Below are 72,089 nucleotides of genomic sequence, written 5' to 3'. Positions count from 1 at the left end.
ATCAAAAACTAATGATATAATGTATGGTGATTAACATAACATAATAAAATAAAATGGATTCGGAATTTAACCATTGGGGCAAGCCACTGGTAAGCTGTCTAGCACAAGGTGAAGGATTAAAGGCATGTCTCATGGTCCTGTGGAAGGATAGGGATGCAGACTAGAAAATCCAGATGGGAGCTACTAATACATGGTGAACTACAAGTACATAAGTAGGGAGAGAAGCTCAGCATGGGGAGCCTGTAAGGACCCATTGTTCACCAGTGTCCAGGCTTGAAACATCGGTGGTTCAGAGGAGAAAATGCTGACTCTACCAAAACACAAACATAGCATAGGAACAGAGTTAGTGCCCACCCAAGAGCATGGGCATCAGCTTTTGAATACAGCATGTTTTCAAAGAAGTCTTTGGTTTACAACATCTGCTCCCCTTTACTAAAGGGCAGTTTTGAGACCAACGTTATCTTTTTGGCTATTAGTAAATCTCTCCTGGGAAATGTCCCTCATAGTCTTTTCTTAGTTCCCCATCTAGGAAAGGGAAAGAAAAATATTTAAGGCCATAAAGTACATCAGACAAACCCTGCTAATAATGAACTCTAAAAACTGTTCAAATTCTTTGCATATCCTGGAATTTTATTGAAATTAATTTGACCTTGATCCTTTGATCTCCGGGGACCTTGGTGTTCTGTTCAGCAACATAAAGGGAAGGTCACTAGATGAACTCCAAGAGCCCTTGAGGGGACAGCATTCTGAATTTCTTTGGATCTCTGAATATTACTTGAGAAAAGGCAGTCACTTGAGGTTTAAACACTCTGTAGTCTTTGAAGCCAAGACACTGTCTTTAGTTTCTTTTGTAAAATGCAGTGTCTTGTATATTGTTGAACACTCAGTAGGTTCCGAATGTATAACTGTTGCCTGGACACTAGAGAAAATCAATTATAATGAACTTCTTTCTAATAGGTCTGAGTTACGGTACTCTCTAGGCATACTTGCATCATATTGTAATACTATAAGTATTTTAGATACAGGATAATACACTGTGGATCTGCCCAAGTGTTTAGGATCCAGGACAGAAAATACACCACTAAAATATACTTTTATAGTGGGAACTGTAATTTTTCCACATGCAAAACCACACAAAAAGGTAGTCAAATAAACATTAGGGAATTTTACAGAACAGCCTAATAAATTCTAAAATAATCTTTATTTTTGTGTGTTTCCTGGTATAAAACAGGCCCAGCTTGTTTGAATTTCCTACATAATAAGCCCTGCCTCTGTCATTGACTTCTTCTTGTGTCATTCTCTTTGTAGATATCTATGTTAAAGTGAATTGAAAGTGGCCGGTTAGCTCAGTTGGTTAGAGCACGGTGCTGATAAAGTGAATTGATTAACAATATGCGTTAGATATACACTGCATATGTTTAAGAGTTAAATTGTCAATTTTTCAGACATAGTTTAGTTTATTAAAAATGTTAAAGCTAGGGGTAGCCTGGGTGGCACAGTCGGTTGAGCGTCTAACTTGTGGTTCCGGCTCAGGTCATGATCTCAGGGTCATGAAATGGAGCCCCTGTTGGGTTCTGAGCTCAGTGCAGAGTCTGCTTGAGATTCTCTCTACCTCTCCCTCTGCTCCTCCCTCTTGTGCTCTCTATCTCTAAAATAAATACATAAATCTTTAAATATATATATAAAATAAAAATTTCAAAGCTAAAAATTTTTAAATAACATAGATTTCATAATCAAGAACATGTAAGTCAAAATCATAGCAAAAATAAATAAATAGAAGATATGTACAGAAATCTGTGTTAGTTTTCAAAATGCACGTACTCTGTTAAATATAGGGAAGGAAGAGGTGGCTCATGGAATGTTCTAATAGAAGCAGCTTTCTATGGCAATAAAGCTAAACTCAGGTTTAAGCAGAACATGGTGAACATTCTAGAGGGGAAGATAAGCATAATTCAGGAAATGTGACTCGAAGTAGGGGTTCACTAGATCGGTTCTCAAGGTTCACCAGTCCTCAATGAAAATTCCTCTTTAAACTTTGTGCTTTCACTTAAGTAATCACCTGCAATATTAATGTGAACTACACATATTGGAGCCTCTGGAGAGCCATTTTATAGCACCACTTTGCCAGGGGTTTTAGTTCTGCCTTTGTATTTGAGTTTAGAACTAAGTTAGCTCCAGAAACATTGCATTTATAGTCAGAAGCTAAAGAGAAAATGACAGAGGGAGACTTAATATACAAAGAGTTTGTTCACATCCAGTGGAGACCAGCTGGCATTACATTCTCCAGAAGAAAGAAGGTTTTCCTGTTATTCAACCAGAGGAAATCGGTAGTCTTAAACTGAGCACGTAAGACCAACCCACGATGACTTCTGCCATAGCAGTCAGGGCCACATTTATAGGGCTGTTTTGTTTTAGCCAAACCAACTCATTCATCATATTAAATTAATGATGTTAATTGAAATTGTGCTATTTTTCTAGGACTTTGCTATTTAATTTTAAATGTGTTTTGGTTTTGCACAATTCGCAGCGGTTTTATAGCATAGTATAAGAATTCCAAGTTTATAAAAGCTCTGCCATGTGTTCAGCTTGTATATATTTAAATAGCATAGTAATAAAAGTAGTTTAGATCGATGCTGGAGTTTATTAGAATGTTGTTTTCCCCTTTGTGTTAAAACCCAATTCAACCATGAGAAAATACAAAACAATGTAAGAAGTAGTTTCTACCCTGAAGTTACTTACAGTCTTTGAACTAGATCTCATGGTCTTCTACATTGCTTCTTCAAAAAGCTAACTTTAATTGGATGGGCTAGATCAACATATTATGATAAACCCTTAATTTGCTCAGTGGAGTTAGATAGATCTTGGTACACACCTGCCTGCCCTTTCCTAAATGTGTGAGCTTGGGTAAGTTACTTTGTTTCTTCTCTCCACTTTAACATCCTCATATGTGAACTAAAAATTCACATATTGTTTTGACAATTAAATATTCGTAACAGGGTGCCCTCTTTGAACAAGTTATAGGGATCAGCCCCTTTAATTACATAATCTTATTTAATCCCTCCCAAATTATCATTCCCATTTTACAGAAGAAACAGGCCAACAGATGTTAAGTCAGTTGACCAAGGGATTACGTAGCTAGTGCATAGTTGAGCTTTCCAGGATCTGAATGTAGACTGGACTGATAAATCCCAAATTCTTCCCCACTATGTTTTTTGGCCTAAAATGACTTAAAGTACTTACCATAGGTCTGGAGCTTAGTAGACACTCAGTAAATATTATTTCCTCTCTTAAAGAAAATGATTCACATTCCTCCTGTTTTTATATTTCTTTTCATCTGAGCTACCAAAAACTTAAGATCACCCTCTAGTGATTAGTCACTCCAATTGCAAACTTTTGATCCCTGAAGTTTAAGAGTGAAAGAATGTAAGTATGAAGGAATTCATGCTAGGCCATATAAATATGAAAGTATGAGAAAAGGTGCTGTGTTATGATTTATCATTATTTTGCATAGCATATACCCAATTGCTGGCCCCTTAGACTGTTCTATTATTTTTTTTCCCAATAAACAAATGCCCACAATTTCTTTGATTGTAAAATAACCTCTGAGTTTTATTAACTGGAATTATATTTACCAAAGTATGATCAGAACAAAACATTTTCCCCAAAATACATATTAATAGACCATTGGGATCATTAGAACTCATTGTTGATGATACAAAAGAACTCAGGCAAACTTCTTTCCGTGGTTTAATTCAATACCCTCCGAGGTGCCTCGTTAGCACAGTAGGTATTGTGTCAGTCTCATAATTCAATACCCTCTGTGCTGAGGTTTTGGTTACAAAGCTCAGAATGACAAAGTCCTTAGGTATGTGAGGTATACTAGCCAATTCAATAAGCCTTCATAAAACCTTTGTTTTAGGCTATAAGGACAAATTATATTAATTAGTGCTCTAAGCTAAGCAGGATTTATAAGGCAAATTTCAGATCCAAAAACAAAAGGTAGCCATTGTTTATAACAGACAGAAAGTTCATCTAGTAGAAATTCAGCAATTCCCACAAATGATTTTATTTTATTGAGAGAAGCTATACTGATCAGGACAGAATAATATCTTTTTTCTTTCCCAAAAGAGAATTAATAATGAGATTCTATGAGTTTAGCCAGTAGGACTTTCTTTTACTATAACATCTAATAGTCATTTATAGGTCAAGAGTGACCATCTCTTTTAACTGTACAAATATTCCTTGGTACTGTTAAACAATTGAGGCTTTGCTTAGGCAAGCTAGCTTAGGGCTTTCTGGCCCAAAGCTGGGACTGGCACCAAATGAGTTCCACTGACACTCGGTAGGGTGTGATGAACAGTCTGGAGCTCCCAGGCAACCTTTCACAGCATGATTTGGAATCCACTTGAAATTACATATGACTGGTGGAGCTTCGTCTGGAGAGGCCTAATCAGAATTTGTCTTCCATTCAGTAGAAATAAAATGAGCCCATTCATTGTGTCATAATTCATCTCTATACTACAGAATGAACAATAACCTAAAATCAATGCCAACCCACTGGAGTTGGCTTCCACGCTTGAGAGATTGCTCCCCAGAATGTTTTATACATTACTTTCATCACTCTGTGTTTTCTATTTCAGGACCTACTCTTCCCAAGACTCATGTTAAAACAGCCTCTCTTGGGTTGGCTGGAAAGGCAAGATCTCCTTTGCTTCCTGTATCTGTGCCAACGGCCCCTGAAGTATCCGAGGAGAGCCACAAAGCAACAGAGGATCCAGCCAATGTAAGGCTATCCTTGAAATTTATGCTGCGTCAGGTGAAGCAGTGACCGTTGCTATACTTAAAAACCAATCTTAAAAATCAAGCAGATTTAAATAATGTGTGACTTTACATACATACATACACATACAGGTATATATATGTATTTCCTTGCAATGGGTTGACATACCTTGGCATTTGACTACATATATGATGATTCTTTAAAACAACAACAACGAAAAAATAGTAACAAAAGCTGTACTCTGAAAACTTTTCTGAAGTTATCAGACACGTCGCTTCTAAAATCACACAGTAGCCTAGAAATATAGAATTGAGAAGAAAAAAATACAAAATGAAGAAATGAAGGCAGGAGTTTAAGAAGAAAAAAGAGAAGGAACTGACATAATTAGAAAATAAGAGGAGAAAATTTAGTTATTTGAGAGAAAACATTTGCTAACTAGAGGAAGAAGCTAAAATGTGATCAAATTAGAAAACTCAGAAAGAAAATAAATGGAGACCAAAAAAAATCTAAATTTTGAGAGAGCAAAAGAGAGTTTAAGAGTTCTCCCAAAAATGCATTATAAAAGATATTTGAAAAGATGTTGCCTAAAGGCAGAGATTTAGAAAACTCTGGAGTGTGTCTGAATATATTTGAAGAGAAAACATTTAAAAAGAGAACAAAGAACTATCATATCATATACCTTGAGAAATCACAGTGGAAGGGGAGAAAAAAAAGATGAGAAAAACAAGTTAGAATCATCTCATTTGAATGAACAATAAATTTTTTCTTGACTTTATCATTTTTGGTACTACAAACTATAAGGTATTTTAACAACATGGAAACCAAGGAATCTGGATATGTGTTTGTGTGTGAATATTTGGCAGAAGTATATGATTAATATACATTTCGTATACTTTAAAAAGGTTCAAATTTAGAGTGCAGTATTCGTTTAGTCTCAGGGCTGTTGGCCATACCTCAAGTCAGGTCAAATTCCTAAATTTATGTAATATATCTCATCTCATAAGGAATTATGTCAGGTGGCCCATATTTGTATTTAAGGTTGATTCTAAAGAGTGACAGTCAAAGCTATAGTATTAAAAGCAGTAAGATTATACATTAAAGGATACACAGAAATAGGGCAAATAAACTAGACCAACACTGCCCTATAGAAATATAATGTGAACTACATGTGTAATTTTAAATTTCCTAGAAGCCACATTAAAAGATGTGAAAATAAATGAGATTAAATTTTAATACCATCTTTCATCTAACCCAGTATTTCCAAAATGTTATCATTTCAACATGCAATAAATATAAAAATTTGTCAAAAAGATATTTTACATTTTTGTACCAAGTGTTCAGAATCTGGTGTGTATTTTATATATATACACATTTCAATTCAGACTAGTCACATTTCAGAAATCCAGTAGTTACATATTGCTAGTGGTTGCTGTGTTGGACAATGATAGCTAGATAATTCAAAAAAAAAAAAAAAAACCCAAACAACAGTTAAGAAATGACTTACCAACTGATCACCTCCCTTCAACCTCTCCCTTCATATGTAGACCAGTCTTTTGAGCAAAACTGACTACTTTTCAATCCCCATTAAGCTCTGGAGATTATGTGGTATATGACCATTCATTGGTATGCTGAGATTTCTATAAGAAGGTACCATTTTCAACATATTTAATATCATGCATTCGAGCTGTTTCCTTAGTGGCTAGAGTAGGTTAGTGCCCATCCCCCATATAATCTCTAGTGGTATGCTCTTGGGATCAACGGTATTTATTTGGCAGGATTACATACCCATTCTGACCAGGTAGTGAGTAATGCTTTCCATCCTACTCAGAGCTAGAAATCATGACTCAGGCCTCATTGTTTCAATAACTTAATCAAATTGATGGACAAGAATAATCAAGCAGGACAGGTCTGTATTATTCAAAATAAAGGGTATGTTGGAGGGCGCCTGGGTGGCTCAGTTGGTTAAGCGACTGCCTTCGGCTCAGGTCATGATCCTGGAGTCCCAGGATCGAGTCCCGCATCGGGCTCCCTGCTCTGCAGGGAGTCTGCTTCTCCCTCTGACCCTCCCCCCTCTCTTGTGCTTGCTCTCTCTCATTCTCTCTCTCTCAAATAAATAAATAAATAAATAATCTTTAAAAAAAACAAAAAACAAAATAAAGGGTATGTTGGAAAAGAAAAGAAAAACTAACATTTATTGAGCAGGTAAGACCCACCAACACTGACTTATTGAATCCTCCCAGCTACCCAATGAGGCAAGCTTGTTATTCCCATTCAACACAAAATGAGCAAGTATATGAAAGAACGGGATTCCAATCAATACCACAGCCTTATTTCTTCCACTGGCTAGCCATCAAAATTACTTGGGAAGCTTTAAAGAGAGAGAAAGAGAGAGAGAGAGATTGTAACCATCTTAACTGCGTCAGAATTTCTGAGGCCAGCAATGGGGGTATCTGTTCTGTGATAACTAATGATCCAGTATTACTAATGCCCTGATTCTCGTGGCTCCCAGTGAGAGTTCTAGAGACTATGTATGTTCACTAAGACTTCCAAGACTTCCTCAGTTCAACCTCTTCATTGTACCCACCAGTCAAATGTGCTAGAATATTGCCTTTACAACTGTGCATACAGGCAACTCTGGTTTGGGGTGAGAATTTTCTTTCCACACACAAACTAAAGTCATAATCTTCAGACCTTTCATTGGTCAAGCAAAGCCCATCAAACTCCCTCACAAAAATGTACGTACGTTGTGTTATGAAAAAAAGGAACATGGTGATAGACATTCTGTTCAGATCCTGCTGGGTGACCTACGGGAAGGAAAAAGGAGCAACATACTGAATATGCACCCTGTGCTGGTCACTGTGATAAACAGGCCACAAGGTGCTCAGAATAGCCTATGAAATAGATGACCATCATCATTTTATAGCTGAGAAAAGCTGTGGATCAGAGAGGCTCACTAACTTATCCGAGACCACACAGTTCTACGCTGGTAGAACTTGATATGAAATGAGATTTTTTTTTACTCTAAAGCTTTTTCCTCGACACAGGGATGAAGTTAGTGAAACACGATGCAGTCATTCCTCTCATCACTACCTCTTTTATTACCAACATCTTCATTCAGTGATTATATTCTGAGCACAGCCTCTTGCTATGGCTGTGGGCCACTGTGTCATGCTTGATAACACAAAGTAAACCAACTAGATGTGGCCACTGCCTTCATAAAAGGAGGTGTCGATATTCGCCCGTCCTTTAAAAAAAAAGATTTTATTTATTTATTTGACAGAGAGAGAGAGAGCGAGAGCAGGAACACAAGCAGGGGGAGTGGGAGAGGGAGAAGCAGGCTCCCCGAGGAGCAGGGAGCCCGACACAGGGCTCGATCCCAAGACCCTGGGATCATGACCTGAGCCAAAAGCAGACACTTAACAACTGAGCCACCCAGGTGCCCCTTCACGTGTCCTAACTCTTTGTTCTCGTTCTTTCTGCAGGTGTATGAACAGGATGATTTGAGTGAGCAGATGGCAAGCTTGGAAGGGCTAATGAAGCAACTTAATGCCATCACAGGCTCGGCCTTTTAACACGTCTTACCCAATTGATGAGGTGTATTTTTCCGGGAACTTTGCAGCATACCAATTACCCATCAGCAGCACACCTGTGTCCAAGAACTCTTGACCGGTATACAGGTCAACCACCAGGACCACTCAGTTACGGAAGATCCTGAAGCAGTCCGGAGGGAAAAAGCATCCCTTCTTTCATAGGTATCAGGAAATTCACAATGGTTACCATGGGGCCCCTAAACAAAAGCAAAGATCCATCCTCACTGCAATGTCAAGGCTGAAGCTGCTAGCCGAGTCCTGGGTCTTTGCCACTGCAGTGACCACACTGTCCTAACTAAGGCTTGGGTTTTCCTTCAGTGAGGCCTGTCATTTCCTTTCTGTGTAGGTCTAGTCTTACAAAATGCAAGTGCGTTATCCAAGCCTGTACCATGCCATGGCAAATCAGTGCAAGCTCATTATTTTGTTTGCAACTTCAAAGTACAGAGCACCCATGGAAATTCTCCCGCCACATAGCACCAAAGGATTGGATGTTTTCTTGACAGCACAAAGAGTAAATAAGTAAACAAACAAAAGGCAGTGAATGCTTATGTTTTGTAACTCAGACATTCATCTTGCACAAGTGGTGGTTATTAGCCAGTGGCGGTAAAATTCACCCATTTTAGCAAGTATTTGTAAATCCACCCTTGGTTAATATTTATGTCTGGAGAACAGGGAAGTAAAAATCTGCAACTAGGGGCATCCAGCCAGCAGCAATCCGTTTCCTGAAAGAGGATACAATATGCAGTCTTCTCAGACACACGGTAATTATGTGCTTAAGCTTGTAACAGGACACTTTTCAATTGGGGTGGCTTTTGTGCCATATCACACTGTGATGACATTTCAAAGCTTCACCACGGCCATCTTCCTCAGAAGTCGGGCCAGAAGAGCTCCCCCCTTCATCCTGTCCCTCCCTGAGTTCTCCTTGGCAGCCAGCCTTGGGCGAGGTGGCCGGCTCCACACATCGCTTGGCCTCCTGACCAACATCCCTGTCACCCTCTGTGGAAATGGCAGACTCCCTGAGAACAGGCCCTGAGGAAGGGAAGGAAAATGGAAGGCAGTTTCACGGGTACCTGTTCTTGAGTGATGTCACTTCCTCCAACAGGCTCCTCACTGACTTAGAGGGGGCAGTATTGGTCAGTGGTGACCACCAGGCCCTGTTGTCAAGGGAACCTTCTACACTACGCCTGCCCAGAGTCAGAGAGGAGCAGAGGGCAAGGTGTCACTTGATACTTCTGACACATTATAAATCCAGTGGATACTTTCCAGAGCTGCATCTTCATTGAACTAGAATTTTAAACTGCTAACACCATGTTTATCTACAGCTTGGAACTAGGTGAAATTAAGAACATTTTGTGTGCACCCTTTTAGTTTCTAAATTTTCAGCCGCATTTGGAGTTAATCCCTGTTTATGCAGCTGAATTGCCAAAAGGGAGCTAGTTTGCATATTTGTCAGTTAGGCGACTTGAAAACCCAATAAGAGAGTTTCAGCTGAATTATTCCTTTCAGCTCTCTTTGATTTCAAGCTTGAGTAGGTCATAATTTTAAAAGAGCATGGAAGGGATAGGATCTTTACAACCTAATAGCTCCTTTTATTAGGTGGGTAATTATATATGAATCCCCGAATAAAATATTTTGAGCAAAATGGCACTGTAACAGAAGTAATAATTCAGATTATTTTTTTACAGTTTTATGTCGGGAAGGAAATCTGATGTCAAAGAGAGGGGTCGTTCAAATGGTTCATTAGAAAGTCCGGTCCATTTGTGAAATTGTTCCTTCAACAAGAGTGCTTATTCAATTTACTAAGATTTTCTTGAAGTTCTTCTGAAGAGCTATGTGACGTTATTCTATGGAGCAGATTACTCTTCTTCAAAATCTGGACACTTAGGTAGACAACCCTCCACTGACCGGGAACAAGGCATTTCCTAACATAATGTTGAATCTTGCAGAAATAATTCATTACTTCAGAAAATGTTCATTAGGCTAGCTTTACCCTCTCGAGGTCCTAGAATGCCTCCCCCATTTCTAATACTAATAAATAAGTAACATTCTCTGATGGTATTTGTTATCCAAGGAATGTCATCCTGAGTGCTCTGTTTGGAATGGGCTACAAATCTCAAATTTCAGATTGAGTATAGACTGTATCTGGACAATCAAGAGAATAGCATTCTTCACAAAATTCTCAATGACTCTAGTCAAAGTCCCTGACCTTAATAAATAAAAATTTTTAAAACTACATGAAAACATGCATTATTTGTTTTCAGCACATTTCTGGTGCATGCTCTTGAAGCTTTCTTCATTAAAGAAATACAATGCTTTATTTTAGTAATTGGTATTGCTAGTAAGTCTTGCTTCATGCCTTGAAGATACAGTAGAATCCATTTAAATTCTCTCAAGAGACTCTTCTGTGCTTTTGCCAATGATTTTAATATGCAATGACTTTGCCACAACTTTTGTAAAGCTCTGCTCCTCACTCTGCCAAAGAGTTCACATGTGTATATAACTGCCTGCTCAAATTTTCAGGTAACTGTTTAATTTCCAGTCTTCTGATCTCTTGACAAGAAGCAATCTGTGAAGACTGCAAGATAGCCTCTATTTTGTTCCTTACTCCGAGACTAGTTCATAACATACAGGGCTCTTTAAGCTCATAAATCTCTCTGACTCCCGCAGGGCGATGCTTGACAGCCAACCAGCAGCTCTGCCACCAGGACTCATTTCTCCCTGAAAAAGAAGAAAATAAAACGTGGCAGGGCATGCTCAGGACTCCCCTGCATTGGGCTGAACTGTCAGGCAAGAGCCTCCTCTTGAAAAAGTCTGGTATTTTTCTTCTGTATTTCATACCGATGAGAAAGCTATTTTTCTTTCCTCTAGAAATTTCTTCATTTGTGAAACTCACAAAAATGCAGAGAGCTCAAAATGCATAAGGCAGGAGGATGCTCTAGCCAAAAGTTAAATATTTCTTAGCGATTCATATTCGGAAAAAAAAAAAAAAGTCATAGCAACCTCTTTGTAGAATATGCTATAACCTTCTAGAATATGTAAACAATGGAATTTCACATTTGGATGTTATAAAATGCACACTCAATTGAACAATCTGGAAAAAAAATGGAGAGAAACAGATCAAGATTTAAGAGGTAAACTTATTAAAGTTTCCCATGAGGGATTAGCTATAACATTTTTCTCTTCAAAATATGGGGTGCTTGAAATGACATGTATGTTTGGTCCTCTGCCTCAGTAGGAGCTACAAAAGGAGAGTGGCCCAGCATTAGTGTGTCATTCCCATCAATATTTGGAAACTTTAAAGTTTGGCACTCACAACTTCTCCAATAAAGAATCTCTAAGTAGAGGTTTTCCTGGAAAACCTTCATAGTCTGTGTTTGAAGATGGTTGCTCATTGTTATCCACCCTTTTGATACATCTGGCTGTTGACTTTGTTTAGAGAAACATCTAAAGTCTCCAAATTTAACAGAGGGTTTCATTTGGCAGCTGGACTGTCACTCCAACAACAACAACAAAAAAATGTCACCTCTAAAGAAATCACCTTACCATTTCAGATGAAATTGTATCCCAGACTCAGACTTCTTATGGTTTTAGAATTTCCATCTCTAGTCCATAAGAGAGAGACAGAAAAAATTTCCTAGTTTTAGGTGTGTTTAGAGAAAACAAAATCCTCTGAATTTTCAGATAGATGTGGAATAAGGTTGCTTTCCCTCCCTCAATCAACTAGTTGACTTCATACGATCACAGACCGTCCTGAAGGCCAGAGTAGCCTCCCTTGCCTGTTCATAACCATATATACAATACAGAGCCCGTAACCTAGCAGAGCTTCAGAAGCAGGCATACACACTCACATCCGCCATCTCTCTCTTTTTAAAATTACTTTCAAAGCAACATTTTACTCATGGTGTCTATTTCTCTAGTGACTTTCAGAAATCACTTAACTATTGCACAGAATAGCTTTCCATGGGGTTCCCCTGTTTTAAATTACATTACTTAGAAAATCGTAGATACTTTGTGCAATATTCCATTCCAATGAAAAATACACATTCCCATGCCTCAGTGGACTTTGCTATCCAAATACCTGCTTCCAAAAGGTAATGATGAAAAGAAATGCCTATTTCCTGGTCAGTGAGGTTACATAAGAGACAAATACCATGCCCATATCAGCAAATAAATATCACTTCTGGGCTCTGCATTGCCGCCGCTGGGTAACGTTCACTTGGCGACTTCTGGCCGCACTCTCTGAAGGACTTCTCCTGCTCTCAGTAGAGAGCCTTTGCACAGTGTCATCCTATAATTTTTTTGTTGGCTGGACAGCAACAGCAAAACTCTGCAAGATGTCACAGATGCATGGGCCAAGGGATCTCACTGTGTGCTGAAAGTGTTATTTTCAGATGCAAGAAAGGAATGTTGGAGAGGAGGAGAAGGGCTGTTTTTTATTATTGTAGGGTAAACCTGACAATTCTGACCTTGGTGAATTGTCAGCTTGTTTGGGGGATGGGTGGGTGGGTCCGGGGTGTACTTTTTATAAGTAATATTTAATTTATTATTTAGAGTGGCTTCTTTTTGGATAATTTATGATAAAAAGGGAGATCTGGTTGGGAATCTAGATATGGCTATTAAAGCTGCAGTGTTCCATATCTCAGAGGGACCACTTTGGAAATGAATTGTCCATTGCTGAGTATGAGGATGCGTCCAGGCAAAGCCTCCACTGAAGCTTCATCATTACCACCTTCTCCCTTTCCAGGGTCATTCAAACAAGATAACACCAAATCTAAAATAGTCTGCTAGCATTTTGCAGATCAATGCTACTCATTCTCTCAAAGGGCTTTGCAATTCAAACTGTTATTGTGCTAGTGGTAGGTTTATTTGGTAGAAATGGGTATACTACAGCTTTAACTAGCCTTAGTGGAAAAAAGAAATTTTTTGTTGCTACAAAACACCTTTAAAAAAAAGAAAAAGGTATTTTGAGCCTACAAAGAGTTTCTTTAAATTGTCAAGACTCTAGCATTGTTAACCAAATTAGACTAGTGATTGCAATATTTAAGTGTAAATCTTGTTCTATGAGAAAGGATACTTGCTTACAGTTTAAAACGGTGACTGTTTCTACACTCGATCTTGTATACTACCACACGAGGAAAAGGGGTTTTGTAATCACTGTAGAACAGTCTCATATTCATTTTTTATAGAAATGTTATTCCAATGGTGCATTTTTTGTTTAATAAATAAAGTTTTGATACAAAGTTCTTTCTTCAAGTTATTTTTATTAAATGGCTGACATTAAAGGCACCCAACCCTCATCCCTGCCTGTCTATTCTTACCCTCAGGCTACATACTTTTTTTGACATCTGTGGCAGAGGCCACAGTGCTCTGCTCTATCCCCTTGGATCCTTCTACCATTTTCATGCACATGCACAGTAGGGCTGCAATCCCAACAGGCAATAGCCATGACTTTTTGTTGGGGGGCTGCCCCAGGTTGCCAGAACCCACTTTGCCTGCATGCACAGGAGAGCTGGAAATCCCTGATCACACCTCAGCAATAGCTGCAGAATACTCTGGCCTTTTTGCCCCTGACTGGGACAACTCTGTGGTGTAACCCAACTTACCTCTAGAGTTTCTGTGCAGGACTGAGCCAAAGTGGCTCTGAGGAGAAACAGGGCTCCCTTGCGTGGCTTGCCTCCTTTCTCTTTCCCTCCTCGCCCATTCCCCTAAAGGTCTCTCCTGGGAGCACTTCATAATAAATCACTTTTACACAGATCTTCATGTTGGGGTCTGTTTTGGGGGAATTCACCCAAGACAAGACCCTTCTATTTTTATTTCCATTTGAACACACCAATACCAATAAATGTAACGCTCTCTCCATCCTCCAGATACTTCATTCTTATAGTATCAATAGCAGAACTGGGGATGCATATGCACTGAACGAGATATTGCTATGTGTATCGAAAGGTTAAGTTGGGCATGTTATCTGTTCTCTAAGAGAAAGCCACGTATTAATAAAAGTTTTATTAACTCTTTGGGGCAAGCAAAGAACTATTCACTAAGCTCTTCCTTGAAGACAATGCATCACAGGTGACAAGACATGTGGGGTTTTAAAAGTCACCTAGATCTTCCTGTCTTTCTCAACTCATAATCATTCCATCTAGAGGAAAAAAATGTGTTGAAGATCGCCAAGACCCTGGAGAAATTGGAACCCTTGTGATGACAAGTGGGCATATACACTAATGCAGCTACTGTGGAAAACAGTTTGGTGGTTGCTCAAAAAATTATACATAGATTACCAAGTGATCCAACAAATCCACTCTCCAAAAAAATCGAAAGCAGGGACTTGAACAGATATTTGGATACCTATGTTCACAGCAGCATTATTCACAACAGCCAAAAGATGAAAGCAACCCAAGGATGCATCAACATATGAATGAATAAATAAAATGTGGTCTATGCATACAGTGGAATATTACACAGCCTTGAAAAGGAGGGACATTCTGACTACAACATGGGTGAAACTTGAAGACGTTATGTTTTGTAAAATAAGCCTGTCAAGAGAGTACAAATAGTGTATAATTCCATTTATATGAGGTAGATAGAGTAGTCAAATCCATAGAGACAGAGTAGAATGGTGGTTGCCATTGGCTAGGAAAATAGGGGAATAGGAAATAATTGCTTAATTGGTATCGAGTTTCAGTTTTGGAGGATGAAAAAGGTTCTGGGGATAGATAGTGATGATGGTTGCACAACATGAATGTACTTAATGTTACTGAACTGTACACTTAAAATGGTTAAAAAGGTAAATTTTATGTTATGTATATTTTAGCACAATTTTTAAAAAATCTCCAAATAAGGATATTCCAGAGCCATCTGCTATAAATGCTGATATTTATTCTTTGACTCCTGAAATATAAATATGTTAACACCAAAATGTTAAAAGAGATTGATCTGCAAGAAATAGAAGCAACATATTTACCACAGTCTATTTTCTCTCACACATTTTACACTACCATATTCAACTGATGTAATCATATCTTACAAAAGAATGTTGTGCTACCATAGAAGACTATCACAGATGATTACTTCCATAGAAAACTGGTTATTTGAAGAAAAAATAAAATGGATTACTGGTGTCTGACCTAGAAAGGAGAAGGCTAAGAGATTAATTACTCTCTGCATTGCAAAAATCTTTATGGAAGAGATTTTTGGAGTGGTCAAAGAATGAAATATTCTCTATCTTAAATACCTTATGATGCTATAGTTAGATAGATAGTAAATTGCATTAATATGTGTGCAGGTCTGAAGGAAGGTGGCATGTCAGAGAGGTCCACTCAGAGCCAAAATCCAGAAAGGTTAACATTGCCTCTCTTTCATGGAAATTTTCTTCAATTTATTAATCACTTGTCTGTTTCACTTATTCTGATGTGTTTTAATGGTGTACCTACAATTCTTAAAAATTCTTCCCAATTTCCATCCTATCATTCCACTTCCTCACTTCTTTCATGCATTACTCTTTTCCTAAACATTATTCACAGCCTCTCGGTTGCATTCACATACTGATTCCATGTTTGTAAAGCTAAATCTGTCTTTTCTTCCTCCATTAATGGTTTTAATTCTGCAATTGCATTTTTAATTTCCTTGTGACTTTTCCTTTTCTTACCCATCTTCTTATTTCCTCACTTTGTCTTTTTTATCCCATCCCATTCTCTCTTGATTGTATTCCAATTCTGTTTCAGAGAGCCCATATTTCTTTGTACACTTGAAAAATGCCAGTTTTCTTTGAAAGAAACTCCTTCTGGTTTTGTAAAAGAATTATCCTATAAGCCCATTATGTCTCATTACTTCAGCTTGTTCTTATCTTTATTTTAGATTTAAGTATTCTTAATCTATCTATTCACTCTGAGGTGAAGGAAAATCCATCCAGGCCAATGTGTGTCAACCGTCTGTGTGTGTGAATGGCTCGTGGCCCCATTTTATGACCCCTTGTGCTCTGTGAGACTTCTTCCTGAGCCAGCCGGTTGTCCACAGGTCCCAGCGAAGCTGTCGCTCTCTCCTGGCTTTCATCTAGGGTCTTCCCTTCCGTCTACCCAACTCTTACAGTGCCAGTTGGAGTACATGAAAATGAGCAAAACTCAAGAAGAAACAGATGCCCCATCTCCTCTCTACCTCAACCTCTACCAAGAATGCCGTAGACATGAGAAGTGACCCAAGGTCATTCGTTTCTCTATCCTTTCTGCTGAGTTCTGTTCTGGCAGTTTGCAATAACAAATGAATGCAGTGGAGAGAGATCAGAGGGAGGAATAAATAACTGTTGTGTGCCTGATGAGTTTTGAGGCCATGAGAGTGATGCTGGCCGGGATTTGTGGTTGGCATAAACTTTTCTCTTGTGAACCGAAGATCCGTTTGCAGGAGATCACTGGCAATATGGTGAGCATGGTCCATCTATTGCACTTTCTTAACATTTTCTTGGCCTTATAGTCCATGAAAAAAAAAAAAAACCTTCCTGGATTCTGTAGAGAAGTCCAGCTTCTCAGTAATAATGCCTTCTTCTTCCTCTTCTCCCTCCTTTCTTCAAGCATCCGTTTTCTGAATCCCTAGATGTAATAATGGGAAAGCAAGATTTGCCATAAGGGGCAAATCTCCAGATGCCATTGTAACTGTTGAACCCTAGGTGTTTTTTTTTAAGTGCCTATGCTTTATCCTACTTTCTATTTACCCAAGTCTAAGCTTAACCTATATTTTATTTACCAATTTCTTATTTCTGTGTTGCTACATTATTTTTTTCTTTCATCTGTGACTAATCTCTCTCCTTCACCTTAACTTTAGAAATTCATAATTTGATACAATAAACACTAAGCAATTATTCCTGAGATAATCCAAATGTTCTCATTAGCAGTTCAAAAGATTTCTTGAAATAAATAATGGAAGTAATTTTTCCCAGATTCCTTTTGGGTTTTAATTAACATTCCTCTTTATAAATTAATGACAGTCCTTTAATTTCCCTGTCTTTGCTAATATCTATTCTGACTCTTTATGTGAGTTTGACAAAATACCCTTTGGTAGAACAATTTTTCACCTTAGTATTTCTTAAGGATTAATTCTTATAATATTCTTTAAATCTGTGGTGGATTCCCTCAGCTACTTCTCTTTTTATTCAACTGAAAACTGTTCTTTGGTGTGGAACTCTCAGCAACAGTGGCATTTTAATTTTGCAAATATGACTCCATATTTGTCGTGGATTATTCCTAGTTCTTCCCTAAATCGGATGTTTCAAAAAATTAACATCACATTTACTTCATAGAGATATTGTAGGCTTAAATTAAAATTAGACAATGTAAATGAAGTTCTTAGTACAATATCTAGTACTTGGCAAAAGCCTAAAACATGCTACTTCTGTTCCTTCTGTCTCTGCACTCAATCTTTCCCTTTAATAATTATGAAGATTTTTAGATGTTTTAAAAGATATAGATGGGGGGGGCGCCTGGGTGGCTCAGTTGGTTAAGCAGCTGCCTTCAGCTCAGGTCATGATCCCAGGCACCTGGGATCGAGCCCCACGTCGGGATCCCTACTCAGTGGGGAGCCTGCTTCTCCCTCTCCCTCTGCTGCTCCCCCTGCTTGTGCTCTCTCTCTTTCTGTCAAATAAATAAATAAACTCTTAAAAAAAAAGATATAGATGGGAATTTAGCAAATTTATGGTTTGGGAGTGGTTTTAACTTCTTAGGTATTATTTATAGCATGCATGCTGATGTCAAAAGCAGTTTACAGAAGGATGGTACTATTAAAAATAATTTTCCTTTTTTTTAACATATATATCCAGTATTTATTTAGTGCTTTTATTCACATGAAAGACATAGTACTAAGCGAACCAATGAACCAAAGAATAAATCCATGCATCTTATGTATTTATCCACTAACAGACAAGAAAAAAGTGTGTGTCTATATACATACATACATATATACATGGGGATAGTTCAGATGAGACAGTTCTATTTTTTTTTCTTTTTTAAAGATTTTATTTATTTGACAGAGAGAGAGAGAGAGAGAGAGTGAGAGGAGGAACACAAGCAGAGGGAGTGGGAGAGGGAGAAGCAGGCTTCCCAAGGAGCAGGGAGCCCAATGTGGGGCTTGATCCCAGGACCCTGGGATCATTACCTAAGCCAAAAGCAGACACTTAACGACTGAGCCACCCATACACCCCACATAGTTTTAGATAGGTAAAGATAAAATTCCATCAGATTACAGTGCATCAAACAAAGGCTGATAGAAGCCTCATAGGGAAAGTGGTATGTGGGAAGAACTTTAAATAATAAATAAGACTAAAATCTTCAGAGATTGAAAAGGACTATTCAGATCAAAAAAGTTATATAAGCAAAAAGATACAAAGATAAGAATTTACAGGACAAAAATTGGAACTAATAAGTATCTCAGGGTTTTTTGTTAAGTATATGGATTGTGGAAAAAAGTAGGAAGTATATTTACAAAGTCAACGGAAGTTATGTAATGGTGATATAAGATATTTAACTTAATTCTGTAACTAATAAGGAAACATTGAAAATGGAATATTTAGTTTTTCATCCACAAATGTCTGTTGAATACTTACTATGTACAAATGACTGAGCTGGTACTGGAAAAGCAGCAGTGACCAGTATGAATATGATTGCTGCCCTTATGGAGTTTATAATTTACTTGTGGGGACAAAGAACAGATAGGTGCAATAATTGTAAGGAGTGCTACAAAATAAGATTATGATATGAAATAGTATATCTTTAGGAATTATCCACAATTATTGATGGGGGATGGAGACATTTATTTTAGATAGGGAAAGACGTCATCATAGAGGTAACATTTAAACTGAAACCACAGAATACCAAAGAGCCATCCGTGTGAATATTGGGAACATAGAACATTCCAGAAAGGGGAAAACTGAGCAAAGGCCCAGGTTGGGAAAAGAGCTTGGCTTATCCAAGGGCTGGACAGAGGGTTAGTGCAGTTGCATTTCACTGAGCAGGAAGAAAAATAGAATGAAAAGATTAAGGATTTAGAACTAGGCCAAATCACACTGTGCAGTGCTTGCTATTGAGTTTAGATTCCAAAGGAAATAATAGCCAATTGAAGGCACAAAGAAGAGAATTAAAATCTGGTTTATATGTATCAGGATAAAAAAATGAGCACACTACCTCAGATGTGCAAGATTATGTAGCATTTTTTATTGTCTATAATTGCTTCTGTCTTGCTCATGTTCCCAATTCTTATTGGGTCGTGAGATAAAGCTCAATCTTGCCAATGAAAGGAGTCTGTTATTTCTTTTTCATTTAAAGCAGCTTCTTTCTATTTTACTAAGTCCTTTTGGATAAAGTCACTAAATTCAAAGTTCTAACTCCCTGCCACAGCTTTGTTTCTCTTCCCAAAGTTCCCTACCATTGCCAATCCTTCCCAAGATGGCTTCTGGGGAAGCAGGTATGTTCTCATGTTGTGCTTGACCAAATATGGATCCTCTCTGCTTCCAGTGAGTGACCCTTTATTCCATCTCATCTCTTGGAACTCTGTTGGCTTTTAGCACCAAGGTTTGCATCTGGAGACACTGAGAATCTTTTCTCTCAGCACAGTAGAATCCCATGATTCTCCTCACTGATTTGGCCCAATCTAAGCTTTTTTTTTGGCACTATTAAATCTCTGGGTCTCAGCCTTGTCTTCCACCTGGCCCCTAACTAGGCTGTCCACTATGTAACTTTTTTTTTTAATTAACATATAACATATTATTTGTTTCAGTCTTACTATTTCATCAGTCTTACACAATTCACAGCACTCACCATAGCACATACCCTCCCCAATGTCCATCACCCAGCCATCCCATCCCTCCTACCCCCCCCACCACTCCAGCAACCCTCAGTTGTTTCCTGAGATTAAGAGTCTCTTATGGTTTGTCTCCCTCTCTGGTTTCGTCTTGTTTCATTTTTCCCTCCCTTCCCCTATGATCCTGTCTTGTTTCTCAAATTCCTCATATCAGTGAGATCATATGATAATTGTCTTTCTCTGACTGACTTATTTCGCTTAGCATAATACCCTCTAGTTCCATCCATGTCATTGCAAATGGCAAGATTTCATTCCTTTTGATACCTGCATAATATTCCATTGTATATATATACCACATCTTCTTTATCCACTACATAACTTCTATCTAAAAGCCAGTTCTCCTTTGCCCTTGATGATCCTAAGGTAGACTCAGCTCTCAACTTAGGTATCTGCTAAACGCCCTGCTGAGAGCATACTGGAATAACTGGGCTCCCTACTTGCTGTATGTAAGTGGTATCCCCAGTACTCTTTCTCCTTGCACAAGACACTGCTTTTTTTCTGTAGTAGTGGCCAGGCTTCTGGGATGTTCCCTTCCAAGAATGTTGTAGGCCACAACAAATAAGAGTCCTCTGGTTTTGGCCTCACTCCTTACTTGTCTAGATTTTCTAACAGCCTTTGCCTCCTTGCCCACAGGTTTTACCTCATAGAGTTGTGCCAGAACCCTTAGATTTAACTTCTACCTTTACCTGCTGATATGCCATGTCTTGTCTAATAGAAACTTTCTGCTTACTTTTCAGGTTTGGTGACAATTCTTCTTATGTCATATCTTGAATATCTTCACTATTTGTGTATTATATCAGTATCTTCATTTCCTCTGAAGCACTGAAACCATTTGGTCAATGGTTATGAAGCCACAAGGCATCAAGATTTACAGTGAATAGAAATTTTATTAATTTAATGTTTACAAAAATAATATGTCAGATGTATTTGTGTGTGTGTGTGTGCATTAAAAATCAATCTGGCTATTGTTTAGAGAATGAATTCCAAGTAGCAAAAATGAAAAAAAAAATCTGCAGGAAAGGTTTGATGGTTGATTCAATTGTGGTGATGAGATAGAAATGAACATTTGAACTGTGTTTTAGAGGTAGAAATAAGCACATATGCAAATGGACAGGTTGGGGTGGGTTTCTGGTTTACACTTTTAAGTTGGTAGTAACTTTTTCTCTATACAGCAGATTGGGAGAGAAACAGTTTTGGTATGGTGTATGCATAGGGAAATAAAAGTGTAATTTTTAAAGAGCCTGTGTGCTATCCAAAAGGAGATATCAAAATGTAGACAAATATTTGAATCTGGGAACACATAAGAAAGATCAGGCCTGGAGACATAAATGAAGAGGTTTCCAATATGTGAATGCCATCTAAAACCATAGGAATATGCATGGCAGAGAGAGAAAGTTGGGCCTTTGGGTAGAGAAGGAGCAACCAGGTAAGCAGGCTTATGAAGGGTGGCCAATGACAAGCAAAAATGGGGGGGAAATTCAGGAGTTTTCTATAGAGGAAAATAACAGAAAAAAACATTGGTATGGCAGAAGAAGAGAGAAAAAGCATTGGAAACAGAGGAAGGTTTCAGCTGTGTTAATAAGTTGGTAGAAAGCTGGGTAAGGCAAAGATAAAATAGTGTGTATTGAATTTATCAATGTGAAGATCATACAAAGGGTAACCAGTACCCCTAGTTTTCCTGGGATAGCCCAGTTTCTGTACTGTGCCCTCATGTAGTTAATTTCTAGAATAGTAGTTAACATAACATAGTGTCTATGTTCACTTTCAAAATATCTTCATTTGGATGATAGTTTATATAGTCATACTAGCTATTGGTGACTAAATTAAGAGCAGTTTCAGTGAAACTGAAAGGGCAATGGTGGAAGTCAGATTATAATGGATCGTAAATGGAATGGGAACTCATGAAGTAAATATAATGCATGTACAATAATTGTGAAGAAGTTATACTATGAAGAACAGCAGAAAAAGGGGGAGTAATTGGAAGGGTAACTGGATCTTAAGTGCTTTGAAAAATGAACTGCAAAATCACTCATAAAGATTCTTCTAGAAAATTGAGCAACTTCCAAATCAAATTCATCTGTGCCATAAATTTTCAGAGTGAATAGCTGTATGATTTAAGAAAAAGACCTTCAGGCTATGTACAATAATTAAACACTCCAGAGAGTGTTGCTTGACAGGGTTGCCCTGGTTTAGCGCAGGAAATGGGACTCTTTAGAACCAAAGGCAAAAGGACATGCAGTAGCTTTATTCAAGAGGATAGAATGTAATAAGCTGATATCATGGTGACAATCCTAATATACCAGATCCTAACACCTACAACCTTAAAATTTTACCTTGTATGGAATAGAAATGGGGTCTCTGTCAATGTAGTTAAGTTAAAGGTTTTGAGATGGGGAGACTATCTTGGATTATTTGGATGGACTTTAAATGAAATCACAAGTGTCCGTATAAAGGAAACACAGAGGGAATTCTGAGACAGACATAGAATAGAAGGAAGCAATGTGACCACAGATGCAGAAATTGCAGTGATGTAGCCACAAACCAGGGAATGGTGGCAGCCATTAGAAGCTGGAAGAGGGAGAGAATGGATTCTCCCCAGAGGCTTTGGAGGGAGTGCATCCTTGCCAACACTTTGATTTCAATCTCAGTTTCAGACTCTGGCTTACGGAACTATGGGTGAATACACTTCTGTTGTTTTAAGCCACTTAATTTGTGGTAACTTGTTATAGCAGCTACATGAAACCAATATGGCAGGACTGAGTAAAGCTCAGTTCCCACAAGACCATGAAGTCTAAAATGCAACAAATAAATTTTTAAAAAGACAAATGCCAAGTCCAAAGAGATTAAAGGAGATATCTTGGTGGAGACAAGGAGATGGAGTGTTCAATGTTACTGCACAGACAGGCTGGGTTCAAGTGTTTAAAGGTATGGCATAAATGAGGGTCCTTGGTTATTGTCCAGAAGATGAGCTCAGGTTCGGCCACTGGGAGGATGAATCTGGAATGATACAGATCCCAGCCAAAAGCAGTAACCTTAGGGTTGTTGGACACTGGGCTTTGAACAAATGCCTAATTTCTCTGAGTTTGAGGTTGTTGTTTTTTTTTTTCCCTATATTTTTGTCTATAACACAAGGATAATAGTATCTGGCTTGCCTATCTCACAAATCTCTTATGTGCATCACATCAGATACCATATATAAAAACACTTTATTTTTATAAAGTGCTATTTTATAGCTTACAAAGCTTCAGTGGTATTCATTATCAATACTGGTACCCAGGAAACTGTGATCTACTCACCCTTCGAGATCTAAAATATAAGTAAGTGGAAGCATCTGTAGGGGATTTTACCAGAAATCCCATATACGATTAGGATTCAAGGCCTTCCTTAAAGTTTCTGGGAACTTCCAGAGCGGTTGAGTGGGAAACGTCAGCTCAGGTTCTTGTACAACCAGATTCTGTTGGCTATCTCGTTGACTCAACTATTTCCTTATAAAAAACAAAACAAAAACATAGAAGTGTAAGTAGCAGACTTTACTTGAGATTGGGTTGAAGACAGGAACAGAAAGGGTGGAAGTGGGTTTTGCATTAGTTGTAGCAATGCAAAAAGTCCAATGTAAAAATGTTCTTCAGCCATTTTCTCAGAGGGAAAGTTCCACCGACCCAGAAACCGTGCAGTCCCTGTCCTTAAAGTCCCTGAAGTTTCTCAGACTTCTCTCTTTCCCTCCGCTTCTTTGTCTCTCTGTTCCGTTCTGTTCTAGTCTTTCTTCCAAGAGCAGACATACAAATTCCTCCCATTCTTTCCTTCAGTGAATTATTACTGACTTTTGTTGTTCAGCCTATTGCTGACAGAGTTTTAGACTTTACCTCCTAACCCAAGCAGTTAATTAAGGTTCTTTCTCTCTAAAAACTATTTCCTCTATAGAAGGAATTCTGTAGCCAGCTGTTATGATAATATAGTGCTTACCCTGATACACGGTAAAATAAAATGAAAATTTTACCCCAGTTTTCTCACATTTATCTAAGTGCAAGGGAAGACTTCTAGGCCAGACTTCACAGCAAAGAAACAATACTTCTTCTTCCTCTGGATCATCTTGTGTCAAATTGGGACCCTCCCTGAAGCTGAAGTTATGAAATGTGATTCCTTTCAAACAAACTTTTTGCCCTTCTCAAATGTATTTTGTAGACCAAAGTCCTGTTCATGTTGCACATGGAGATCAAACTGACAAAAACTGAATGAATGAATGAATTTATAGAATGAATTAATTAATTTAATTTGTTGCTTTATCAACTGTGAAAAATAAAGTACCATGTAAAGTCAAGACCCAAATACTTTTTTAAATAACCTAATTCATAGATTTATCAATGTTGGGTATAACTCTTTGTTCAGTTCTATCTGATTTACTCTCAATAGTGAAGGTATGACTCAAGTCTCCTCAATTTGAGCTGTTTCCCAATGTTGCACAGAGTTTGACTTATGCTGATAATAAATTCAATAATATAATAAACACTAATGAAATTAAATACCTGATATATTCAACATGCTGTGTTAAGAACCTTGTATACCTTATCTTGTTTACTACGCAAAACAACACTTTGATGTGTGAAACACTATTATTGCTACTTTGTTGGTGAGAAACACTGAACTGCTACTTTATTTTGCCATAAGTCACCTATTTAGTGAAAAATTGAGTCCTAAACCCACTTCTGTTCTGTGCTTTTTATCACCAAATTGAATAACATTCAATGGCTACTTCTAAGAAATTCCTTAAGAGAGTGTTTCACAAACTGTGATTAAAAAATCCACCTGGAACTCTTGTTAAAATAATAAATCCTAGGCTCCTATTGTAGAGATACTGATTCAATTGGTCTGGGATAAGTCTGAGAATCTGTAACTTTAACAAGCTCCCTGGTTGATTTCTATTCTCATATCATGTATCAGTAAGAACTCTGTCTACTGCTCTCAATAGAAAATCCAATATGAACTCCTAACTTAATTTTTTAAAAAGAAAATATATTGGCTTAGATACCTGAACAACTTAGGGTAGACTAACTTCAGACTCACCTTTATTGTCAGTTTGTACCGATAGTTCCAGATTGACTCTCCTTGGCCCCGGCTGGCCAGATGTAGATCATAGGTCTATCCCTGAACCAAGCACTATGATCAAGTGGATGGAATTTGCTATTTTCTTGATTTTGCTCTTTCACTCCTTCCTTGAAGCTCATGGAGTGAGGAGAGGGAAGTGGGGGTTACAATGGCTCATTATCAGAAGGAAGGGGAAGTGGATGCTGGGTGGCAAAAATAAGAGATGTACACTAGACTTCCTTAGGTAAAATTATAAGTTCATAAGAATACACTGTCAGCTGCTTTAAGAAACTATCAAAATCATGACTGGAAAGTTTTCCTTATCATACCAAAGATAACTTGACTGCTAAGGTACTGTCCTCCAATCCTGTACGTTCAGACAGATTACCCCACAAAACCATCAGTATTATTCATATCATCTTTATGTCTGAAGGAGATACATTTTATTACATTCTTGGACATATACTCTTTTCCAATGCAGAGAGAAGAGAAATGGACCAAAATGAGTCTTCTCATTTTGCAAAAATGAGTCTATCTCAATTCTCTTTTGCTTACATATTTAAAAAAATCCAATAATTTTTTTGTAAAGGTTACTGGATTCATGTTAAATTATAAACTGACCTTTTTGGAAATTCACATCTTGGAGTTTTTGCTTCAGTTTAAAGAAGGAAAATGTTTACTAAATTAAGATGAAATAACTTTACTGCCTATTTGCAACTCTCATTTAAAATTGGATATACTCTATCACTGAATATTTCCTAAAATGAAACTTTATAACCATCTGGATTCAATGCTTTCTTGCTGATATTTCTTATAGCTAAATGGCTTCTTAATGACTCTTTTGATCCCAAAGGATGTATTAGATTCCAAAATTATGTGTTTAGATAACCCAAAAAGAACCCAATTTGATTTCTGCAGCTTCTTTACCTATAATTGCATTTCAAAATTTTAAGGAAATCAGAGTATTTTTTCTCAGAAGTTCTGAATCCTGAGAAAAACCATAGCCAATATTATTATTCTTTGTTATTATATATATCATGATATATATTATTGCCCTCCTTTATTGTCCTATTCTTCTTTTTGAAATGGCTGTTGTCCATCTGCTCCTTGCTCTTCAACTTTACTTTGTACCTCTGGAGGTATAGCAAACACTGAAGAACGAGTAATTTTTACATATTGAATAAAGCTATCAATTAATGTTTTCTTCCAGGCATAATGAAATCAGATCTAGAATAAATACAGAGCTTTCTAAAGTCGTCTCAAGATTTCTTATATAGGAGAACAGCTCATGTTAATTCTCTATAAATATCTTTTTAGATAAACAATTCAATGTTGATAAATGTTATTTGAAGAACAGTAGCTAAGACTATGCTACAAATATGAGCTATAAATAACTATTAATATCTATGGATATGTAAAGCATCCCAGTTACATAATTTTCCTCCCTTTCTAGCTTATATTTTAATGTTAATACTAGGAGAAGGAGTGAATTAGAGAGATTATTTCAGGTAATTACTTTGAACACAGATGAACCTCAAAGTTTAAGCCACTAAAAATAAGGCCCCTGAACATTATTTTCTTTATGTGTAAAAGTTAGGAAATGACAGCTAATGCCAGAGTTACTTTTGAACTTTGGATCTACAAACGTGCTCATGGCACAGAATACTCATTCCACACTTTCTAAACATTTTTCAGTTTTGCTCCTTCGCTACTGACAAGTATTGCATCTTAGTGCAGAATTACACAAAATAATTTTAGCATCCAAGTATGAAAAAAGAAAATAGAAAAGTAAAACTTTTCTCCTGAAAACAAAAGAATTAAAGGGCAATAAAATGGAATAAATTGGAAGTGACTTTGAGCTCTTCTAGACCAATCTTCAAGAATGTTCAAGACTTGGGTGAAATAGATAAAAAGAGATTAAGAGTACACATATTGATGAGCACTGAAAAATGTATAGAATTGTTGAATCATTGTATTGTATACCTGAAACTAATATAACACTGTATGGTAATTATACTTTAATAAAAAATCTGCAGTTTAAAAAATAAAATTGAATTGAATTGAATTTAAAAAAAAAAAAAGAATGTCCAAGATGTGAAAGCTAAGGCTTCTAACAGTCTAATGGTGTCTCTTTCAGTTTCTAGGGCTCAAAACTGAACTCGAATAAAAGTGGGAAGTTTGTTGGTTCATATTATCAAACCTCAGTAACATTAGAAAGCGCATAAGCAAACCAGGCACAAAAAGTGCTCCAGCAGATTAGCCGTTCCAAGACTGGACTATATCTGCAGCTGCTATTGGATTGTGTCCTCGGAACCTTGCACCAGCTGTAATTAATGCAATCTGTGGGACGAGCCCTTTGATCTACCTTGGGGATTGTGCCCTCACTTGGACCAAGCACTGTGGGCAGGTGGCCCAGTCTGGGCCAAGTGGCCACACCTGTGCCTAAGGAGAAGGTCCTGTGCTTGGCAACTGCAATCAAAACAACATGGCTGGGGAAGGGCCAGTGATGAGGAACGGAGGAAGGAGAAGCAGTGTGGGTAAAGGAAAAGAGAGGTGCCCTTTCTACAACATGCTCTTTCTGCAAGAGCGTCCTCTTTCTAGAAGAAAGTATTCCGGAGTAGAAAAATTCAACACTGTCCACTTCAGCATTCTATGTATTAAAGTCTAAATTTATACCATAAAAATACCAAAATGGATTGTGAAAATAAATGAGAAAAACAAAACAAAACAAAAAAATAGACACGTGGGGCGCCTGGGCGGCTCAGTTGCTTAAATGTCCGACGCTTGATTTCGGCTCAGGTCATGATCTCAGGGTTGTGAGATTGAGCCCTGTGTTGGGCTCCGTGCTCGGTGTAGACCCTGCTTAAGATTCTCCCTCTCCCTCTGCCCCTCCCCCAACTCTTTCTCCCTCTCTAAAAAAAAATAGATTTGTGTGTCGAACCACACATTTAATATAAAGGAGAGATGAAATCGTTTCCATTTAGAATTTTTTTTTCTGCATCATCAAAGTAACTGAAATGTCTTAAACAGCAAGGAAATTTGTCCTGACGAAGTCCTTTTGTTTTTCTAGTAAATTTCCCTGTTAGGCATTGGCATTCCCCAGAGTGCTAAGAACCTCCAAATCTCATTCAAAATGAGCATCATCTATCAGGAAAAAAATAAAAATTTATTGATGCTTTGTGTTCATGAATTTTTCTTCAATATTTGAATAGTAAATGCCAGTAAAGAAACAGTCTGATTTCAGAACCTTCAGTCATCACATGTAGGCTACTGCCAAAAGTGCTGTATTCATTATTCTGACCCCATGAATCTTTTCACAGATTAGCATCCTTTCAGGAATTTATTCCTGATTATCCACTGTATGCTCTGGGAATGCTTGATCACCTGAGACAGACACTGTCCTGAATGCATGGAGCTTCTATTTACTGGATTTGGGCCCAGTCTTACAGAGTCATGGAGGGTGTGGCAGAGAACGTGACGTGTAAACTGAGACCTGTAAGAGGAGTTCTGTGTGCAACATGGCTTTATCTCACCTATGAGAGGAAAGAAACACTGAAACATGCTGGTGTTTGTCAATCTGGCAAATTTTCAGCGCTGGGTTTCAGTTGGCTTAAGAGGAAAGCATGACAGCATGCATGGGACATTGTTTATATACTCTTCATCCTTTAAATGTGCTTTTCTAAGAGATGGGTACTTGAGAAATGTCTAGTCATTCATTTAACAAGCATTGCTAAACTTCCAACAGGAGTCTTATATATTGGGTTTATCTGATCAGGGTTTCCTATATCAAAATGTTGTTTGGTTAAAGATGGAAGTAAAATATTGTCCACATTGCTGACAATTCATTTATTCACTTAATTTTTTAATTTGTTTTTTTTTTTTTTTTTACTTATTTGCGAGAGAGAGAATGAGAGACAGAGAGCATGAGAGGGAGGAGGGTCAGAGGGAGAAGCAGACCCCCTGCTGAGCAGGGAGCCCGATGTGGGACTCGATCCCGGGACTCCAGGATCATGACCTGAGCCGAAGGCAGTCGCTTAACCAACTGAGCCACCCAGGCGCCCTCACTTAATATTTCTTGAGAAACTTCTCCGTGTGAGGCACCATAGGAAGCAGTGGGAACACTAACATAATCGTAGCAATCATAGTGATGGTAGCAACAGGCATGTCAGAAGCATTACATTTGAGTCCCGTGTGTCTCATTCAATAGTTTGAGCAAGTCACTTAACCCACCTCCCTTCTCCATAAAATGCAGCCAATAACCTCTGCTCGCCTCATGGGTTTATTGCAAGCTCTCTTAAAAAAACACACACACAAGAAACAATTTCTAAGCTATAAAATGCTATACACATCACTGGTATGTTATTGTTATTGTCAATACACCATTTTATACTTCTGAAGTATTTAGTTTTTCTTCCCATTCTTCTGTATGGTGCTTGTTCATAGAAGATCTATCTTCTGTCCCTTAGTTAAGCAAAGGAAGGCATTAAAGGTCCTCCAACCATTCTCCGCCCAGTAGCTGACTCATTCAGATCTGCCAGCTTTATCAGCCCCTCTTAGCCCATCACGCAAGTAACCTGCATCGTGGGATTTGAATGACTGTGCTCTGGCCTCTTGCCGTCTGTTAAGTGGAACGTGTGCCAAATTACTCAGGCAGAACTTGCCTGTGGGGTCACATATGCAGTGTGAAGGAGGAGAGGGCTCAGCCAGTGCCAGAAGCAAAGCAAGAAGACACACAGAACTCCTCTTACAGGGCTCTGTTACACTTCCCGTTAACTTTGTTGATACGGCCCGACTTGACCTTTCCTTGGCTGTGTCTCCCTGGTGCCAAGTCTGCTAGGTCTCTCCATGACTCCGACCACATGTGTACTATGGGTTAGCATGCGATCGGGAGGTCTGCTGGGTGCTAGGCAGAGTGGCCATCCACAAGCACTAATAAGGTACATTTGAACTCAAAGAGTCATTGTGCTTTCGGCAGCCCTGTGGCTATTATCAAATATAATTTTTGTTAGTAGCCAAATTCAAGTTATTGCTCTTAATTGGGCAGTGCAACTAGCAATTCAAGAATCCAAATATGACTTTCCTGTGAGAACTGGCACTTAGGCCTTAAAAAAAGAAATATCTCCATTATGGAAGTTGGTATGTGACCATGGCAGTGTCTGCAGTTCTGTGGTGATTTATTTTGAAAACATGCATGACTTTTCCAAGAGTACTAATACATTTCATGAAGAGATCTTTTCTTTTTCCACTTTTTTTTTAAAGATGTCATTTATTTATTTAATTGACAGAGACAGAGAGAGAGAGAGACAGCGAGAGCAGGAACACAAGCAGGGGGAGTGGGAGAGGGAGAAGCAGGCTTCCCGCAGAGCAGGGAGCCTGATGCGGGGCTCGATCCCAGGACCCTGGGATCATGACCCGAGCCGAAGGCAGTCGCTTAACCAACTGAGCCACCCAGGTGCCCCTCTTTTTCCACTTATTTTTAATCAATCTTGATGAGGTATATTGCTATATTGGGTTGAATAGTGTCCCAAAAATACTGTCCCCCTGAATTTATGTCTACCTAAAACCTCAGAATGTGACCTAACTTGGAAATCGAGTCTTCATAGGAATAATCAAGTTAAAGTGAAGGGGGCTCTAATCCAATGGTTGGTGTCCTTTTAAGAAGAGGACAGTTTGGACAGAGACACCAAGAGGGAAAGGCCATGTGTAAATGGAGCAGAATGGGGTTATGTAGCTATCAGCTGAGGAACCCCTAAGATTGCCTGCAGACACTAGAGGTGGAAGACTCAAGGAAAGATTCTTCCCTGGATCCTTCAGAGGGAACAGGTGCCTGTAACACCTTGATTTGGGACTTCTATCTTCCAGAACTCTCAAAGAATAAATTTCTGTTGCTTTAAGCCACCCAGTTTGTGGTACCTTGTTATGGTAGCCCTAGGAAACTAATATCATTACATAAAATAATATGCACCAGTTTTAAGTGTGCAGTCTGATGAGTTTTGAAAAATATATATACCATGTAGCCCCTACCAAAATCAAGATACAGAATAGTGTTATGAGCCTAAAGAGTTCCCCTTTGCCCCTTCCCAGTCTATCCCCCCAGTTGTCTCCTGACACATACCCAGCCTCAGAAAACTTCTGGCTGCATTCCATTGTTAGGTTTATTCTAGAATATCATAGAAATGGAATCACATAGTGTGCACTTTTCTGGGTCCAGCTTCTTTGCACTCAGCACCGTGGTTTTGAGATCCATCCCTGTTGTATGTAGTAGTATTTTGTTCCTTTTTATTGCTGAGTAGCATTCCAGGGCATGGGAACACCCCAATTTGCTTATCTATTCACCTGTCAATAAGACATTTTTGTTCTTCCTGTCTGAACAATTATGAATAAAACTGCTATAAATATTTAAACACAAGTTTTTTTGTCTGGACATATGTTTTCATTTCTCTTAGGAAATTTCTAGGAAAATAAGATCATATGGGTCATACGGTACTTATACATTTAATTTTATAAGAAACTGATGAACTGTTTTCCAAAATGGCTCTACTATTTTATATTCCCACCAGCAAGTTTTGAGAATTCTGGTTGTTCACCTCCTTACCAATAGCTGATATTGTCAGCCTCCTTAATTTGAGCCATTCCATCAGGTATGTAATGGTATATCACTGTGGTTTTAATTTTCATTTTTCGGTAGTTGAATATCTTTTATGTGCCATTTGCGTATCTCCTGCTTTGAAGTTCCTGTCTAATCTTTTACTCATTTATTTAATTGGGCTGTTTATCTCCTTTTTTATTGAGTTGTAAGTGTTCTTTATAAATTCTGGATCAGTGATTTGTTTGATATATGTACAAATGGTCCCCGATACACCATGGTTTACAATTTTTCAACTTTACCATAGTGTAACATGACAACTGAAACACTGACAGCCATTCTGGGTCCATACACCATTCCTTTCTTCACTTTCAGTGTCATATTTGATACATTACATGAGATAGTCAATGCTTTATTATTAACCAGATTTGATGTGAGATGATTTTTCCCAACTGTAGGTGAATGGAAGTGTTCTGAGCTTGTTTAAGGAAGGCTAGACTAAGCTATGATGTTTGGTAGGTTAGGTATGGGAAATGAATTTTCGACTTACGATAATTTTAATTAATGATGGGTTTACGGGGACATAATTCCATCATAAATCAAGGAAGATCTGTAGTGGGATGCTTTTTCCCAACCTGGCCTTCCCTTTCTTTTCTTCATTGTGTATTTCAAAAGGCAAAAGCTTTAAATTTTGATAAAGCTAATTTATCAATGCTTTTCACTTATTGTATATGCATTTTATGTCCTGTGAGATCATAGAAAATACATATATATTGATCTCTGCCCCCAGTTCCTGGCACAGAGCTCCTGAAACACTTGGAATTCCCTAAGTGATAAGAGCATGAGGAGCATCTTTTGTTCTAATATTGGGTCTTTGCTTCCAGTTCCTTATACAGGACTCCTGAAGCCTTTGTAATGTCCTGGGTGATAGAAGTTTCTTTTGTTCTAATGTGGAAATTCTGAGTGGGCTCCTTGATAGCTCACGGATGAGGGTTGGTCACTGGAAGACCAAGCCATGATGAGAAGCTTGGAATTTTCAGCCCCATGCCTCTTTGTCTTGAGAAGGGAGAAGGGCTGAAATGGAGTTAATGATTGATCCTACCTAGTGATGAAGCTTTCACAAAATCACAAAATTTGGGGGTTTGGAGAGCTTCTGGGTACACATGGAAGTGCTGGAAGGGATGTAGCTGGAGTGAGAATCTCTGTGCCTCTTCCCACAAACCTTGCTCTGTGCATCTCTTCTAAATGCTCGTCTGTATCCTTTATGTCCTTTTATAATAAACCAGTACACATCAATAAATTGTTTTCCTGAGTTCTGTGTGCTGTTGTAGCAAATTAATTGAACCCAGGAGAGGGTTGTTGGAATCTCTGGCTACTGGTCAGTCAGAAACACAGGTGACAATCCGGACTTGTGACTTGCACCTGATGAGGGTGAGGGTGGTCTTGTGGTACTGAGCTCTTAACCTGGGGGATCTGACGTTATCTTTAAGTAGATGGTGTCAGAATTAAGTTGTAGGACACCCAGCTGCATGTCCTACATGCAGAATTGCTTGGTGTGGAACAAACTCACATCCATTTGGTGACCAGAAGTGTCAGAAGTGAAGTGTTATGTGTAAAAGTAAAGGAGAGACACACAGGAGGAAGGAACCGAGGTCTTGTCTAACATGAGAGGGAAAAACTGGAAAGTCTTTCTAATATATGTCCTAAGAAATTTTTTCTTCCCCAAGGCTACAACTATTTAGCCCCGTTTTCTTATTAAAGTTTTATAGTTTTAGCTTTATATTTAGTTCTTTGATCCACTTTTAATTTTTAGGTATGGTATGAGTTATGGTCAAGATTTACTTTTTTTTTTTCCATATGGATATTCAATACTTAAAGCAACAATTATTTTAAAAATAGACTTTCTTCAATCAGAGAAAGACATGTATCATATGACCTCACTGACATGAGGAATTCTTAATCTCAGGAAACAAACTGAGGGCTGCTGGCGTGGGGGGGCGGTGGGAGGGATGGGGTGGCTGGGTGATAGACATTGGGGAGGGTATGTGCTATGGTGAGCACTGTGAATTGTGCAAGATTGTTGAATCACAGATCTGTACCTCTGAAACAAATAATGCAATATATGTTAAGAAAAGAAAAAAAGAAGATAGCAAGAGGAGAAGAATGAAGGGGGGGAAATCGGAGGGGGAGACAAACCATGAGAGACTATGGACTCTGAAAAACAAACTGAGGGTTGGGGGGGGGGTGGGAGGATGGGTTAGCCTGGTGATGGGTATTAAAGAGGGCACGTTCTGCATGGAGCACTGGGTGTTACGCACAAACAATGAATCATGGAACACTACATCAAAAACTAATGATGTAATGTATGGTGATTAACATAACAATAAAAAGAGTAAAAAAACTAATGATGTAATGTATGGTGATTAACATAACAATAAAATTTTTAAAAATAAATAAATAAATAAAAAGAGACTTTCTTGGGGTGCCTGGGTGGCTCAGTCAGTTAAGCGGCTGCCTTCAGCTCAGGTCACGATCCCAGGGTCCTGGGATTGAGCCCCACATCGGGCTCCCTGCTCAGCAGAGAGCCTGATTCTCCCTTTCCCTCTGATGGTCCCCCTGCTTGTGCTCTCTCTCTCTCTCTGCCAAATAAATAAATAAATAAATAAATCTTTAAAAAAATAAATTAAAAATAAAAATAGATTTTCTTCATTGAATAACGACATCTTTGTTAAAAAAATCAATCAACTACATATGTGTGGGCCTATTTTTGGACTCTATTCTGTTTCAGTGATCAAGATATCTTTCTTTCTTTTTTTTTCTTAACATAATTGGTCTTGACAATGAACATGTTAAAATGACCCTCCTTAATTTGTATGCTGATCAATTCTACAAATATTTAAGAACCAACTTATGTTCAAGACAATATACCAGACTCTGTGAAGCATATAAAACTGATTTAGATGAGATCACGTTCTCAAGAATGGTATACTTTTATAACATGGTCCAGAATCCATGTATTGAGATGATTATATCTGTGTGGGGTTGGGGAGGGGTTGTTGGGAGATGGGTTTATGACCCACTGAAATTTTATTCAAAATCTGGTATATGTGTGCCTTTGCACCTTTTGTTAGATTCTCAAAGGAGTAGGAGAAACTGTACCCCAAAGAACAACCAAACCTGCAGATATATCTACTGCGAAGGATAAAAAAAAGTGTTGCTGTCATCTCTCTCAAGATGCAAAATGGCAGAATTAGGAATAGCAGAATTATGAATGGTAGAAAACCAGTCAATTGATGTGATTTTTTCTTAAAAAAATCAGTGCCCTGGGGGTGCCTGGGTGGCTCAGTTGGTTAAGCACCTGCCTTTGGCTTGGGTCATGATCCTGGAGTCCCAGGATGGAGTCCCACATCGGGCTCCCTGCTCAGCGGGGAGTCTGCTTCTCCCTCTGACCCTCCTCCCTCTCATGCTCTCTGTCTCTCACTCTCTCTATCAAATAAATAAATTAAAAAATCTTAAAAAAAAAATCAGTGCACTGACTAAAATATTTTTTTTTGCTTTTTTATGAACTTTAAACAAAATGGTTTGTGTTTATAGACAGGTAATCTGATTTCATTTCTCTTAGATAATTCTATAGCTGAGAAGTTTCTAGTCAATGTACACACTTACCAGTCTTCTCTGGCTCATGACAGGTATTTTCTCTGAGCTAATCTTCCCTTGACGTATTTCTGAAACATAAAAGCAAACCAACCTAAACTCTCATGTCAAAAACAAATCCGCAATATGGATACTTAATTGATGTCAAGAGAAAATTAGCAGTAACAAGTTCAATGTTATTTACTTAAGAAATGAAGTTGAGATACTCAATGACAACAGCAATCAGCAAAAAGCATAGAAGGTACAGTGCAAGATAGCAATTTCTCTTCCATCTCATTGAAGTGCAGTTCAAAGCATGGCATTATTATGGACTAAATGTCCCACAAGACACACATGAGTATAACGAATACCTATGTGCTTCTGGAAATAGCTACATAAAAAAACTAGTATGGGAGAGAAGAGAAAGTTTATTTTATTAGAGAAAAATAATGCAGATTTATGTAGCTATTCTGACCTCTGTGCCTATATGGCATTAAATATCCGCTGGTTAAAATCTCCCTTTCCATGTTCTTCTGACAAGATATTATTTCAGGTCTCTGACAATTATATTAAGCAGTATTATAAATCTTGAGTTTTCCTACCTATTAAACTAGACTCTATCCTTGTTCTGCCTCAAAATGATTTTCATCTTTCCACAAGGTAACGTATAGAATCTATATAATTTTAGAGTGTATCTGTCATGAGGAAGGTCCCAAACCATACCTCTGTAACTGACATATCCTTCCTTGTCTATGGAGGAATTCTCAGAGATTGTAAAGAAAATAAAATGTGTCTTCTGAGAACAAATATTACGTAATTCCTGGGGGCATTTTCTCACTACTCTTCTTTCTTCTAATAACATTCCTCCTTCTGCCTCTGCACCTTCTGAGTGTGATGAGATATTTACCTGTTTTGAAGTGGCAAGACAGGATTTGGAAACAGATGATGAAAATTTGGGCTGAAGTAAGTGGGTTCTTATGTACCAATTAAGTTTTTTTTTTTTTCAGTGTTAATGAAGACTTTTGACGTGGGCATGAGCTGTCATACTGTGAACCTCCCTACATGAGGGTAATAAGGACAATACCCCAAAATAACAACCATTGATTGGCTTGTGGTGTCTTTAAGTAATATGTTCCAGGGGCCATTACAACCATAAATCCTTGTGTCACTAAGTGAAATTAATCAAAATAGTCATCCAACAGTTATTTCTGAATGTAGTCCAACATTTTATTTATGCTTGGATATCTGAATAAGACGTTTTTGAGAGGAAAAAAAATAACCCACTGCATATGACCTAAACATATTCTATATATAGAAAAAACTTCACTGATTGGAACCACTGGGAAGAAACAATCATGATTAGTAGGAAACCAAAGCAGTTATGTAATATTTTCAAAAAGTGCAGGTTAATGACTTTTAAGTAAATATAGTAACTTGAAGAAGGTTAATAAATTGTTGTCAAGCAGAATTTTTTGATGATCGGCCTAATGAATGGATAATAAGTAGACTGCTTTCAAAGGAGCACAGCAATTATTCGTATGTTAATGGACTTCGAATGTGCTTTACATCAGGCAGTCCTACAAAATAGGCTCTACATTTGCCCTACAACCTTAATTGTATGATTAATTTGCTTAGATATCATTTGATTTTAAATGCACACATAGCATAAAAGTGAATTTTATATAATTTAAATAATTCCTCCATACCAATACCCAATAGTTCCAGATTCCATAATAGGCAGTCAGAATTAAAGCGGTTCATGACGATTCTGACTGTTCTTGATATTGCCACGTAAGTTGTATGAAGACAGTTTCTATAGGTATTTGTCTGTCCGGAAAAGATGACTTAAAGTTTCACGCTTTGGGAATCACCATTTCTTCAGAATACACATTTTTACATATTGTCAAATAACAAATTAAATTGGCAGGTAGGACGGTAGACTAGAATTCAGGGTGGTCTGAAAACAGGCAGACACTGGTGCCATTCCAGCTCCAACACCATGAAACTGTGTGATCGTAAGCCAGGTATTTAACTTCCATAAGCCTTAATTTCCTCATTTACAAAATGGGAATCACCATGTAGAAATGTTTATAAAGGATAAAAAGAGTTGATTATAAAGCTCCTAACATGACGAGTGGCAGACATGAGATAGTCAGCAGATGGTAGCTAATGCACTTCTCAAATTGCTGGTTTTGTGGTTGTGTTCTAGAAGAAGAAGAATGAGAAGAAAACAAAAACGAACAAACAAAATAACTCTGATGCCCTTCCCAGACATGAAGAGGCACTGAACATTTCTAACGTGCAATTTTAACATTTGCTCTAAACTAAGAAAGACATTATGTAGAATGTACAAATTTGTCAAGCCATGCACATGAATAAAAATGAAAATTTTATGCTTTCAAGTTATTAGAAAAATAATACACGAATGGCTGAGAAACTGCAGAGCGACCAGACCTGAACAAACTCTCCAAGATGGCAGTCAGTCAGATTTCAGAAGATAGTAACAAGCATTATCTTGTTGTCATCTTTATCTGCTGAGCTGATTTACTCAAATAAAATTCACATCATTTGCCTACGTGAATGTCTGAAATGAATAGAATTTATTAGCACCAGGGAGAAATGCCATCTTTTTGTATATAAAATATAATATCCTCTCTTGACCAATAAAACACCAACCCCATGATAAATTTATTAGGAAACCACCATTTTAAATTCAGGCTAACGCTTTAGCACATGCTATTTATCATGAGTTAGTTTACTCTCCCATCATATCTCTCTGTGTTTAAATGTGATCTAATAGAAAATGCTTTTATTAATCCCTTCTGACATACTCCAGTAAAATGTCCAAGGTCTCTGAAACACAGAGAGCAAAGTGGTAGTTTAGAACTCATTCTCAGGTCTGTCCTCGGAACATTGTTTAAAGATAATGGCAGGGAAATAGAATATTTGTGCAGAACAATGGTCACCTGCTGTCAGAGTAATGCTGAAATAAAGAAAAAATTTTTTCAAATCAAAAAAGGCAAAGCAGGGATGTTTATTTTCAAAGCAGAGATCTATTTCTCTGAGAATGTTCTCTTTACCACTCACACATCATTTCTTTTTCATAAATTCCAACAAAAAAGGTTTCTCTTTCAACTTGGTCTCTTGGAATCGCCATGTGTTTGATTCGTGAAGGAGTTAATCACATTTGGTACAGCCCTGAGGAACATAATTATATGTGAGATTTACCTTATGGCTTGGTCCACTGTTTAGACATCTGTCATGGTCTTGTTGATGTGTCACCCTGGCTAGGCTACAGTCCCCAGTCATTTAACCAAGCACTAATCCAGCTGTTGCTATGAAGGTATTCTGTAGATATGATTACACTCTGTTATCAGTTGACTTTAAGTAACGGTGAGCCTGATACAATCAACTGAAAAGTCTTAAAAGTGGATCTGAGGCCTCTCTGAAAAGGAAAAACTGTGCCTGTGGATAGTACTTTCAGACTGTGCCTGAGAATTCCAGGCTGTTGTTCCTCTTGATGGCCTAAGCTACCAATTTCCAACTTGGCCACCAGCCCCACAATCATTTAAGCCAATTCCTTGCAATAAATCTCTTAAAATACATTTCCTACCGATTCTGTTTCTCTGATTGAACCATGACTGATCCCATACTCATTTTGAAAATCCCTATTTAAAAATCCATCTTGAGGTTGGTCCAGTTCATTACACTAATATGAGGTCTGAAGTTTATAAAACTACTTATTTAGCATATATTGAAAAAAAATCTTAGAAATGATTGATTCGCTGCAATCTATTCAATATTTAAGTCTATTAAATTCAGTGTTTCTGAATCCAGCCTACTAACATATTCATCTAATATGGGAAAATATGACCTCATGAAGATTGATGAAACCTTTTTTAACCGAAATTATGTGTGCTAATGCCTTAGGAGGTGTTAACCTGATACATAAACTTTCTAACTATAGGGATGTTATAGCCTTTTGATCTGACCAAAAATTTCAAGTTTAATCTCAGATTCCATCATCTGATGCCCTCTGGTAGCATGAATAGATCAGTTAATAAATGTGGGGGTATATTTATAATTGTAAACTAAGAAAAGAAATTCAGCGGACTCATAACCACTGACATACTAGTCTTACTTTAGGCAGGATCAGTTCCAATATTTACAAATCATCCTAATTTCTTTAATTATTAGCTTGAGGCCAGAAGGCAATAGTAATCATTTAACAGTAAAACAGTTTCTGATTTCTTAAAAAATCAACACTAAATTACCATGGTTGATTTTCCTTCTGTTTTCTTTCTGATGGCAGCAAGATATCCCCCTAAGAATGAAAGTGGGTTACACTGTTCCTATCTGACAAAACTCATCCAGCCCCTGTCACTCCACAAGGTAAGCAGCTCTTTGAATCCAAACACTCCCCATTAATACTGATGGTCTGTGTCTATGTAAACAAGTGTATTTTCCTTCATGTGTAATTTTCACCCCTCTTCTAGAATTTGGCAAGTGGGCTTTTTTACTCTCTTTTATTTTGTTACTTAGATCTTGAGAACTTGGCCTGTTCAAATGTTGCACCTGCAGCTCCTTGAAAGCAAATGTTTCAAATGTTAAAGGAGATTGATGCAACTGGAATAGGCAATTCAGGCCTGAAAATACAAAGAGAGGCCAAAGAAGTAGAGAGAATATGCCAATTGCCTTCCTACCTCATTAGTTTTTCTTGTCTGTTGAAGGCACATACCAGCTGAACTCTGAAGCAAGGTGGAATAAGCAGAAAATTAGATTTCTGCTACTGTTTCTATCATCAACGCTAATTATATGTCAATTCAAAAATAAGACATATTTTAATTGGTCTTTAGAGACTATAAGGAAACTAAAGCATATTTACTTTTAATAAGTAATTTTAATGTCCTTACATTGCAATTCATGGGAGAGACCAAGGCTTAGCTAACTTTGTTGGAATTTGTCGATTTATAGAAAGAGAGCTTCTTAAGCAAATATATGCCTACGTCAGGGAATATTGGGTTACAAGCAAAAGAAACACACTTAAACCATCATAAGCAAAAAGGAGTCTTCATTATAAGTGTATTCAAATTGATCACAGATCCCACATACATCACAAAACCCAGAATCAGAAGAAGTCAGAAGCCTAGCCTCTGACCTCTGACTCCACTTTTTCTGAAGCAGATGGAATTACTATTCTGCCTTGCTCTACATGACTTCTTCATTCTTTTGTTCTTCAGCAGAGCAACATTCCTTTTTTTGGCATTGATATGATCATCTTTGTCTTGCTTTACATGATCTTTCAGCTTAAAATGCTAACAGACTCTAGCCAGATCTCTGAATCCCAATTTTAAATTGTTTCATATTAATAAATAAATAAATGATAGATGATATAGATAGATAGATAGATAGATAGATAGATAGATAGATAGATAGATAGAAAGCTTCATAAATAAATCATCTGATTGGCCCACCTTGGGTCCAAATCCATTTCTAGCTCAGTGCACCTCAATTTGTAGTTTTGACTAGAAAGGACAGGGATCATGACTCAGGATTTTCCAAGAATAAACCACAGAAAAGAATGTGGAAAAGAGTAGTTTTCAGAGAAAAAAAATGTGAGCTGGGTGGGTAATCCCAAAAGATGTCCATCCTATAGAAGTATGGATAGAATCATAATCACTGAATTTGGGAAACCGTATGTCCTGATTTCCTGAGAAATTTCTAATTTACACCTGTTGCTCCAGTATAATGATAAATAGTATTCTCTTTCACTCAAAATTATCTCAGTCTGGGTGATAAACATAGGTATGGTAGATATTTACTGAATCAAACAAGTTTCTCCTTATTACAAGGTGATGTTGACAAACTATTGATGGTTAAGTAGGCTGATATGTGCCATGACTCCTTCCCACTGAAAATATATTTAAATAAATCATTGAATATATAAAGTGATCTCAGAGCAGTGACTTGGAAGTCAGTGGACCTGCCATACATGACACTGAGAACTTTGTGACAGTTACAGAAATACGGGGTTTCAGAGAGCAAATGGACTCCAACTATCAGAATAGTTGGGAAAGAAATCTCACTGTGAGGAATCTGTTGATATCAATGTCTGTTGTCCTTTCTGAGCCTGAGCTCCCTGCAGAGACTCTTGGAAGAAGTGGTCAAGCAGCTCATGAGAAACATGAGCATGGGGCAACCTTCACCGAGTGGAGAAAAATGTTTCAAATGCACTTATTTTACCTGATCCATTTGTTTCTACAATGGTGTTTATAATGAGACTTTTTTATAAATTCATAGAGATGGTCAATTTTCCCAATAAATAATATGTAGGCCTCTCAGGAGTTCTTTCTTGCATTTTTCCTAATTATAGAATATACTCTACTACCAACTGAATTGCTCACATTGAGAAGGTCAACTACCCTTCTTATTGAATGCAATCTTCCCTTGGGAAGGTACTGAGTCATCACCAATAACAATGAAATTACAGTATTTAGTAGTAAATGTCAAAGTGAGTAATTTGGGCTCAATTTGCTTTCAATACAAACAAATAAAAACATGTGTACAGGTTCCCTACAGATGCACATTTTGATTGCAGCATAGATGTCAAATAAGAAGAATTATTCTGGATCCCCTGGGCTGGGTGGCATTTCGGTCAGATGAGAAGCCAAATCCTAGAAGGCTTATGCTTAAGCCTCCTTAGCAAACAGAAATAAACTTTCAATAATTAAAGGTAATGAATACCTGCAATCACTCTGAGACACACACTGAATTCTTAAGTCAGTTTAGACAACAGATCCTGGGGGGGACATTAGCACTGACTATCATAGCATAATTAGTCTTTGGCAAGTCAAGGGAACTAGTTCTGACCATTGTCCTCAAAACTGATTTATGTTACCATGTTCTTTCTCCTTTCCCTGTACTTCTTCTTCAACTATCTTCTGTCTTATTTGGCCTCCTTGAGAGAAAACAAGGGAGCTACACATTCATGGTCAGAAGCTATAGACTTGAAAAGACTTTTCTACAATGTATGTGGATGAGAAAACTGCTAGAGTAGAAACATACCATATGTGGAAAGAGCTCTATGTGTCAGTCGGAACTCTTGGCTCCAAGTGACATCAACTCAAATTGTTCCACAGAAGAAAAAAATATTGGAAGGATATATATGAAATATACTGGAGGTATCTTTTGTTAACAGGAGGAAGGTTAGTTACCTCAACATCTATTAAAATCCAGGACTTAAATACTAAAAAATTATCATCTCTCTTGTCTCCACAGATCAACCTCTTATCCTCCTGTTGCAAACTGGTTGCCTTCATGTGCTAGAGAACATGGTAGCTGGCAGTTCCTAAACATGACTTCCCACAGTGCTCACCACTAGAGAGGAACTGATTTCTATTCCCTCCATCTTCCCAAGCTCAAATACTCCAAGAGGCAGCTATGATTGGTCCTATTGTGTCAGATGCTTACCTTTGCTATCAACTATAGTCTAATATGAAGACTGCAAGAACACAGCAGCCACCATTTTGTCCACCATGATCGGGCTAGAGATATAAGATAAGACACTGGGAGTATTTTCTCAAAAAAATACACTGCTGGTCTCAGAAGGTGGCAAGTGCACTGAGCAAATAAAATTATATAAGGCCCTATAGCACATTAAAATTAATCTTGAAGTACAAGTCGAAGTTGGAAAACAAAGGAGAGAATATCACTGATTCCCTAGTGAAACGTGTGATAGAGCCTGATGCATTCAGTCACTAGAGCATTCAGCCCTGTGGGCCACAACCACTGGCCTGGAAAACTGGACACAAACATCTCTGGAGTCAATAGGATGGAATAACACATTATTCTATCAGGGGTTTTCAAGATTCTCCAGGCAACAGACAATGTCAAAGACAGACATTTGGGAACCACCCAGAACATGCATTCCTTGATTGTTCCTATTAAAATCAATCTTGTGAACAAATGAAAATGAAATGAAATGAAAATAGGTATTTCTTTGAACAAAATATCAACAAGGAGAAATGTATTTCAGGCATAAAGTATTTTTCAGACATAAAAATTGATTCTAGCCTATGGAGGTACCATGTTTAAGAATACTTAAACATATAAATGGGAGGTACCATCCACGATCTCAGGCTCTCCAGAGCAATCCACAGTCATAACCAGTCATGTGCACGTTCTAGAACAAAGTTTATCTTCATATTCATCTGTCCCCTTCCTGCCTCCAAAACACACACACTTCCTGCCTCCAAAACACACACACTCTCTCCCTCTCTCTCACCTTACAAGCTGAAGACACATGCTCTCTCTCTTTCTCTCTCTCCTACAGACAAACTGAATGTTTTGAATTGCAAATGGAATTTTAGGCGCTGTAGGTGGTATATTATCACTCCTTTCAACCACTGAAGGATGGCCCTGTGAATGAGGGATTCTTCACAGGTTAAAAGAAAGGACCATTTTGAAGAAGCCCAGAGGAATTCCAGATTTCAAAGCTGCATTTTTCACTCTATATAATCATTAGGCCCCATGAACAGGAACTTAAAATTATAAGACACCAGGAGATAATGGAGATTTCTAATTTACTGAATTCAAATGGCCTAGGCTATTTCTATGATATTATAATGCAGTTAATAAGGTGAAACAAAAGATCACTTAATCCATGAATTTCTAAGGCATGGTCTCAGGTTAGCTAAGCCTCCTTTTTAACCATAACTTAGATGTTTCAGGAGCCCTTGCTGAGAAATACATAATGTCTGTGTCTTATAAATATCTTAGAGTCATAGCTCAGATAATAAGCATTTTAATATAAATATTCATTTTTCTATCCATAAAGAGATATTCTTGATTATGCTCATTATTAATTTGCTCCTAGAGTAGGACAGAATACCTTCACAGGTTAGGTTTTCTTGATGCAAAAATATCCATTGAATGCACACACACACACACACACACACCCAGACAGCAATGTCTTCATGACATCTGATGATATAGTAACCTCTGTCAGCTTCAGTTTTTTTAGATCTCCTGTAGGACCCTTGGGATCATAAATACATGCTGTCAATATTAAGACTCTCCTGACGATGGACTCTGAAAAACAAAGTGAGGGTTCTAGAGGGGAGGGGGGTGGGAGGATGGGTTAGCCTGGTGATGGGTATTAAAGAGGGCACATTCTGCATGGAGCACTGGGTGTTATGCACAAACAATGAATCATGGAACACTACATCAAAAACTAATGATGTAATGTATGGGGATTAACATAACAATAAAAAATTTTAAAAAAGTATTAAGACTCTCCTTAGGTATTCTTAAGTCTCTGACATAGAAAAGGTAGATACAGGAGAGAGACATCTATATATGTCTGCCTCCTTTTCATCAAAATTACAAGAGTTCTTTGAAAGTCTATGGTGAAATTGCATTCTTATGCACTAATGAATTTGTCTAATGGTTGCAATTATGGTGGAAATCCACCAGATGGTAAAATGGCAAAATTACATGAATCTAGACAACAAATGGATCTTCCTTCCTTTGAGAGCTTCCTTTTTTTTTTTATTATAAAAATAAACAACAACAAAACAACTTGGCCTAGGACAGCCTGGGTGGATGGGACCCTAAGACATTGGCTGGTCCTTGTAATGGTTAGACTTTGGCCTTAAGCCATACCAGGAATGTGTTCCAAAGGTTCTCAGGTGAGTTCATCTCAATATCATAAACCAGAGTTTTGAACCACTCCTTCATACAAAATGATTGGAGAAGGTATGATGATGGTATCCAGAATGTCAGAAAATGACTTGGGTTAGTATTTGGAGGGCTCAAAACAGTGGGTTAGAGAGTGAGAAATAGGATATAGAAATCTCCAGCCCCCGGGAAAGCATTATTTAAAATATCTAAAAAAGATGTCTCCTCAAAAATCCCATTTCTGTGTTAAATCATTCTCTCATTTGAGCATTTGTCTTCATAACTAATTTAAATCTCTCTAATTTCAGTTTAAGCCTTTGTCTTTCATCCATTCCCCCATTTTCTTAGGGACTTTGAAAAAGAATCTCTTTAAAAATTATTCACAAGGATCCTGGTAGAATACCTAGCATAACTGGGGTGGCAATCCTTGTATCAGATAAATTAGACTTTAAACCAAAGACTATAATAAGAGATGAGGAAGGACACTATATCCTACTTAAAGGGTCTATCCAACAAGAAGATCTAACAATTGTAAATATCTATGCCCCTAACATGGGAGCAGCCAATTATATAAGCCAATTAATAACAAAATCAAAGAAACACATTGACAACAATACAATAATAGTAGGGGACTTTAACACCCTCCCTCACTGAAATGGACAGATCATCTAAGCAAAAGATCAACAAGGAAATAAAGACTTTAAATGACACACTGGGCCAAATGGACTTCACAAATATATTCAGAACATTCCATCCCAAAGCAACAGAATACACATTCTTCTCTAGTGCCCATGGAACATTCTCCAGAATAGATCACATCCTAGGTCACAAATCAGGTCTCAACTGGTACCAAAGACTGGGATCATTCCCTGCATATTTTCAGACCACAATGCTTTGAAACTAGAACTCAATCACAAGAGGAAAGTTGGAAATAACTCAAATACATGGAGGCTAAAGAGCATCCTACTAAAGAATGAATGGGTCAACCAGGAAACTGAAGAATTAAAAAAATTCATGGAAACAAATAAAAATGAAAATACAACTGTTCAAAATCTTTGGGATGCAGCAAAGGCGGTCCTAAGAGGAAAGTATATAGCAATACAAGCCTTTCTCAAGAAACAAGAAAGGTCTCAAATACACAGCCTAACCCTACACCTAAAGGAGCTGCAGAAAGAACAGCAAATAAAGCCTAAACCCAGCAGGAGAAGAGAAACAATAAAGATCAGAGCAGAAATCAATGAAATAGAAACCAAAAGAACAATAGAACACATCAACGAAACTAGGAGCTGGTTTTTTGAAAGAATTAATATGATTGATAAACCCCTGGCCAGACTTATCAAAAAGAAAAGAGAAAGGACCCAAATAAATAAAATCATGAATGAAAGAGGAGAGATCACAACCAACACCAAAGAAATACAAACCATTATAAGAACATATTATCAGCAGCTCTATGCCAGCAAATTAGATAATCTGGAAGAAATGGATGCATTCCTAGAGATGTATCAACTACCAAAACTGAACCAGGAAGGAATAGAAAACCTGAACAGACCCATAACCACTACGGAAATTGAAGCAGTCATCAAAAATCTCCCAACAAACAAGAGCCCAGGGCCAGATGGCTTCCCAGGGGAATTCTATCAAACATTTAAAGAAGAATTAATACCTATTCTTCTGAAACTGTTCCAAAAAATAGAAATGGAAGGAAAACTTCCAAACTAATTTTATGAGGCCACCATTACCTTGATCCCAAATCAAAGACCCCATCAAAAAGGAGACTACGGACCAATATCCTTGATGAACATGGATGCAAAAATTCTCACCAAAATACTAGCCATAGGATCCAACAGTACATTAAAAGGATTATTCACCATGACCAAGTGGGATTTATCCCTCGGCTACAAGGTTGGTTCAACACCCGCAAATCAATCAATGTGATACAATACATTAATAAAAGAAAGAAGAAGAATCATATGATCCTCTCAATAGATGCAGAAAAAGCATTTGACAAAGTATAGCATCCTTTCTTGATCAAAACTCTTCAGAGTATAGGGATAGAGGGTACATACCTCAATATCAGAAAAGCCATCTATGAAAAACCCACAGCGAATATCATTCTCAATAGGGAAAAACTGAGAGCTTTCCCACTAAGGTCAGGAACATGGCAGGGATGTCCACTATCACCACTGCTATTCAACATAGTATTGGAAGTCCTAGCCTCAGCAATCAGACAACAAAAAGAAATAAAAGGCATCCTAATCGGCAAAGAAGTCAAACTCTCACTCTTTGCAGATGATTTGATACTTTATGTGGAAAACCCAAAAGATTCCACCCCAAAACTGCTAGAACTCATACAGGAATTCAGTAAAGTGGCAGGATATAAAAATCAATGCACAGAAATCAGTGGCATTCCTATACACTAACAACAAGACAGAAGAAAGAGAAATTAAGGAGTCGATCCCATTTACAATTGACCCAAAACCGTAAGATACCTAGGAACAAATCTAACCAAAGAGGCAAAGGATCTGTACTCAGAAAACTATAAAATACTCATGAAAGAAATTGAGGAAGACACAAAGAAATGGAAAAACATTCCATGCTCATGGATTGGAAGAACAAATATTGTGAAGATGTCAATGCTACCTAGAGCCATCTACACATTCAATGCAATCCCCATCAAAATACCAACCACTTTTTTCAAAGAAATAGAACAAATAATCCTAAAATTTGTATGGAACCAGAAAAGACCCTGAATAGCCAGAGGAATGTTGAAAAAGCAAAGCAAAGCTGGCAGCATCACAATTACAGACTTCCAGCTCTAATACGAAGCTGTCATCATCAACACAGTATGGTACTGGCACAAAATCAGACACATAGATCAATGGAACAGAATAGGGAAGAGCCCAGAAATGGACCCTCAACTCTATGGTCAACCAATCTTCGACAAAGCGGGAAAGAATGTCCAATGGAAAAAAAAGTCTCTTCAACAAATGGTGTTGGGAAAATTGGACAGCCACATGCAGAAGAATGGTACAATTTTTTTCATGTACTTAATTTCAATTTTTGTGTATGTTTATATTTAAAGTGTGGCTCTTACAGTCAGAATAAAATTGGGTTTTTTTATTTTGTTATCTTGTCTATGACTCAAACTTTTAATCAGTATCTATTCTATTCACATGTAATATAATGTAGTTAAAGGTATATTTGTGATTAAGACTTCCATCTTAGGCGCCTGTGTGGCTCAGTTGGTTAAGCGACTGCCTTCGGCTCAGGTCATGATCCTGGAGTCCCGGGATCGAGTCCCGCATCGGGGTCCCTGCTCGGCAGGGAGTCTGCTTCTCCCTCTGACCCTCCCACTCTCATGCTCTCTCTCTCTCATTCTCTCTCTCAAATAAATAAATAAAATCTTTAAAAAAAAAAAAAAAGACTTCCATCTTACTATTTGCTTCTCATTTTCTTGATAACACTATGGTCCTTTTTTTGCTCCCTTTGGGTTTGGTTTCCTTTTTTCCCCCATTTTTTCCCACTTGCTTAGTTTTTAGTATTTTTTTAAACCTATTCTTTTAGTGTTTACTCTAGATTTTTCTAAATGCAATTTCAATGTATCAAGTGTGATATAAATTAGTATTTTTGTCACTTACAAAACAATGTAGAGATGTTAGAACATTTAATTCTAAGTAACACTATCCTGAATCATATGCTTTTGCTGTAGTGTATTTTTATCCTAAACACATTTTAAATCCATAAAATATGCTGATGATTTTACAGCATCAATATTCATTTACTGTAACTAACTTATTAGCTTGTTCTACTGCTCATTTTTCTTTTATTTTTAAGCTTCAAACTTCTTTTTTAACTAGTTTACTGGCACACAAAAAAACCCAAACCTCTTATTTTCTGTTCTAACTAATGATGCCTCCTTTCATCTTTATTCCAGAAAAAAGAGCAGCATTTTTCTGTAAAGAGTCAAATAGTATATTTCTTAGGCTTTGAGTCATAATATCGTATCTATTCAATTCTCTTTCTGTAGTGCAAAAACATTCATAGATAACAGATTAATAAAGGAGCAGGGCTGTTTGTTAAAAAAAAACAACCAACAATAAACATTGGTTACAAAAACGAACAAAAAGCTGGATTTTCCCCGTAAGTCATAGTTTGCTGACCACTGTATCAGAAAAATAAATTTACTCAATATGACATTTTAGCCTAGGGGGCTCAGAGGTGATTTATTTCATTTTTATTTTTATTTTATTTTTTGGAGCACTTTGAAAATATTGTTCTATTGTCTTCAAACTTACACCGTTTCTTTTGAGAAATAACTCTGAGTCTCACTGCTCTTTCTTTTAAGGCAAACTTTTTTTTTTCTTTTTTCTAGCTGCTGTTAGACCTCCACCACAGTAATTTCTGCAATTTTACTAGCATTTTCCTACTTTTTTGTCTTGTATTGTTTTCTTTTTCCTTTTAAACTATTTGGATTATATAGTTATTCTGAAATTTGTGGACTGCTGTTCTTTTGTCATTTGGGAACATTTTTAGCCATTATCTCTTCAAATAACAATTTTGCTCTTTATTTTTCTCTCCTCTTCTTCTGGGACTTCTCTTATCTATGCATTAGGCCTTTCTACTAGGTCATCTACCTTATATGCACATTATCCACTGTCCATCAACTTGTGCTGAGTTTCATTCATTTCTTAAGCTTTGTATATTCTATTGTTGAATCTATTCTATGAGTTCTCAATTTCAGTTATTTCATTTTCAGTTCTTCCAGTTCTCAGCCTAAAATTCTCAATCTGTATCCTATTCTCTGCAACATATTTATTTTCTTGGACATATTTTAAAATTGGTTTCTTATTATTCCGTTATCATATTCCTTGCAGGTCCCTTTATATTGTCACTAGTTTCTCTTGTTTTTGCACCATTTAACCTTGTCTCTTTCTGTAGTTAGGAAACTTTATATATATTGTTAAAAGTACTAATCTGAGACTATGAATGATCATATTATCCTCCGGGTGGAATTTATGTTTGCTTCAAGAAGGCTAGGCTAGTGGCAGGAACCATGACAGGTCAACTTAATCCAATTAGGGTAAAGATGGTTTGAAGCTAGGCTTTGCCCATTTGAGAACTAGTCTACTTCTACTTTATCCTTATTTCTAAGATATAGTCCTTTATGGTCCAAACTCAAGCCTCAAAAATTCACCAACCCTTCTTTGTGGGCCTTTAACTCTACACTTTGTTCTAGCACTGAGTATATTGGAAACTCTCCTTATCTTGTCAGCCACTTCTTCCATAATTCACAAATACTTTTAGAATAGGGGTCAGCTAACTATGGTCTGGAAGTCAAATCCTCTTTTGTAAATGAAATTTTACTGAAGCATAATCATGCCCATTTGTTTAGATATTGTCTATGGCTGTTTTTATGCTGCAAGGGCAGAGTTGATTAGTTGAGGCAATGACCATATAAACCACAAAACCAAAAATATTTACTATCTGGCCCTTTACAGAATAAGGTTGCTAACTTCTGTTTTAGAAGAAACAAGCCCACCAAAATGCTGAAAACTTCCTCAGATTGGGTTTTAGACCCATAATCTGTTATTATTTTAGGGGTCTTTAATGCATTCAAATAGAATTTTAAAAACATTTTGCCTGGCTTTTGCAGTTGTCCTCAGTGAAAGACTTGTTCCAAAATAAGCTGTCCATAATTACTAGAAATAAGAAAACTGTGAATCTATATTAGGTTCAATGCATTAAAAATCTGAGTGGAGGGGCGCCTGGGTGGCTCAGTTGGCTAAGTGTCCAACTCTTGATTTTGGCTCAGGTCATGATCTCCAGGTCATGAGATCAAGCCCCAAGTCAGGCTCTGCACTCAGTGTGGAGTCTACTTGAGATTCTCTTTCTCCCTCTCCACCTGCCCTTCCCCCTGCTCATGTGCTATAAATAAATAAATAAATAAATAAATAAATAAATAAATAAATAAATAAATAAATCTTTTTAAAAATCTGAGTGGAAACTCTGTATATGCAAATGTGGAAGAGGGGGCTAGTTCTCAGAAAAAATATCTGGCTAGGATATTTTATTATTAAATCCCCAAATTGTCAGTGTTCAGAGAGCTTCTCTTTTGGGTTTGTAAGTTTTCCCAGAGAGTCATAATCTATACTCTCTTCTGGGAGATGAGTTAGAGGAATCTGGGAGATAGTGAGGGGGTCTAAAAGCTCATATATCAATGTCCAGCTGTTGTTCTACTATGCTTCATATCTACTCCAAGACCAGAAGACTTAAGGTTCACTCTCTGTATAAAGCAAATATCTATTTCTGTTCACACCAGATGGGTTAGTTGTCTGGGTGAAATGAGTATATCCAAGGACTTCATGGCTCCTACTGAGACATAGAACCTAATATTTTTTAACCCCAATCTACACTGCCAACTTTATAAGTTACTGCTATGTTGAATTCCCAAGCTTTTCTGAGTTTCCATAGGCAGTTGGATGTGAACTTTCTTTACTCTCTCACGTCAGTTACCTTCTTACTTGTCCATTTGCAGTCACAATATCAAAATTTTTGAAGGGGTAGGGGCAGAGGAAGAGGGAGAGAGAGAATCTCAAACAGACTCCATGGGGCTCGATCCCACAACACTGAGATCATGACCTGAGCCAAAATCAAGAGTTGGATGCTTAACCGACTGAGCCATCCAGGCACCCAAGCCAATACCAAAATTTTTATGGGAATATTTGATCTAGCACTGTCACTTTTTCCATTCTCCAGCTCCTTTTGAATTTATGCCTATTTTTTAAATTATTATTTTAGTGAGTTTCTTGAATAAGCAAACAAAAAACATATGTTCATTTAATCATATTTAACTGGAAGTCCTTAAATCTTTACTATGAAAGCTGCATGCCTTGGAATATATCTTCATAATTTCATTAGGCATAAACTATTAATTAAGCAATTAATAGAAATAGTAATAGAAATAGTAATAAAGCAAACTGTACTGCTTCATAGCCATAATAATTGATGAATATAAAAATATGTAAAGACATTTTTACCTAAAACATATTAAGTAAATATATTACCTAAAAATGTATTATGGGGGCTCATAATAAAATGACTCCCTTTGGATTTATTCCTTTAACCTAGTGTATTGAGTTTTTTTGCTGCACAATAAATTACCACAAACTTAACAACTTAAAACAACACACATTTATTAATTCACAGTTTCTGTGAGTCAGGCATCTGGGCATGTTTAGTTGAGTCCTCTACCTGAGGATCTCACTATGCTGCAATCCACATGTCTGTTGGGGCTGCAGTCTCACCAGAGATTCAACCGGGGAAGGATATACCTCCAAACTCTCACAGGTTTTTGGCAGAATTCATTTCCTTGAGGGTGTAGAACTAAGGGCTTTAATTTATTGCTAGTTGTCTCTTTCAACTTATGGAGGATTCTGCAGTTCTTTGCTACAAAGGCTTCTCCAATATGACTACTTACTTCATGACAGCTTGCTTCTTCAAAGTGTGAAAGGAGATTGCTGTCATAGGTCTGGAGTTTTATGTAGTGTAAGATGGAGTTTCATGTAATGTAACAATCATGGAAGTGACATCCATCATCTTTGATATTCTATTGTTTAAAAGCAAGTCATAAAGGAGGGGATTATACAAGGGCATGAATACCAAGAAGTGATGATCATGGGGCCCACCCCAAAGTCTGCCCACCACACCAACATTATAGTAATGACAAAAATGATGGATTATCATTATATTTTTCTTATGATGCTTTATACTTCTGAAATGTCTTCACATATATATGTTTGTTTCTATGAATGCATGTATTAGAGGAGCCAACACAAGCTTAAGTTGTGTTTAGTATAGGACTCAGGCAGTTCTGAGTATGCTCAGAGAATTAGTGGGACAGAATCTTCAGGGAGCCATTTATATGAAGGATGAAAGAGCCTCCTGGTAAATAAGAGATACTGAGTTCGGTTCAAGGACAACTGGACAGCACTGATGAGATGGTATGGTTTTTAAAATATACCACAGCAATGTCACTCAAACTATACCATAGCTTCAGGACCTAATAAAAGTTTTAGGAAATCTCAATAAAAGAGTGAAGAAACAAGTGAAAGGTATTTTTTTTTCTTTTAATCTCTATGGGACATTTAGAATGTGAGGCATCAGCGATGACAATAATAGTAGTGCTGATGAAAGTGCCATTGGAACCACGGCATTAGGCTGGTGACTATACCAATAGCCACCAGCAGCACCCCCACATTAGGAACGAGTGCCTTTGGACAGACATTTTTGCCCTTGGGCTTGGGTGTCACTAGCCCCCATGTAGACATCAGCACCAACCAGGATAACAGCCTGACTTGGGTGGGCTCATATTTCACTTGCTACTTTTTAGCAGGGACATTTATCAAAGACAAAACAACCTAAAAGAGGAGAGGAAAATGACAGATAACCCAGAGTTAAAACTGGGGATTAATTATTGGTGCACAACTCAAATATTACAGAATGTTCTCAGAATACTCTCTGGAAGGACGTTAAGGCAAATTGCATGTCTCAAAGCATGGTACTGAAGCAGGAAAATATGGACTTTATATCTTATTCTTATATTTCCAGTTAATATTTCTTGGGAAAGAATATGTTTTGTGTATTATCTTAATTACTCTTATCATTATACTGTAAGGTAAATATTTTCATTTCCATTGTCATTTGACAGATTAGAAAACTAAGTCTCAAACAGGATAAGGAACATGTTATTGAAACATAGTTATAAATTAGCTGACCTAATCAGGGTTATCTATAAAAGACTCATCTACTTATAGCTCCTGGGACTAAGCTCAGTATCATTGTCAAATGTAGCCCAGAACCAGTATTAAGTAAAGCTGTGAAGGAAGTATAGTGAGTGACAATCTGTATTCTCCTGGCCTTTTTCTTAACTTACATAATTCTTACCCTTTTTCTTAAGTTACATTAATTCCTACCTATTCTCAATTGCTTGTCTAAAGTAAGAACCAACTCTTCTCTTAAAGACTTCTTAAGTATTACACAGCAGAGTTCATCTTTTCCTTTCTTCAGAGAAAGCATCTTGAAAACATTAAGTTCTCAAGTACATCAGAAGTTTGATCCTCACAACAATCTTTTAAAATTGGAAGCAAGGAAGCCATAACTACGTTTTATATATGAAGAAAATAATATTCAGAGAATTTGAAGGACTTGTCCAAGATAGCATGGTTTAAACCAATGGTTCTCAAACATCAAAGTACAGCAAGATCACTTGAATCTTGGGGTGAGGATCTGGGGTGAGGCCCAGAAACTTGCATTTCTAATGTGATTCCAGGTGATGCTGGTGTTCCTGCTGGCTTATATTTAACTCTATTTAGCTTTTTATTCATATTTCCTTGGGATAAAGAAAATCTTTAGAAAATGAGATTCAAGAGTTTCTGGTTTCAATATAAGCCTTCTATCTGAGAAAGTAGCAAAGGCATTTATAAATCTTCTGTCTTCATATGTGCATAGATTAACTCATCAAATTACCTGCTTGTCATCTTGGAAAGCACAATTAACCTTTTCCTTAGAAGATGTACAGGACAGGTGGCTTTTAGTGAGAAGAAAACATCCTAACTAAAAACTGCAAGGGAGATGGGATATGTAAAAACAAGCAAAGACCACCCAAATGAGAACCAACAGAAGCTTTTTATTCAGAGCCTGCTCTAGCAAGAGAGTCAGTTACCATCACTTGTGTTTGGTGGAAACTGAAAGGCAGGCAAGGCAGTGGGAAAGCTTTATAATGGACAGAAAAGAATATTTGTTGGAATATTTGTTGGAATTGAGGTCACTGGCATAGCATTGACGGAGTCACTGAAAATAGGTTAACTAGAAGTGGAATATCTCATGTGATTGATTTGAGGAGCATACTTAACTTTCTCTGGTTAGTTCTAATTGGAAGCAAGGGCAAAGAAAAGGAAGTTCACAGTCATTGACCAACTCATAATCATTTGGGGCCAATGCTGAAGAAGTTGTGACTGGCACCTTGTGAGGTTGTGGGTCATGGTTCTACTGATTATATATGAACTGGCCATTGTCTATTCATAACTCAGTTTCTCAGGAGCTTACAGGGGTGTCTATCAGAACAGGAAGTCCCTGGCTGTAGGGCTAACTTATCTACCAGGCATAGTAGATCTTACGTTAGGGCCCATGACAGTTTCAGGAGCCTACAAAAATATTTTGATTTCTTTTGAAGTCAGAAGGAAAAAATGAGCTTTTTGATTAAAATTTTTAATGTAAAATATCAATACATTTGTCTTTATGTTAACTCAGTGTTCTAAGGATTTAAATGTTGGATATGGTAAAGAAGTTGATTATACTCACAGGTCCCAGAGAGGGGGTCCCTTCATACCATGCAGCCTCACAGAGGAAAGCAGCAGTGTTGGTCAGGAAGCAGAAAGGAGTGAGGAGAATGTCTCACTCAGAGCCTTTACTGGGTTTCTGAAAGGAAAGAAAAGGCAAGACAAGGCAGAGTGAACAGTTTAGGACTGGCTTGTTTGAAATACTGGAAGGCTTTGGGCTATAGAGGTGGTCTCTAGTTGCCTGATACCTGGCCATTGGATGGTTTAGGACAAGATAAATATTGGCTTCGTGTATGAGAGTTAGATAAGGAGATAGTTGGGTGTACAGACTGAGGATTGGCTGGTTTGTTGTTACCATTTTTAGGAAGCAGCTGGCTCTGGGAGGAGCAGTCTGTCTTTGGGTCTGTAAGTCTCCCAAATGCCAGAGTGAGAGAACAGAAAATAAGAAAGTATAGTTACTATAATAAGACACATCTCATTTTATTGCACTTTGCCTTATTGTACTTTTCAGGTATATTTTTTACAAATTGAGGGTTTGTGGCAACCCTGCATCTAGCCAGTATTGGTATTTTTACAACATCATTTGCTCACTTTGTGTCTCTGTGTCACATTTTGGTAATTCTCACACTATTTCAAACTTCTCATTATTATTATGCTTGTTCTGGTGATCTGTGATCAGTGCTTATGTCTCATGTCTCACAGAAAGCCCAGATGATGGCTAGCACTTTTTAGCAATAAAGTATTTTTAAATTAAGGTTTGCACATTTTACTTTAGACATAATGCTATCACATACTTCATAGACCATAGGAGAGTATAAACATAACTTTTCTATGCACTGGAAAACCAAAACATTCATTTGACTCACTTTATTGAGATATTTGCTTTATTGCGGTGATCTGGAACTGAACCCCCACTACCTCTGAGGTATGCTTATATTGGCTCTTTGATGAATGGCTGCCAAATAGGCCAAATACAGAATCTGTGAAAACACAGAACACGCATTCATGAAATACAAGTTTTGACATTTTTTGTGTTAGAAAACCTCCATGAAATCATAATGGAGGCCATTTGGGCTGCATGATCTAGGTGGAACTTCCGGGGACTAAAGGGTTTGCATGAGGAATGGAAGAAAAGCACCTAAGTAGGTAGTATGAAATGAACGGACATCACAACTTCTGACACTGCCCTATTGGGCCCATGAAACCAGCTTCCTCTTTTGTGTTGTTGTTCTCCTCCTTGTACTTATTCCAGAAAATTGGCTTTTGCATGTAGACACAATGATTTTCTGGCTTCTACATAGTTCTCCTGGTTCTTAAACTTCTTTCTTAAAACCAACCTGATATTTGTCTTGACCTCACTAGCTTAGCCACTCAGGTATTCTCTGAGCCACATGATAGATACTAAGAATAAGAAGTGTTTGTGTTTGTTGGTTTTACAGTTGTTGTTTTTTTTTTAATGGAACGAAACCTTTCTGAAGTTGCATTTAAAATTTCATGAGTTACTCAGCATATAATATTTATTATTCCTAAAGAGAATGTTGAATTAGGTCAATTTTAATTGTGTACCTTGTTATTTTTATGAACTGTTACACTTGTATACAGTTAGGGACATATAATTTTTACAAACAAGCATAAACAAGTATAATGAGTTTTTTTTTAAGAAATGTTTTATTTTGTGTTCTTTCATTTAATTTGAATCTTATTGCTTTCATATTGTAATTTATCTAGTCTCTCTTCATACATACATCAAAAATCAGTTCTAAATTAAGATACTCTAAAAATCTTCAATTCAGACACTGTGCTTTATTGTGGTCACAAAGTTTTAGTCATTGACTGAAGGCTTGAAAAACATTATTTTCTGTTTTTCTCTTGCAGCAAAAAAATTGTCAAGTTATACTTCTTTACTCTGCAAGCCTCAGAAAATATTTATTTTCAGATAAGTAGACTGGAGTTTACCCCTTCAGTAATCAAACAAACACAACACCATTTTCAACCTTTCAACTCTACTCAGAAACTTTCAGTAGCTCAACAGCCGGGTGTCACCAGTTTTTGGAGAAAGCAATTGAATATTTTAAATGTTATTAACATTCTTCCATGCAGTATCTGAAATTACAAAAAAGAGGAGGGTAAATGGAGAGTAGATATTGTAGACACTATAAACTGTTCTCTTCAATAAATGGTTTTGGGAAAACTGGACTGCCATATGCAAAAGAATGAAACTGGATTCCTATCTTACATCATACACAAAAATCAACTCAAAATGGATTGAGGACTTAAATTTAAAACATGGAACTGTAAAGCTCCTAAAAGAAAACATAGGCAGTATGTTCCTTGACATCAATCTTGGCCATGAGTTTTTGGTTTTGACACCAAAAACAAAGGCAACAAAGCAAAAGTTTTAAAAGGTAAGACAACATTAAACATCTTCTGCTCAGCAAAGGAAACTATCAACAAGCAAAAAGGTAACCTATGGAATGAGAGCAAATATTTGCAAACCATATATCCTGTAAGAGGTTCATATATAAAATATACAGAGAATTCATACAACTCAATAGCAAAACCACAAATAATCCAATTAAATAATGGACAAAAGACCTGAATAAACATTTTTCCAAAGAAGACATATAAATGGCCAACATAGGTGCGCCTAGGTGGCTCAGTCAGTTAAGTGTCTGCCTTCAGCTCAGGTCATGATCCCAGGGTCCTGGGATCAAGCCCAGCAGGGAGCCTGCTTTTCCCTCTGCCTGCCACTCCCCCTGCTTGTGCTCTCTCTCTCTCTGTCAAATAATAAATAAAATCTTAGAAAAATAAATAAACAGCCAACACATACATGAGAAGGTGCTTAACATCACTAATTATCAGGAAAATGCAAATCAAAACCACAGTGAGATATCACGTTACACCTGTTAGGATGGCTATTGTCTAAAGAGAAGAGATAACAAATGTTGGGAGAATGTGGAGGAAAGAAAGTCCTTGTGCACTTGGTGGGAAGGTAAATTGGTATAGCCACTATGGAAAACTATATGGAGTTTCCTCAATGAATTAAAAATAGAAGTATAGAAGTACCATCTGACTCAGCAATTCCACTTTGGGATACATATGTAAAGAAAGTGTATCTCCAGGACGCCTGGGTGGCTCAGTCGGTTAAGTGTCTGCCTTCGGCTCAGGTCATGATCCCAGGGTCCTGGGATGGAGTCCCATGTTGGGCTCCCTGCTCAGAGGGGAGCCTGCTTCTCCCTCTCCCGCTGCCTGCCACTCCCCCTGCTTGTGCTCTCTCTAACAAATCAATAAATAAATTCTTAAAAAAAAAAAAAGAAAGTGTATCTCCTAGATATATCTGCACTCCTGTGTTCATTGCAGCATTATTTACAATAGCCAAGGTATAGAAACAACCTATGTGTCCATCAATGGATGAATGGGTCAAGAAAATGTGATTATCTATCTATCATCTATCTATCTATCAATCATCTATCTACCTATCTATCTATCATCTAATGGAATCTTACTCAGCCTTAAAAAGAAAGAAATTCTGTCATTTGCTACAACATGGATAAACTGGAATGGCATCATACTAAGTGAGATAAGCACACAAGGAAAGTCAAATACTGTATTTATCATTTATATGTGGAATCTAAAAAAAAAAAAAAAATGTAGAACTCCAAGAAACAGAGAGTAGAAAAGCAGTTGCCAGAGGCTGGAAGGTGGGGGAAATAGGGAGAGGTTTGTAAAAGGGTACAGAGTTTCATTATAAAAGTTCTGAGAATCTAAGATATAATCCGATGACTATAGTTAATAACACTCTATTGTATAATTGAAACTTCCTAAGAGAGTAGAACTGAAATGTTCTCACCAAAAAAGAAGAAGGAGGAGGAAGGAAGAAGGAGGACGAAGAGGAAGAAGCAGAGGAGGAGGAGGAAGAAAAATATGTAAGGTGATAGATGTATTAATTAACTAGATTGGAGAATCCTTCCCAATGTATACATACATTTGTCAAATCATCACATTGTGCACTTTAAGAATCTTACTATTTTGTCAATTATACCCCAATAAAGCTGAAAAAAAACCTTTCCCATTTTACACGCCCTTGTAAGTCAGTTTTTTTAAACTGACATCTAAATTTTATTTCTAATTAATACTGTGTAGCTGGGCCCCCATCTTGATTCAACCAAATGAGTACCACACCCACCTATATTGGGCTTCTGAATAACATTTTGTCTAAGAAAGTTTCACCACTTAAAATCTTTTGAAAATACCACATAAAGGAATACCAAATTTGATGATCGTTCTTTCAAATTTGCTTATCCATGAGTCAATGATTTGACAAAGACAACTAAGAAAATTTACGAAAAGCCATTAATACATCCTTTTGTCACTAAGGACCTGAGGGAGAGTTGTTTCAGGCAGTCGCTGGGGACTGGTGGGGTTGTACTGTTTTAAGTTGAAGAGAGCAAGGATGCTGAGAAAGTAGAGACAAAATGTTTAAGCCATTCCTTCAAAAAGTTTGAGGTGAAGATAAAGAGGAAATGGTTCAGGGTTGAGGATTATGTTTTTTGGGAGAACATAGAAGAATGAGTTTCTAGGTTGAGGGGAAAGTACACTGAATAGGAAGAAGGCATGGTTCCAGAGGAAGGAAGGAAATAGTCAGTGGAGCGAGGTCCAACTTCAATGAATTCCAAATATTCTAGTCATTGAAGATACAGCCTTAGAGACACTGCTGAAATATTAGAAATTAAAATACGCTAAATTAAAAAGGAAATTTATGCATATAGAGACTGAATAGAGAAAGATATTCCATATTTTTTAACACCACAAAAATGCAGACAGACAAGTCTGGAGCATTTTCATAAGGTATCATTCAAGAAAAAAAAAGAGTAGAAAAGTTTGGGGTTTTTTAAAATTCACAACTATGACTTATGTAGGAATATTTTCTATGAATAATAATGAGTCTGACAATATGTTCCTAATATCTTCTTTTAAGAACTTTCTGGATTTCCTTTTTACTAGGAAACTTTTAACTTTGAAACAGCAAGTAGTGTTTTTCTCCCTGAAACCTCTGCAGTACCAGCAATTCACTGAAGTTTGATTAAAAGGACAGTTAATGCAAACATAAATCCCTTAAAATATTTAGAGCACACAAGTCTCAACCCATCTTGTATTTATAAGACAACCTTTTAAAATGAATATCTCTTAAGAAAGGAGGCTATTAGGTTGAGCAATGCCTTCTCTTCCCAATGGAGTATTAGACAAGCTGAATATATAAATCTGCTTTATGTTACTGTATCAGTGGTTGATGTTCAGTGGACTTTTGGTATTAGGACTATAAATATCCGACAACGGAATAAACATCATGTGGAAGGAAATTGACTGTAACTGAGGAAGGTGCTCTAAATAGGCCTCCATGGAATTATCTGCTCAATCTTTGAGACTTTTGTTTCAGCTTTGTGACTTTTGAGGGTGTAATGATTTTTCTTATGCAGTGCTGGTTTGGAAGGGCTTCAGGGGTGAAGCCTGTGTCCCCATCGTCCACACTGATAGTGATCAAGCCTGTTGTTAAAGCTCATGTGTGACGTCCATCCAGAAATCTACTTAAAAATGTTAAGCCAACAATGGTGAGGCTGATATTTATAACCTTTCTACCTCCCCAATAAAATTTTACCACGTCTTCTTATTGTTTCTTGGAGGTTATAGATAACAACTGATCACAGTATACAAGCTTCCTCTTCTCTTTCTTCTCCTCCTTTCTTTTCTCCATCTCTCTCACTACACTTGACTTGGTTCACCACCCCTGCCAGGGGTGGCTTAAAATCTTCACTGTGGTTCCCGTGCTGAATGGCTATGGGTAGTGAGGATTACTTGCCCTTTGTTATAGTTGTTGTTTTTATTAATCCTTTCCAAACCAGCACTACTTTATAATCTATTTGAAAAGGCATGGAAGTGGCGCCTGGGTGGCTCAGTCGTTAAGCATCTGCCTTCGGCTCAGGTCATGATCCCAGGGTCCTGGGATCGAGCCCCACATCCGGCTCCCTGCTCCGTGGGAAGCCTGCTCTCCCTCTCCCACTCCCCCTGCTTGTGTTCCCTCTCTCGCTGTGTCTCTCTCTGTCAAATAAATAAATAAAAATCTTAAAAAAAAAAAAGAAAAGGCATGGAAAACACCAGTCAATCACTGAATATACAAGTGATCAGGTGTTATGCCATGAAGCTCGGATGATGGCTGTCGGGGAGAGGGCAAAGAAGGAAGACGAGAAACTTTGTGGAGGAGATAGACATTGTACAGGTACTTGGAAAAGGAGTAGGAAGACAGATGGCAGAGGGCAGAAGATCAAATACATTAAGGACATTGTTTCTTCCCTGTAGATAGCTAGTTGATTGAAATTGCCCTATTGCCAAGATCATGCAATGAAGAATATCATCTTAGAGTGGCTTGCTTTTAGAGAGGCAGCACTGTTAAGGCAGGGGAGCTAAACTAGGACCAGGCACTGGGCTGCAAGAGGTCTATGAAATCCCTAAATTGTTGTGCAGAAATTTATAAAAATAACCTCCCCCCTCCCCCCACTCCAGGGAAGATGTGTATAACAGAATACTATTCAGGAAAGTCTGATCTAATTCCATTCTACACAGCATCTCTCCTTTATAAAGTTTAGGAAGCTAAGACCCCAGTGAGAGAAATTGTATGCCCATTGTCACAGCTAGTGAGTAACTGTTCCTAGATAATTCCTGGAGTCCTGTGGTCTAATTGGTGCTCTATATCCTCATATTCACAACTTCCTTCAGTGGAACACCTGCAGTAGGTCATTTTATTAGTTTCTTAGGACTGTTATAACAAAGTACCACAAGCTTGGCCAGTTAAAACAGAATTATTTTTCCACAGTTCCGGAATCCAGAAGTCTGAAATCAAGGTGCTAGCGGGGCCATACTCCCTCTGAGATTTTTGGTAGAATCCTTCCTTGCTCGTCTTAGTTTCTGGTGGTGGCCATCAATCCTTGACATTCCTTGGCTTCACTCCAATCTCACCCTCTGTCCACACATAGCATTTTCCTTGTGTGTCTCTGTCTTCACAGGACATTTTTCTCTTCTTATAAAGACAATACTCCTACTGGATTAGGGCCCACTCATGATCTGATCATAACTTGATTACATTTGCAAAGACTATATCTAAATAAGGTCACATTCACAGGTACTGAGGTTCAGGACATAAGTTCATCTTTTTGGATAGCACAATTCAACTCATAAGGGTAATCTAGATTCCTCTCCATTTTCCTCCCTAAAACAACTGTTCCCCCTTTAACTTTGCAAAACTATTACTCTGAAAATAATTGACGCCATCCTCCTCAACTTCATCAATTGAGTTTCAGGTCAATCATTTTGCTAAGTCATAAGCAAATTATCCTAAATTCTAAGGGAATATGATGTGACATTGTTCTACATTTTGAACTTTAGCTACACCTAAGAGAACTTCTCAGTGGGCTCTGGTATGTTGACTCTGAATCATTGATAAGTGGTCTCTTGGACCTCCAAACATCTGACATCTGACATAAATAAACAACAATATTTTTTTCTGGCTTGTTTATGAGCATATCTTGGGGAGCAAAGTCCAAGCCTTCCTGAAGGAAAGATATATTATACCTATTGCTTTTTCCATCTACAAAGCTGGTTACTCCATCACAAAAGAAAATTAGATTGGTCTGACATTTCTCCTTCCTATGGCTGAGCGGACTATAATCCAATCCTCTTTGCTAGTTTGGGAATCCAAAGAATCAAAACACACCCAGATACAATATTTTGTTTAAAATGTGCGGCTGCCTGAATTGTATGTGCTATTCCCTTATTAGATAGCTATTTGACCTTCATAAGTAAATGGGTATTTGGGGCCTTTTTGGCCTTGATAAGAAACTTCACAATTCTCATGGGAAATTACAAACGTCTGACCATGTTTACCCACAGAAAGAATCCATCACTTTATCCTATTAACTTCCGTATATTCCCCTGAAATTCCCTTGTTGAACTGTGCAATAGAAACTCATATAAAGATAGGGTGTTGAAACTTAGAAGACAGAACAAGTAGTCTACATCAAATAAATGAATTGCTTAATTGCTCTGTAACACCATTTATCCGGTTTAGTGCTATAACATAAAAATTATATGTTGATATTATCTATCTTTCATATTGGAAAGAAAGCTCACTCTTAGGTTGAATGAGATTATGCCATTTTTTACTCATAGCTGATTTTGACCTTGCAATGATACTCAGTGAATTCAGGAAGAATAGAATTTTATTCACTAAATTTCACTACCTACAAATTACCTGAAATCTTTGGGTTACCTAGAAGGACATTAGTAGCTTGTCACTGCATGTGGCATTTGCCTATGTACATGGCTGAGTGTGAAGGGGTCCTGATAAATTTACTTTGAAAGGTAGTCTGAATCATTTAATTTCACCTTGGCAACCTCACTTCTGGGACCACATTCCTTCTGAGAGCAAATTTCACTATCTTGACCTTAGATTAAAGTCTGTCTCTCGGCCTCTCTTCTAGTCTCCCTTTCTAACAGATATGTGGCATTAATATCTACATTTGCCTCCACTCATGGCTTGTCCATCATGTCTTCTCATTTATCCCATTTGTGGTGTCTTAAGTGACTCCATTCAACATATTTCTGGCAAAGACTTCCTGAGTTGCCATGGATGGTCATTAAGTTACTGGACACTCAATTTTGGCTATGTATTCCAATAATTGCCACCAACAGATGGTAGGAAACTGGGCTGTCTCAAATCTTTAAACCCTACTGCATTTTCAAATGCCGTATGAGCAATACCTATATTTCTACCATTCAGATCTTGGCTCTATTTGTTTTTTTCAAGATTTGCAACTATCTGAAACACAGAGGATTGATTTCTCAGCAATATGAACAAGCATGAATTTGACATTCTCAGATATTCAGAATTATCTCTGCATGTGCATCAACACCTGAACTAACAATTAGCAATTGACTGAAACAACAAGATACGTTAACAAAAATGAATACGCACATCAAGAATAATAAAATAATAAATTGTTACTGATCTTATAGGAAAATTCTTTCAAAATGAGAAAACCAGTGGACCCAATTTCAGTGAGAAAAGAAATCTTTGATTGTTGAACACTGAATGGGTAAAACAAACACTTGTTGCTTTGAAGTTTTTATTGCTTTTATTCTTATTTGTGCTCTTAGGTTAAAGCCCAAATTCCTTTAAAAGACCCTCTACATTTTCAGTCCTTCTTACCTCACCCCACTCCAACCTTGTACCCTATGTCCAAGCAAACCGAACATCTTACATTTTACAAATACAATGTGCAATCCTAAGCCCTTCCATAGATTGTTTTGATCTGCCTAGAATAGTTTTCCCCTGTGTCCTTACATTTTTACTTCCTTAAGATATCACTTAATATATAATTTCTTCCAAGAAGCTTTCCCTGAGTCATTAACTATGTGAGGTGCCACTATTCTCTACTCCCATATGACATTCCACAGCCTGTAACATGCACTTGACACCAAGTATTGTGATGATCTGGCTCTTCTCTCACTCCTTTCTTGCCCATGAAACCTGTGAGAGCACAGACCAGCCTATAACATTAATCAATGCACATACAAGGACACTGCCAGGTACATAAACAAGGATTAATTATTATTTAATGAGTGAAAGTTCATTAAAATAGATATGAAGGTAGGAACAGATTTACTTTCCAAAAGAGAAAAATCTCTTAAAATGCTTAAACTACTCAGTTGAAACCAATAATTCACTTTTTAAAATTAACATTTGAGACATAAAATTGGACCTCAAATCTGCATCTCCAGCACTCATTTTTCTCTTGATCTTATACATCCAAGTTCCTCTTAAACATTTTCAATTGGATGTCTAATTTCAAACTGAACACATGCAAGAGAATTCTTTATGGTTCTCCCACAAACCTGATCTACCTGTATTCATTCCCACCTCTGTATTGGAAATCACCTAGGTGCCCATGCGCGCATGTGCACACCCCCCCCACACACAGTCTGTACAATTGTCAAGATCAAAATCTTAGAATCCTCTTTGACTCTTCTCTTCAATTGTCCCCAAATTCAATGCCTCTGCAAAGTTACTTATGTCCACCTTAAAATATATCCAAATTTGACGATTTCTCATCGTTTTCCAAGCTATCACCTCCTCTCCCCTGTATTATTGCAATGGCCTCCTACCTGGTCTCCTTGCTTTCATTCTTATCCACCTGCAGTCTATTTTCACAGAATCAGAGTGACTCTTAAAACATACCTATGCTCAGAACCTTCCAAAGGCTTCTCACTGAGAGCACAGATTCAAGACCTTACGGTGGCCCACAAGGCTCTCTGTGATCTGGACTCCTTAGCCTCCCTGACCTCTCTCTACTCTCTCTCCCAACCACACTCCAGGGACATTAAGTGTCCTTGCTGTTCCTTCAAAGGAGCGGGCATGCTCCCACCTCAGGCCTTCTGCCATCTGTACACCCTGAGTCAGGAATGGCCTTCTCTCAGCTATCACCCTCCCACACTTCCTTGAGTCTGCTCAGATCTCACCTTTTCAGGGAGGCCTTTCTGAACCACCTTTTTTAAAACCGCAATTACCAGGGCGCCTGGGTGGCTCAGTAGGTTAAGCGACTGCCTTCGGCTCAGGTCATGATCCTGGAGTCCCGGGATCGAGTCCCGCATCGGGCTCCCTGCTCGGCAGGGAGTCTGCTTCTCCCTCTCCCACTCCCCCCTCTTGTGCTCTTTCTCTCTGTCACTCTCTCTCTCAAATAAATAAATAAAATCTTTAAAAAAAAAAAAAAACACCGCAATTACCTTTCTACCACTACTGTATTTTTTTTAACCTAGGTACACTTCACCTTCTAATACATTACATGATTTACTATTTATTTTGTTTCTTATCTGTCTTCTCTCACTGGACTGGAAATTCCATGGGACAGGGATTGTTGTCTCTTTTGTTAACTGCCGTGTTCCCAGTGACTAGACAGGCTTAACGTATAACAGGCATTGAATAATATTTGTTAAAGAATGTGTGAGACGCTAGAGCTAAAACCTGTCAGATTTGTTCCATGCCTGCAAGAAGTTTAATGTAAGTTGTTCCCAATGAGACAAGAGGCATTTCTAGAGAGTAATATTCTGATGTTTCTATCCATTTAGTTTATCTTAACTTTAAAATATGAATGTCCCATGTGGCCTCTAGGTAGCAGCTGACCTATGAAAGGCACAAGCTAGGATCCAGGTGCAGGATAATTCTGCCTAGTCAAGTCGAACAGTTCTTTTGCCCTTGAATTGAGGTATCCCAGACCCATGGATGTATTTTTTTTTTCCATAATGCAAATTGCTCCCAGGCTCTCAATAGGAGTCTCTTTCAAGGGCAATTTTGTAATTTTGTGTGCCTCGCGGTTTTTTTTCCAGTCCTGAAATTCTGAGATCCCCTAACTCTAGGGCAGGTGTGTAGCTATGCGAGAAGCTTAACTGTGATTCAATAATAACCAACTTTCATTTTTTGGGGCCACGGCTTAATGGGAACTCTTTCCCCAGAGGGCCCCGAATGTGAAACAAGTGTTGCCTGGCCACAGGTGTGCTTTGCCATAGCTAGTAATGAGAGAAGCAGAAAATTCTCAAGGCAGGATGAGTATAGAATGAATTAGCTGGTTTTGTTCAGAGACCATAGCTCCAAATACAGGCACCATCTGCAGTACTCACTCCCCACTTTTCAATGTTGAAACCCCATTAAAGAAACCCCTAGAGCATTGGCATAAATATTTCAAACAGAAGTTTGCAGGAAAAGACTGTTATTGAAAACAATAGGCTTGGAAACTTACTATTTGATCAAGCCCTAAGGAAGATAATTCAAGACAAGACATTTCTCTACTATGTGATTTATGGGGAGAGGATTTTCTTGCTTGATTTTGTTTAAACCATATGGCTACTTAAAAAAAAAATCCATATATTTAGTGTCTAGGAACTAACTAAATTTATAACCAAAGAATCAATCTTCCTTGACTTGTTTCCAAGTATTTTGCAATTTGTAAGCACTGGCTTTAAATTGGCGTGTATATTGGGGCCGGTTGTGGTCATTAGGGAATTCCACCTTAGATGAATCCCTTGCTGCCACTGCCTGCAATAAAAACCCTATAAATTGAATGGAGACTTATCATATTGCTATTTACACTCTAATGGGCTTAGTGTTGTTGAAACTGTGGCAGAGCGGTCAAGGGACTAGCCAGGCCAGGACACCACCTCTCCTGAAGTTCTGGCAGTGGCCTCGCTCTGATGATGCACAAATAAAAATCCTGTCCTGGGCCACCCTGTCATTGGGCACCTCACGCTTTCAAACACTCCGCTGGATTATATAGAGTGCCTTGGTTACCCCCTGTGAACAAAGCAAGAAGACAAAGGCGGAGAGAAGTTGAGCTGCAAAACCAAAATAGTCTTCACTTTCGATATTTACGTGGGTTCCATCCAGAAATTTATTTTTCCTTAGGAGCACTACGTTAGATAGTTGTTTCCTAAAACGCATGGCACAAATTAAATTGAGAAGGAAATGGGCAAACTTTTTGGGGTTTTTTTTGGGGGGGAAGAAAACATAAAACAGTTTACTGACATACTTCCTCACTGGAAAAGTTACGATTGACCATAGAGCTTCCCATCTCTTGCATGCTCCCAGAATGAAGCTTAGGAAAGAACCCTGACAGGACCCACAGTGCCCATCCCAACACTGAGTGCGCAGCAGGTGCTCCAGCGAAGGACAGTGAGGGCGACCCCTGTTCCCACAGTCATGGCAGAAACCTGAGGATTGCAAAGTCAAGATGACCTTTTTCTCTTTGAACTAGAGTTCTTTAGCCTGGAGTTTTAATTTCTTTCTTTCCAGGATGGCCAGCAACATAAAGTACTTAATTTCTTCTCCCCATTTTCTCTCTCTCCTTCTGCTTCCTTTCATTCTTTCTTCTCTTTTTCAATTCCTATTCAAAGCTATTTTTTTAAGGCTGATTTGGGAAGAATACATGAAAGCGTTTTTAGGTTCACATTTGCATCCAATAAGCAAGAAATTATTAAGCACTTACAAGAGGCCAGGTTTTGTGAGAGTTAATGAAAATAGAAATATGACGAAGACAAAAATTCTGCCAGGATGAGAGGGAGTGGGGGGTAATCACTCATGCCTGGGGTTATAAGAGGATAATGTGAACACCTGTCAGGGTGTGGCAGGTGCCGTGAGCTGCCCATCTCAGATCCACTGTCCACTTCTACCTGGTGAGTCGAGTCCAACAGCCAGGTGTACAGCCCTAGAGAACAACCCTGCTTGCCTGGCATCTCTTAGCAGCAGGGGGCGGACACGTGACACAAGTCCAACCAAAGAAATGGGCATGGAAGTCTACTGGGGGTTTCTAGGAAAGCTTTTGTGTTTTTGATAAAAGAAAATAGATGTGCTAGAGCCCTACTTTCCCCCTTCTTCCTAAGTTGAGTGAAGGTTTGATGTCTGAAGCAGCAGAAGTTTATTTCAACCATGAGGTGAAAATCCAGGTCCCTAAGGATCAAGGGAATTGAGAACCAGAAAACAGCCCAGGCCCTTCATGAAAGTAGTGAGCCTGCGAACCAGCCATATCACTGCCTACGCCTAAACATTTTCTGAAAATAAACTCATATTTGTTTTAAACTATTTGCAAATAAATTTTTCTGATAATCGCATCTTTTAAAAAAAACTTCATAGCAAGTCAATGTGGTGGCAAGTCAGATCATGTGGAGTATGACGATGCTTATTGTAATGGAGATCTGGAAGTTTGTAAGGAGTCCAGTCCTTAGGTCTCTTGTCTGCCAGCACAAATCTTAGAAGTCTTGGAAACGAGGAAAGCAAAAAAGTGACATCTTGCTGGGAGAATGGACAAACATGGACAATGTGAATTAAATTTGTAGTCTGAAAGTCTGGCCTTAGAGATATTCTCATTGGCTTGAAGACACTGCTTCCTTAAGCTTTCTGTTTAAATGGAAATGATTCTGGAAGAGATTTAGCATTTAGCCATAGCCAACATGGGATAGGGAAAAGAGCACCAGTTGGAATATTCTTGATATGGACTGAAATCTGCCTTTCCCCCCATTATCTGTGTGGCCTTGGACGTGCCACTGGGCCTCTCTAAGCCTCTGTCTCCTGATCTCAATCAATGAAGAATTGATACTGGCTTTGCAGAGAAGTTGATAAAGCTAAAGGTTATATACAAGTGTGCACAGCAAATGACTAGTGTCCGTTAGCCACTCCAAACATGCTAGCTATAAGTTATTATTATCAACTGCATCATCATCATTATAGCATAACAAGGATGGGTTTATCAGATCGCTTGCCAAGATGACAGTGAGCACAGAGAAGAGAAAACACCAGGCAGGGACATTTAGGTAGGCGAGAATAAAGCATTGAAGGGAGAAACTTTTCTATTTTATCCATACTGTGGATAGAATTTTCCCCCTATTGCTTGCACAGTGGAGAGCTGAAACATAGTATCTAGAGAAAGTTGCCCCACCTACGCAATGCCAAAAAGAAACGTTGCCCTGGTAAATGATGGACATGGAGCTGGGTCTGGTGAGAGCCACACAGGGATTTCCAAATCAGAAATCAAAGACCACTCTGAGTTTTGGCTTTTCGGGTTTGTTCTGTTTGTTTGTTCTTTTTTTTTTTTTTTTAAGATTTTATTTATTTATTTGACAGAGAGAGACATAGCGAGAGAGGGAACACAAGCAGGGGGAGTGGGAGAGGGAGAAGCAGGCTTCCCGTGGAGCAGGGAGCCCGACGCAGGGCTTGATCCCAGGACCCTGGGATCATGACCTGAGCTGAAGGCAGACGCTTAACGACTGAGCCACCCAGGCGCCCCTGTTTGTTTGTTCTTATTCTGAATGATTTGCTGTATGATCATACCAGTCACTGAGAAAGCAGCTGTTTGTTCCGGAGCAGGTTTGGAGAAGAAAGGAGCTAAAGGTTAGGGCAAGCCGAGCTACTTTGAGGTGCCTGGGTGAATCTGACAACAAGAAGAATAAGAAAGGAAAAAATGGTTCAATACCAGAACCAAGCATTATCCATTTTAAAGAGCCAAACTGAGAAAAAAAAAAGATTAGAGAATAAGCATTAAGAAAAGCAGAAGGGAAATCAGTAGGTTTTAGTATTATTAAGAAAGGTAGTTAAGAATTCTAGAGAAGGGCACCTGGGTGGCTCAGTTGGTTAAGCGACTGCCTTCGGCTCAGGTCATGATCCTGGAGTCCCGGGATCGAGTCCCGCATCGGGCTCCCTGCTCGGCAGGGAGTCTGCTTCTCCCTCTGACCTTCCTCCTTCTCATGCTCTCTGTCTCTCATTCTCTCTCTCTCAAATAAATAAATAAAATCTTTAAAAAAAAAAAAAGAATTCTAGAGAAAAGGGCATGATAAAAATAAATACATATTTAATAAAGCATGTTTAAAAGACTGCTTTCCTTAGTCATTGCAATTATAAGTGAAATAGTAAATATTAAAGTTTCTACAAAGATTTTCATTTAACTTAATCATTACACAAACTATATATATTTAAATATATTACATTTAATTCAGTTCAATAGCTCCTAGTCCAGTTCCACTTAGATGAACAAATATTTGACTCAACATAATACTAGATAAAATCAGTACTTTATGATTTGCACTTGAATTTGTAAAATTACCATAATATTGAAGTGTGTCCTAAAAGAAATAGAATTTATTTTTACAAATACGTCATCTGAATAAATATTGCCCTTAATTTCATCACCTGGATAGATTATGCACTTGCTCCTTCATGTTACCCTTACCCATGATGATTAAATCATTTGCAAAGTATTACTTCAGAAATATGTAAGGAGTGGAGAGAGCATGAGTTTTAGATTTATATAATTCTAAATTTGAAATCTTATATTGCTTTTTGCTATGGGACCTTGAGAATGTTATGAAAGCCTTTGAGTCTCATTATTTTCATCTGAATTATGCAAAACATAATAGTGAGTTGCTGTGAAGAGTAAATAAAAGGGTATGAATTAAGTACATAATACAGTGGCTGGAAAATCCTGGAACCTTATAGCAAGTTCTTGTTGATACTAGGATTATTAGCCTAGATGTATTGGCAACATCTCATTTCTTTGTAATTGTGTATTAAAATTGTATGTCAACTCTACTTTTTGTCATCAAAATCAGAATTTTTAACCACCCACCTTATTCCACAGATTTGGTTCTGAATGACTTTGAGTGCTCTCTAATACTCAAGTCTATTTTCAAATAGGTGAAGAATGAACACAATAGTTAACTTTTATGAATGTTTCAAAGAATATGAAGAAAGTTTCAAAAAAAGGAGTTCAAAAATATTTAGGGTCCTAGCAGCATTGTTGAAATAAATATAAAATTTCCAAGTGACCTCTTTTAAAAGCTAAAGGTAATTTACATGTGAAATAATATTTTAAAAAATAGAAGAAATCCTGTTACCTTATAACCATACCTACCTCAACCTTTACCTTAAGCTTTCAAAGAAAAGAAAAAAGTTGGGGCACCTGGGTGGCTCAGTCGTT

At 37.7% G+C, this 72,089-nt stretch overlaps 1 protein-coding gene and 1 long non-coding RNA gene across 2 annotated transcripts in view; one reads left to right on the top strand and one right to left on the bottom strand.

Moving 5' to 3' along the window:
- The window catches only part of DCC (DCC netrin 1 receptor), a 1,173,370-nt gene extending 1,163,668 nt beyond the window's left edge, over positions 1-9,702 (top strand). Inside the window, exons 28-29 of the mRNA XM_034996274.1 lie at positions 4,641-4,783; positions 8,263-9,702. Coding sequence (XP_034852165.1) covers positions 4,641-4,783; positions 8,263-8,352 — 233 coding nt within the window. The 3' untranslated portion in view covers positions 8,353-9,702. The remainder of the gene's footprint in view (positions 1-4,640; positions 4,784-8,262) is intronic.
- A 27,008-nt stretch (positions 9,703-36,710) lies between these two features.
- Positions 36,711-57,011, bottom strand: LOC118004563. Its single transcript, XR_004677620.1, has 3 exons — positions 56,391-57,011; positions 55,547-55,663; positions 36,711-37,714 (listed from the first exon to the last, which is right to left on the bottom strand). It is a non-coding gene; the product is annotated as an uncharacterized LOC118004563 (long non-coding RNA).
- Between the last annotated feature and the right edge of the window lie 15,078 nt (positions 57,012-72,089).

This window comes from Mirounga leonina, unplaced genomic scaffold, assembly GCF_011800145.1.
Source record: "Mirounga leonina isolate KUSES-001 unplaced genomic scaffold, KU_Mleo_1.0 Mir_93, whole genome shotgun sequence".
NCBI classification, from domain to species: domain Eukaryota; kingdom Metazoa; phylum Chordata; class Mammalia; order Carnivora; family Phocidae; genus Mirounga; species Mirounga leonina.
The sequence above is the reverse complement of the archived record's forward strand: the minus strand, read 5'-3'. Positions and strand labels throughout refer to the sequence as shown.